General features: G+C 37.3%; 1 long non-coding RNA gene across 1 annotated transcript; it reads right to left on the bottom strand.

Annotated features, from left to right (window-relative positions):
• Window positions 1–18,306: 18,306 nt before the first annotated feature.
• LOC124721109 lies at window positions 18,307–27,052 on the bottom strand. Its single transcript, XR_007006269.1, has 3 exons — window positions 26,917–27,052; window positions 26,741–26,836; window positions 18,307–18,541 (listed from the first exon to the last, which is right to left on the bottom strand). It is a non-coding gene; the product is annotated as an uncharacterized LOC124721109 (long non-coding RNA).
• Between the last annotated feature and the right edge of the window lie 45,037 nt (window positions 27,053–72,089).

Raw genomic sequence — 72,089 nt, 5'->3', positions numbered from 1 at the left:
GGCATGGCCAATAGCCATAAAGTTACCCAACAGACTGTTTCCTGTTTAGTTTTTCAATATACATACTTCACTTTACTCACATATAACACTCTACTGTAAGTTACTGAAATATGTAGAGAGAGTGAACAATCATGCAGAACATTATACGAAAGACAATTGTGAGCCAAAGTCTCTCTCTCTCTCTCTCTCTCTCTCTCTCTCTCTCACACACACCCACACACACACACACACACACACACACACACACACACACACACACACACACACAAATGGTTAAGGAATTAACACTCCTCTAACACCTAAGGTATTGAAACCACTTCCACTGACCTGAAAAACTAGAAATAAAATTAAACAAACGAAACTACCTACACTTCTAGCACATGTAGGAGCCTTTTTTTCATTAATGTCTTTACTTTTAAAGATAAGCATACGAATAGTCTGCAGTCTATGTGGTTTTATGACCCTGTCTTGTCCCAGAACACACAATCAGTATAAATTGGTAACTCACAGTTGGCTTAAGGGTTTGATTTGCACGGTATTAGCTGTTTCTCTTCCTCTGGACCTTAGATATGTACATAATTTTTCCTTAACATAGTAGTACCAACAATTTTAGAACTGTCATAACAACATTGCATGTAAATGTCAAAAGCCACACTGCACTGAGAAAATTCATTTGATTTTATAAAATTTATGAACTTACAGAAAAATTTTTAATTTGTGTTACCATTATAGTTGTAAAAGAGGAAGTCTCCACTCATAGCCTGGACCTTATTAAATACTTACTGGGTTAGTAAAGTGAATAATAAAATCTTTGAATTGGCAGGATACAGATGGGTTTGTGTTAATAGAGTAACACTATTCCTTAACCTGTTACAGTTCAAACCAATTAGAAACAAAACTATTTACTTAGATGGAACAGGTCTTAAAGACAATTATGTACAGAAAGTTCTAGTTGAGAATAATGAATTACTTAGGACTATAGGAGACACTTCACTGAAAGAAGTACTGTGTTGTCGACAGGTACAGAGCTTTGCTTTGCTAGCTTTCAGAATGAAATTCCTTTCTCAAGTTTGTAGGACAAACATGCACACAAACACACACATACACTTACTCACATGCACATGCCCATCTCTCTACATTGTGCACAGTCGATTCAGTGTAATGTAGGGAGACAGGCATGTGCATGTGTGGGAGTGTGTGTGTGTTTGTATGCACATTTCTTGTACACGCTTTAGAAAGGAATTCCATTCCAAAAGCTAGTAAAGCAAAGCTCTGTACCTTTTGTTTGTGTACCTGTCATTGACACAGGTCTTATAGACAAGTCATAAAGCACAATAATTTAGAAATGCTAAAAAATGTCCATGCCACACGGTCATATTGACTTTGATGACCTCAAAAGCTATCAAAATTTAGAAAAAAATGCAAATATTCCATGATACTGGTGTTCAGTATAATCCCGAAGAACTCAGCAACCATTCTCATGTATTCTGCTAATACCTATATTTTATTATTTTGTTTACTAATCCAGTAAGTATTCAATATGCTCTTTCTTGATCTTATAAAAGATCTGTTACTAAACGTGATAGTTGGCCCAAACATTTATCCCTTTGAGGATGAGACAAGTGTTATCTGAAAGAAATAGAGTGTTATACACTGACGTGACAAAAGTCACGGTATAGCAATATGCACACATGCAGATGATGGAAGTATTGCGTACATTATGTTTAAAGGGCAGTGTACTGGTGGAGTTGTCATTCGTATTGAGTTGATTCATATGAAGAGAGAGCCAACAAGATTGAAGCTCCACAACAGGGACTAATAGACTTTGAATGCAGAATGGTGGTTGGGGCCAGATGCATGGAACATTCCATTTTGGTTATCAGTAGGGAATTCAGTATTCTGAGATCCACTGGTTCAATAGTGTGCCAAGAATACCAAATTTCAGGTACTACTTCTCACCACATACAATGTAGTGGCTGATGGCCTTTACATAATGAACGAGAGCAGCGGCATTTGAATGGAGTAGTCAGTGCTAACAGACAAGCAACACTGCATGAAATAGCCGAGGAAATCAATGTGGAATGTATGATGAATGTATCTGTTAGAACAGTGTGGTGAAATTTGGCATTAAGGGGCTATGGCAGCAGTCAATAGACGTAAATTCCTTTGCTAATAGCACAACATCCACTGCAGCACCTCTCCTGGGCTCATGACCATATCAGTTGGACATATATCAGTCTGTGCAGACGAGTCCCCATATAGGTTGGTAAGAGCTGATTGTAGCATTGAGTGTGACACAGATGCCTTGAAGCAACACACCCTAGTTGTCAACAAGGCACTGTGCAAGCTGGTGCTGGCTCCATAACGTTGTGGGCTGTGTTACATGGAATGGGCAGGGTCTTCTGGTCCAACTGAACTGATCATTGACTGGAAATAATTGTGTTCAGCCACTTGGACACCATTTTCTGCCATTCAAGGAATTCATGTTCCCAAACAACAATGGAATTTTTATGGCTGACAACGTACAATGGCACTGGGCCACAGTTGTTTGCGACTGGTTTGAAGCACATTCTGGACAATTTGAGCAAACAATTTGCTCACCCAGAGCCCCCAATATGGGACATAATAGAGAGGTCAGTTCATGCACAAAATCCTGTACTGGCAACCCTTTCACAATTATGGATAGCTCTAGAGGCAGCATGGGTCAAAATTTCTGCAAATGAATTCCAGCGGGTTTTTAAGTCCATGCCTCATCGAGTTGCTACACTATACCGGGCAAAAGGGGTTTCTACAGGATATTGGGAGGTATCCCACAACTTCAATTACTTCAGTATGTACACTATGTAGGTAACAAGACAGTCAGTAACATGAGGATGTGGCTTTCTGAGGAGAGATTAATGCTGCACTATAACAGAGTGCAAAGCATATAGTTTCTGCCATTGACCTCTTGTAAAAGCAAAATTTTATTGCCCAGGGTGATCAAACCATCAGAGGGGTTGATGGTTTTAAGTTCTTTGGATTAAGGGTTGACAGACTACATTCTTGGAAGCAGCATAAAAGCTGAGTTGAAAAACTCTACTATTGCACAAGCTCCATACACAAAATTTCTCGGCATACTGGTGGATTGGCACTTGCGAGGGGAGATGGATCTAGAAGTTCTGAATAGAAAACTAAGTAAATACTCAAATGCGATAAGAACATTTAGGGACTGCTGCTCCACTGAATCATTGTTGTTTGACTGTTATGCTTATATGAACAGCTTGCTTAGATATGGTGTGATTATTCAGGAAAACACAAACATTCTAATTTCAAAAAGAGTTATCGGAATAATGAAATGAGTCTCCCATAGAGAGTCACGAAGGGAAATATTAAATAATTTAAAACAATGACACTTCCTATCTTATACATTTATTGATGTCTGTGCTTTCTGAAAAGTTGCCATAAATATTCAGCTTTGAACAAACAGAGTCACAACTATGAAACAAGAAACATAGATGATTTTCACAGAGACACTCACAAAAACGTCCTTTACCAAAAATGTGTACCTTATCAACCCAAAATACTTTTTAGTGCATTGCCTGCTGCAATAAAGAAAGTTAAGGAATTTCATAAATTCAAAGTGCAGGTAAAACAATTTTTAATAACAAATTGCTTTTATAACATTGAATAAACAAATCACTTTTATAACATTGAAGAATGTCTGAATATAAAGAAAGTGAAATTATTTACATAGGCCTAAACTGATTTAAGATTATTGTATTTACATGAAAGTTCATAAATAACTTAAATATAAGAAATCAAACCAGGGAAACTCCAAGTTGGAATATCATTGATATAAGGAAAAAAGGCAGATTGCTACTCACTGTTAAGATGAGATGTCGAGTTGCAGTCAGGTACAACAAAAAGAGCATTACGCATTTAGGTTTCAGCTAAAGGCTTCTTCGTGAAAGGAAAAGCACACTTGCCCATTCATTCATTCATTCACACATGGGAGTGAATGTGCACGTTTGTGTGTGTGTGTGTGTGTGTGTGTGTGTGTGTGTGTGTGTGTTTGTGATTACTTTTCTTAAGATGGCTTTGGTCAAAAGCTAAATGTGTAGCAGCTTTTTCTTTGTGCCTGTCTGAGACTCAGTGTGTCATCTTTATGGTGAGTAGCAATCTATCTTTTTCCTTATATTGTAAATATAAGAAAATTTAATGTAACTAGCCCTGGCTATGAACTGGCTACATCCATACAATGTACACTGTTAATGGATTTATAAAGAGATTGAACTAAATTGAACTGAAAGTATCACATTTGAGATCTTGTGCAGAAAGTGAATGCCACTTTCTTCACTTTAAGAATAATTTCCATGGTCTTTGACTTTAAAATTCAAACGCTAGTTTACTCTGTGTACTGCCACTCTATTATCTTATATTGTGTCACATTTTAGGGCAACTCTGTCAGCTCAGAAAGAATAGTCATAATCCAGGAAGGATACTCAGACTGATCTGTGGTGTCAGCTCATGAATTTCAGGTAGACCACTGCTAATGTCTCCCGGAATATATATATATTCCCATGTGATTTTTTGTCAATATTGACTCATTCAGAAGCAACTGCAACACTAATTCAGTGAGTACTAGATGGAAAAATGATATGCACTAGGCTAACACTTCAGCATTATACAGAATGATATGCACTGTTTGGCACTGTCAATGCCAAAAATGTATGTGTTATTGGTATTAGCTATACAGGTGAGTATTTAGCACTCACAAAGAGGAGTTATCTTCAATGTGATCCCACTAGTAACCATCCATATCTCTATACTCAGGTATATTGGGCAAAACAGGGTATACGGCAATATAAATGCCAACAACATATGGGAGAATATTTTGAAATGGCTCAGAACAAGAGTGGTAAGGAGTGATTCACATAATTGGCATCACTATCTTTATGGAATTTTCAAAAGAAGGGAAGTGATAAGTTATGGACAAGTAAACTGGAAAAAAATATAATTCTATGTCAACAGTCAGTTCACCTTGTTGGTTAGAAATTCAGCTATAAATGCTTAAGGTCATTCTTCCTTTCAGTTCATAAATTTTCATAACAACACAAATACGACATATGACGACACAGACATTTATTGCAGCTATCTAAAAAGACAGTTATACACTTAGCTACATATCAGAAACTCCTACGGACATATGTTCCATTGTTTGCATTCAAGTTAGTGACTACGCACAGACATGCCTATGGTCACGTACTGAAGCCCACACTAATATAGTCTTGTGCATATAGAGAAGAATGTATCTTCCACTGTATGTTTCACACCAAAACACCCTCATTCACCTCAGTGTTGTGGAGGCTGAAGTTAAAGAGTTCATTGTGTCACTAGCAGTATAAATTTGCTGGGAAAACTGTGACTCTGAATGGCTACATATGTAATCCTCAGTAGAAATACTGCTTCCTGTATATTACTATGACTTACAGAAAAATAATAATCCCACATAATTCCCATGAATGATAATTACATTAAAAATAAATAAATGTTATTATATATCATTGACCACTGTATATGTGTAAACTGAGAATTGTGTTTTTAAAGGTGTAACTACAGTCATTGGCATCTTTTCTGTTCAGTCACATAACATCCTGTCCCCTGAGAATCGAATTTTGAATAGCAATGTAACATGGACACAGATATATAAATTCTGGTACAGTACCGCACTAAAACATATGAGATTATAAATATTACAAAAAAACTGTTCAATAATATTGAATCAGAAGCATTTCTTACAGTTTTACTAAAGAGGATACTTAACTATAAAACTACCATAAGTAAATTTATTTCTATACTCCATATCTCCTAAATAAACAACAACTTTGGAATTTCGCAATAGTAGTTGTGTTTAGTTTACTTCCGGAAGTAATTGTTGTGATATTCTACTTTTTAGTATTACAGCAGGTGGCAAATGACGAATTTCACATCTGTAAATCTTGACCTGACTGGAAGAAGTGCTCGGAAACTAGGCAGACAATTAAAGGTTCACAACATTCTTCATACAGACAAATATTACGAGATGTGTTGAAAGTTACTGAATTGACAAAACACTAAAATCAATTGTCATGCTCTACGAACATGAGGTAGTATACTGTTTCAGCAGCTCTTTCCGGAAATTCCAATGGAACAATGACACATTAAAAAATATTGTTGTGCATTGTGAATGACACATTAAAAAATATTACTTATGCACAACCAAAAAGGCGCATAGACTGAATAAATTTCTTCTACACACTAAAACCTCTGTGTTAAGCCAGTATTAATTACCTCTCCAGGGCTAAGTCGCATTGTTCCACGAGGTTTGAGACAAGTTCGGAAACATCTCTCACATATCTCGATGTACTGTTTGACTGAACGTTCATACTGCAATAAATTAGTTAGGCTTATTTGTTGCATATAATCATGTAGAACGACTTTAGCGATAAATTGTGTAAGCTACTTACAGTTTCATCATTTTCTGATGCCATATTGATAAGCTAGGACATAAATGGGTCTGATTTCTATTGAAACTGAGAGTTTTCTCCTCAGACAACTAGCGAGTAAAAACGCGCCACTGTTGCGCCAAAGATAGTACCGGCGACACATATTTTTATGGGGCCTTCGCTTATCATCAAACCTAGACACTTGGAAGAATAAAAAAGCCATGTAAATAATACAAGTAATTTCAAAATTAGTCTATAGTCTTTAGTGACGTTTCCTGCTTTTGGTTCACAAAGAACGTGTTTTCTTTAGAAAGCTTTGTCTATGTCCTAGTAACAACAAATCAACGTGGAAACCTGACTGATATGTTGGGTTCCTTCTATGGTGAGTGTTACCAAACTGATAGAGGATCGATGCGGTTGTGCTGAGTCACATCCTGATTGTGTCAAATCATCACTATCTTTGTAGAGATTATAAAGAAGTTTCATAAAACTAAAGTCTTAACGCCATAATATGCCAATGAAAAAGAACGGCAGATTATAACACAAATGCAACTAACATTTTAGCAGTAACACACAATAAGCATGTCACTTCTAGGCAACTTGAATCTTTAACTGGGATGAGATAAGGGAGTGTTCCACATTTCGTTCCACCAAATGTTTCATGGCAATGACTTTCGAAATCGTTTATGATGTCCACGAAAACTGCCAAGTAATGTGGCGTTTCTATACAAAACACCGTTTATAAACCATGGGCAAATAACTCTAGGCAATACGGACTGCTGTCGGCTGAAAATTCATGCTGGCTGAGGTAAATGGATAAACAACAATCTTGGTTTGTCATGGAACTATAAATAGTGACACAAATCTACAGTTCCTGAGAGATTTGCTGCGGCAGTTACTGGAGGACGTCCAACAGGATACAAAGTAATCCGTGTGTAACAAATATGAATGATGTGTTATTCATTGTGCATGGATAGTTATAGATCTTCTCAACAGTACACCTGGGATTCATTGGATCCGTGTGTAACAAATATGAATGATGTGTTATTCATTGTGCATGGATAGTTATAGATCTTCTCAACAGTACACCTGGGATTCATTGGATTAGTCATTCAGCAAATACCAAATACCCTGCACGCCTACTAGATTTAACACCTCTGAACTTTTATCTGTGGGGAAAATTAAAACAAAATGTCTAGAAGGAAACAGTGATGACTCCTTAAGACATGTAATACCATAAAACATGGGTTTGTGCTGCAATAAGTCCAGATGAAATTGAACGTGCAGTATATTTATCCGTAATCACTTTATAGCGTGTATCAGTGGCCAAAGCAGGGCTGGATCGAGAATATTTTTTAATAAAAGCGATGTATCATTTGGTTGCACCCCAGAATCCGCCTTCAGCTCCTCTCCTAACACACACGATCGCAATTTTTGGCAGAAATGGGGCCATATTAGATGCAAAGCATACCCTTTTGCCACAGCCTGTGTCTTTCGAACAAGCGCAGAGTGGTCACCGGCCGTGATGACGAAGTGCAACGGACGCCCAACGTCCCAGAAACGGTTGTCAGATTAGCAGACGTACCCACATGTGCAGTTGACGCTGCTCGATTCACCGCCTGTCATTCGCGAATGCGGCTTCCGACACTCGCGAAGGATGCATCTTGTTTCCGTTGTCTGGCGCAAGGCTCACAGACGGCCGAACAATATATGGCCTAAATGCTTCCTGAGAGAGATGAGATAATCGTACTGGAAAAAGTCACTGATAACGAAGCAAGCTTCCAAAACACGCAGTACTCTTGAAGGTACCGGTACTGTATTTGAGTAATTCGCAATAACTGCACACTGCATTTCCATCATCTTCTTTCGTCCCGACTTTACTCGACTACTGCTCTAATTATGGCCCATATGACAGGAGCAGCACAAGAAACATGTGCGAGAGGCGCCGAAGCGACAAAGATACTGTTTGCGTCCATTAAATTCGAGCACCACAGGAGAGTCAGAAAAGACGGTTTCAGCGCCCTCGTTCGAAATCAGTACAGCAGCACGGCAGCATGAGAAGGTGGCGAAACAGGGGGAAAAGAGAACACAAGGGAGCCAAAAGCATATCTCCTTTTTAAAGACAAAAGATTGAATTTAGAACATTACACTACTACACACAATGGGCTCTATGGTATTTTAGAAAATAACTACGGGCCGATACAATTTTGTTGTGTTCAAAGTAATTTTGGCAATTTTCTTTCGATCATTTTTCCTCAAATTAGGTTAATTAATTTTGTATCTTAAGTTCAGGGTTGGCTCGAAAACATCCCACGCAAGCAATGGTGCACATTATGGCCTATAAACCTGTGGACCGTCACCTAGGTAGCATGTGATAGTGGGTGTTCACCTCTACATGGTGACGTTCGATTACAGGGGTGTCCTCCACTATATCTTATTAATTCTTCTTTTTGCGGATAATTTAGTCCATGGGACTGATTACGAACGCTGGATCTTCCTGTAATTTGATATGTATATCATGAACTGACTTCAATTTGCACCTGAAGATGCAGCTCAAAGTGTTGTGAAACTGGTAGTGCCTAAGAATAAAATGATTTCAGAACTGAAGCGGTTTTACTTCCCAACATGATTTTTCGTGGCTGTGGTTGACCAGATTATAACGTTTCGCATCTATGTAATACTTCTGCCATAGACATGGCTCAGACCAAGTATTCGCACAATTAAGACATGTCACATGTAACAGAAGCGGGGATGGAGTAGGGGCGTACATAAATTCTGATTTGTCTCATACTGTGCACACGTGCAACAATAATGAAGATAAAGAAGTGGAATATATGTTCATGGACAGCAAATCCCTTAACAGAATGTGCTTGATATGGATCGTTGGCAAACCTCCTAAAGTAGGTGGGTTTGCCAGCTTCGAAACTGCTCTTTCAAGTCTCGAATTAACACACGAGCATACAATTATGACTGATGACACTAACGTAAGTTTTCTATTCAGTAGTTCTCTCAGTGTGAAATTTAAGCGGATCCATTCTTCTTCAAACGTGTCACTGCTTGAACTTGCTCCTGCCCGTCATACGAACTGTAGTCACACTCTCATAGATATGATTGCAACGAAATCGTCAGAGTAATTCTTAGCTCCTAAATATCCGCATCTGGCATGTCTGCCCATGACATAAGTTTCATGACGTACTCGCTAGAACGTCCCAGAAAAAAACTGGTACTGACTGCATACCGAGAGTCCAAACACATTAACTTATATGAACTTGGTACTGAGGCGCAAGAAATAGCTTCGTGGACGTATTCTATTTCCTTCTCGTACATAGCGAAAACCTTCATGGAATTAATAACAAACCTACTCAAGTATTTGACAAATAGGCTCCCCTAAAGACCATAGAAGTAAGAAGGAATCCTGCACATTGCCTAGCTAAATAACTAAAACAGACTCTGCATCCTGGGCATGCAAGCTGCGCTCACGCCTGAGAATTACATTGTTTACAAGCAGAAGCGGAACAGCGTAAGCAAAGTTATGAGAAATGCAACTCAGCCATCCCCACACATTAAATGACAACAGGAACAGACCAACTGTCCCGCGGAAAATCTGCGTGCTCTTGGCGTAGGCGAAGTAAAATCTGCAGCTGATACAACTGGTCCAGCCGATAGAAACATATACAAACACTTATACTTTCAATTATTGGCTACAATGATGTTAGCCCGCATCTCGTGGTCGTGCGGTAGCGTTCTCGCTTCCCATGCCTGGGTTCCCGGGTTCGATTCCCGGCGGGGTCAGGAATTTTTCTCTGCCTCGTGATGGCTGGGTGTTGTGTGATGTCCTTAGGTTAGTTAGGTTTAAGTAATTCTAAGTTTTAGGGGACTGATGACCATAGATGTTAAGTCCCATAGTGCTCAGAGCCATTTGAACCATTTTTTACAATGATGTTATCCCACAAGGCATGTGTTTGTTATATTGGTACCGTTCCCATAGTGCTCAGAGCCATTTGAACCATTTTTTACAATGATGTTATCCCACAAGGCATGTGTTTGTTATATTGGTACCGTTCGACTCTTTGATTACATTTCACCATTATGTGCACAGCTATCCTAGCTGTGTGTAGACAAATGCAAAGAGCTCCATACCCTCTGTCTTCTCTACAGCCTTATTAGTGTGCACTGTCCTTATATCCCTCCTGAACTTTAGTGCTCTTATCTGAACACCATGGCAGGAATGCCCATTTGCATCAGAGAAAAATACTTTCTTTCTCACTCCATTGTTCACCCACTTTCTTGAAGTCCTCCTCAGTGACAGGAACCTGACTCTGGAATAAGCTCCAACATTATATTATAGAACAGAACAACACTTCCAGCTTCAGAAGACAAAAATGGTTCAAATGGCACTGAGCACTATGGGACTTAACTTCTGAGGTCATCAGTCCCCTAGAACTTAGAACTACTTAAACCTAACCAACCTAAGGACATCACAAACATCCATGCCTGAGGCAGGATTCGAACCTGCGACTGTAGCGGTCGCGCGGTTCCAAACTGTAGCGCCCAAAACCGCTCGACCACTCCGGCCGGCTTCAGAAGACAATTAATGACATATCAACTAAAGCAACAATAAGATTACCATTGTCCTTGTATGTACTCAACATCGTAGTACATCCTCCTTTCCAACCAGATCTTCCTCTTTCCCCAGTGTTCTTAGCTGATGCAGTTTCCCTAAATTTCCTGTCCCTAGAAACTGCCATACCAGAAAAGCTCAATTTTGTACACCTATAAATTCTTTTTGTACTTACCACTGTCATTATTGTTATCATTGCTAGTATTATTATTATTGTTATCACTATTCATGGCAGCAACAGCAGTAGTACAAGTTCTGCCAGTATTAACTTTATTAGTTCACAGTCAGTAATACTTACTCACATTGTCAATATAGACATTCAAATGATTTTAATACTCTCATATACAGTCATACTGAAATTGTTATTTCTTAAGCAACCATAATGTAAGAACGGTACTGTATATGTGAAACACTGCTCTGATGTAAGCTAAGCAGACCAGGTTAAATAAATAAATAAATGTTAAATGTGTGATGAAAAATTTTGATTAATTTTTCTGGGGTTAGAAAAAACGAATGTACTGTTTTGCTAATATAAGTTACTTTGTATAAACTTTTCATGTTGTCAGTTCCTCAACACAAGTGTAGCTATGGATACTGTCTGGAATGCCTGGACGAGATCCCACCATCTGGACATTTGGGGCCTGTGAATGGAAGTGTCAGTGAAAATGGTTGTTTTGCAGGTTAGATGTGCCGTGAGGGACAGATCTGAAAATGTTATTATTATTATTATTATTATTATTCCTTTGTAAAATGTTCTCATCTAAGAAATTTATTGCCTATAGATACACATATCAATATTATGACAAGGAAAGTTGCTACTAACCATATAGCACAGACGCTGAGTCGCAGATGGGCACAACAGAAGACTCTCACAATTAAAGCTTTTGGCCATTAAGGCCTTCATCAACAATAGACACACACATACACACACACACACACACACACACAACTCACACACGACTGGAGTCTCAGGCAACTGAAACCACACTGCGAGCAGCAGCACCAGTGCATGATGGGAGTGGCGACTGGATTGGGGGTAAGGAGGAGCCTGGGGTGGGGAGGGAGAGGGATAGTGTGGTAGGGGTGACCGACAGTGAAGTGCTCCAGGTTAGACAGATGGCAAGGGAGAGGTGGAGAGAGAGGGGGGGGAGGGAGTAACAGAAAAAGAGAGAAATAAAAAGACTGGGTGTGGTGGTTGAATAACAGCTGTGTAGTGCTGGAATGGGAACAGGGAAGGGGCTGGATGGGTGAGGACAGTGACTAACGAAGTTTGAGGCCAGGAGGATTACGAGATGAAGGGCAATGACCAGTATCAGTCTATTTACAGATTGATGTCTGTCATTGTAAATTAGGGTTATATGAAAAATTCCAGCTTTGTTTCCAATGTATTTTAAGACATTTGTAAGGAATTGGTGTACACAGAGTCATAGTGTCACCTATCTATCATCTGTCTATATAACCCAATGTGGGATTATGTGACACAGCTAGTTGGAACTACCCCATCTGTTATATATGACTTCAAGCCCTGTTAGTAATTAAATTTTTTCTTGTTTTCTTTGTCATATTTTCAGTACAGTTATTTATGTAAGGAGTTACACATACCACAATATGCCAACAATTTATATGAACTGTATTCCACACAGATTTATTATTTAGTTTGTAATATTGGCCATACTGATTTCAATGATGCAGTTACTTTTACTAGAAGTTCTATTAACTAAAAGATGTGGCTAATTATGATTATAATAACAACATATAGTGGAAACACAGTTTCAGCTAATTGGTAAAATCTGAGGCATTGTTACCATTCATTCTGCGTAAATACTTTGTTGAAACTAACAAACTTATGGGTATGAGATAATTAACACTGAAAGATTCATACCATCGTAATTTCTATTGCCAGTTTTTGCCCCTGTGCTTCTTAGATTCTGAACACTGACACTATACTATTGTTGCTCCATTTTTCCAGTCAGATGACACCACTGAGTAATTAATTAAGTCACTAATTATGGGTTTACAAAATTTACTATTATGTAAAATAATTTTCAATATGGTACATGTACTTGCAAGTAAGGTAGTGCCCATGCGGATGCACAAAGGATTCCATAAATTTCTTAACATACTCATTTTTCAAACAAATGTGTAGTTGTACGGCTTTCCTGTCATAAAAACTACTTCTGTGGTGCACGGATGTCACATGCGACAGACAGTCCTGTGAAAGCTGCACAATATTTGAAGGAGACAACTGCTCATCATGATCAGGTGCTTACTGACATGTTGCTGCAGCGGTTTGCCAACATATGTACTCGCTCCCTTGGAAAGTGCAGGCACCAAGGGGTGGGACTATAACATCATCACAGATGAATCATGGAGGACAATGACTCTGTCATTACTGAAATGACAGATTGTTTGTATGACAGTCTTCAAATAGTTGGACGTCACTCAAAATTGTCAGTCCTCACCCAGTCCCGGTCGAGCTAATAAAGGTGTAACACATATGTCAAGCATGTTCCCAATATTTGCTCATGCACAATTTGTTCATGAAAAAAATGTGAAGTGACATCTGTGAAAACTCAGTAATATCAGTGTCTAAAAACTTTCAATTGTTTTCTGTAACTCAGATTAATGCATACCTAGTGTGAACTGTATTGTGGTCAGTAGGAGTCTTGGACTGTCATAGTCATTTCAATGGGCTATTGTTGAGCTTTGTGACTTTCATTAACAACTGAACTAAGTGGACTATTGCAGAGAAGCTTTATCCTGTAGATTATTACAAGACACAATGCAAACTGTGATTTTCAGTGTAAAAATTGATTGTGCTCTGTGCCACATTTAATTACATTGTTTAGTGATATATTAGAACTACCACTGATTCTTGGACAGTGGTTCATTAATATATGCTTCAGTGACTTTACAACTTCTCTGAGTAATTCTGCTACTGGACTCTTTGTTGTTTGTGACTGTTGACCTGACTGTAACATCTAATAATCTCGAGAAGTAGAAAAAACTATTCATCATCACAACATACAACTTTGAGGCTAATAAATGTTTTAAAAAAGTGCATCCTTAATTGTGGTGTTGTACACATGTTTTTGAGCAAACATTGTGAACTACTGAATAAGATTTTCAGCTTCAAGACACAGACTGATGTGCTGCTGAAGGGGTAATAGGAATTACGCAAAATCAGGTTGGTGAGCTTACAAAGTCTTTTATTTTTTGAAAAGTTTGTTCTCTAATCCGATTGTGATCAACTCATTGCCTAATTCTTTAACCAAATAGTTTGTTATACCAATACAATAATGAAAGAAAACCTTGAAGGTGCATTTCCTGGAATCTATTCTCTCACCATCCCAAAATTCACTTAAATTCTTTGCTTCTCATCTCTAGAACAGAATTTTTCTAACAATGTACCATTTGCTAGCTAGTGATGTAGGAGCTACTGTCCAGAGCCCTGAACACTATTAAACTTGGTGCCAGAAGAAATCCAGTGACAATCAGTGATGTAGTGGGACAGTGATCGGCATGTCATCTCAGTGTGGTGAGTGAGAACATTTTTTTTCCCATGTGACTGTGTTGAGAATGTCTAATTCTTTGGACTGTAGGGTTGATTGGGAGGTGTGACTGGTGAAACTAGAGAAGGTCAGTGATTTGAGTGACTTAAATGGGAACACTGCAGAAACTGATGGTTTGTACCCAGTTAAGTGTTGGCATAGTGCTCCTTCAGAAGTGTTCTGTTTTAAATGTACAATGCCTGGGCATTACATCAGACAGTGTGAAGAATGTGCATACTCAGCATTTAGACATACAGACTGGAAGTGTTTTTAGTAAAACGTGTAATGTTAAAATTAGTATTTATCTCTTCCCATTTGTATTTTTTCCTGTTGTTGTAGATACAGGCTTTGCAATGAGTAGTCAAGGGGCAAAGGGGTTAGCACTACAAAGGCAGTTCAGGTTTTGCTGGAAAGGATGGCATGAATGTGGGCAGGTAACATGTGCTTTTATAAACGATTAGATGCATTAAGAAACGATGGATCCTCATTCAGTACGTCGGTAACCATCCTACAGATGCTACTACCACTACCCTGGTTTCCCCTTTTTTTGGGTAAAGCTGTATAGTGTGTGTCAGCATTTGTGGATAACCTGTTGACAGCAACAAAGCTGGATTGTTGGTCACAGGAACAGTTGTTGCATTTGTTCAAGTTACAGTTGGTGGGAGATGCTAAAACATTTGTGATGTATTATGAGGAGTTAAGGAATGCTCTGACATTTGAGGACAGGCTTCCTACAGTGATCATGGAGGAAAAATAGTTGTATGTATTAGCAGGAGCAATTAAATAGTGTATCACAAAACATTTAGAGTCCATTGAGAGATTTGTGGACAGTGTCAGGAAACTTAATGTCAGAACATATGAACTAATGGAAGGTCATAACACTAATTAGGTCTTCCTACAAGAATCAGAACAGAGAGCATTAGACATATTTTTGCAGGGTTTGCCATCCCATTTATTGAGAAAGGTATATGAACAGTTTCCTAAAGACTTAGCTGGAACCTTACGAATGGCAACAGCATTGGAGGAGATACATGGGGTCCGTGATAAAAGGGGGATTTTTTCCACTGACATGCAATGTTACCCTTGTAGGTGATCAGGAAGTAACACAACTAAAATAGCGACAGAGGTGGAATTTTGCTTGACTGGCTTAGTGGGTGGAAGGGAACATAAGTTTTTATTGGATACAGGTGTCCACATGGCTGTGGCAAGTTTGGACCTCAAAGAAAGTATACGAGTATTTACAACTGAAGAATTGCAAACCTTTTCTGTTTTTATGGCACAGTGTGTTCAATTATCAGCATTATTTTCAGCACTGCAATACTTACAAGGTTTGGATGATGTTCAGGTAACTAACATCATATGAATGATTGATGCATGTTCACTTTTTAAATGATACTAGTTAAGACTCTGACAATATTTGGCTGTCATTTGCTTATAAACAGCACCACAAACAAGTTAAATATGCAGTGGTGGGAACTGAAGACAATGTCTATTCCGTGTTCCAGCTTCTTGTACAGTTGAAATTTTTATTTATCACTTAGAATCAGAATGTTAGTATTCAACAGGTAAGTGGGAGGGGTACAGTAAAAATTAATTTCTTACTAACAAGGAAAAAAGTATGAAACTGAAATAATTACTTGAAACATATGATCTTTGCTGGGAGAATAAAAAATATAAGTCATTGAAAAAACAGTGAGATGAAATTAATGTGAAGGTTGAATATTAGTAATGAATGTTTTGGAATTTTAATCACTGAATAAGGATTTGTGTGTAAGGATTCATATTTATTGAATCTTTAAGTCAGGAAAATTTTTTCTTCTAGTTTTAGCTAAATTATGAGCTAGATATTAGAACTTCTAAAACGGAACACATCAGTGTGAAAATAAGACTGGAGGAAATGATTCACACAAGACAACCGAGCATGTGAAACCAAAGACCAGAAGTCATACAAAGAAGTAATTCACTCCAAGAAAGCAGCAGTGAATGAGATTCAAGAATGGTATAATATGACTTAAAGGTGGGATTGCAATAAACACACAGCTACTACTCCACGAGGAAAAGACAGTTCTTCCATCATGGTAAATTTGGTAAGTACTAGGTCTATTTAAAAATCGAAATGTGAGAATGTATTCAACACATTCATTAGAAAAAATTGTTCTCATAGCCATAAACTGCCCTTTATATTATTAAAATAATTTCCTATGATTTTCTGAGTTTATAACTGTAGAAAATATTGTGGATGCAGTCCAACATTGGCAAGCTGACGATCTGTTTCAAAGTGACATTGTGCAAAATTATCACATGGAGCCATCATTTTTGTGGCATCATACATACCTATTGACAATCTAATTTCATTGCACTAATTTATCATGGTTAATCACTACATGTTTTTGCTGTACATTCTGATCGTAAAAACTGGTTATCACACATCCAATTTAATTTGTTTCTTTTTTTGGTTGTTAACAGACGATCAGATAGAGGTCTGTTTACTACAAATTCATCTATTTACAGCTACTTACTCTAGAATGGGTCCTCTTGAAAGGTATCTAATTTGTGGTTGGCCACTTGTACAACAATAAAGGATGAACCTGAGTTCCGATAAATGTTAAGATGTTGTTCAAGGATATTTTGTTATAGGGGATGCCTGGTCTCCAATGGTTTATTACAGAGTAACTGAATTATGTTAGAGTTCTTACCCCCATTTGTCTTTGTACCAGTATTATACTACAGATATCTGCATAACACTCCAAATGTCAACAGGATACACTGTGTGTGTTGTTTGGAAACAAATCTTTTCCATCCACTCACCACACTTTTTTCTGGCGACAGTAATGCCCACTTACTCTTCGCACATAGGTGTACATTAATAGTTAAATACATGAGTGTGGATAGATTTAGAGATTAAGAGTTGGGCAATATGCACCTCATTTATAGGTTCATTGAATGCAATGGAACAGATGTGCAGTGACAATATGCTGAACTATTACTGTAGTGATGGCAACCAAATCACAGTACATCTCCATGAATGTTGTTCCATAACTGTAGTTTGTGTCATATGTTTGAGTGACTCTGTATTATGGGCTTTTTTTCTCTTGTGAAGGTATTTTCACAGAAACAAGTGTAACTGGTGTAACAAACCAAATAAATTGTGATTAAATTATTACTTTGTAGCAAGGCACAAGCAACTTTGATTCCCTTAAACCAAAATACACAGAAAATATCTTTCAACAGCCTCTGTAATTTTGTTCATCAGTGATAGCTGTGTATCACTTTCACAGTTTCCATCTGCTTGTATTGTATCCTTAAGTAAAAACTCATCCTAAGTTTGGTAATATCAATAAAGGGATTAGTAAATTAACTGAACTGGTGGTAGCTACAAGGTCATTTAGTCTGAGACACATTATAAATAATTAAATAATTACAGTAAGACACCTTTAATTTAAAATATGACTACACAAGTAAGTAAACCTTACAGAGAGTCATAGGTAATTTTATACCTTGATTCTGTAAAACATGATGTGAGTTCTTCCTCTAAATACTGATTTTCACATTTTTAAACAGGTACAACATTTCTATGTGTCTCAAATTTTAGTTAATTACTTCAAATGCTCCTTTCCATATTTCCTTTTGCTCTGAATAAAATATGTACAGTACTTCTTATATTTGAAGTTATACAGGATAAAACAGAACTCTATAACAGTGCTTGTATACAAATTATCTTTACTGATAAATACAACATTTTCCATAGTGTTGTTATGAACCAAAATTTCACTTTATTATAAACCATGTGCTAAAACATTTAGTCATGTGGATTCTTATTTCTTTGTTGTCTGTGGCAGTTTGGTGAGCACAGACTTTCTCAATAGCTGCATTTCATGTGCAATACAGTATTCGGCACAGAGAATCTGAAAAACATCCTCAGTTAGATATACAGAAGTAATATCATGTTTCCTTGAGTTACAGAGCAATATGATGTTTACACACTTATTGATAATGGAATGGTAACACAAATTATAAAATTCAGAAGGAAAGCAATGCAAAAGAATATAGTGCTGGAAAATATACAGCAATAATATGTTAAAATACTGGGTGATCTAAAAGTCAGTATAAATTTGAAAACTTAATAAACCACGGAATAATGTAGATAGAGAGGTAAAAATTGACACACATGTTCGGAATGACATGGGGTTTTATTAGAACCAAAAAAAAGAAAAACAAAGTTCACAAAATGTCCGACAGATGGTGCTGGACAGCAAAATGTCAGTGACTGTGCATGACAATCGTGTGTAACAGGAGGTGTAATGAGAGACAGAATCAGATGCGCCAGCAGTCGCAGCATGTTGACGTTATCTGAAGAGGTGCTTTTAGTGAAACTGTATTATCAGAATGAGGAATGTGCTAGTTCAGCATTACAATCCTATTGCCATAGGAAGGGGATTCGAACGGGTAAAGGTCCGTTGACAAATGCAGCTGTGGCGAGAATGATTTAGAACTTCAAAGACACAGGTTGTTTAAATGATAGACCCCATAGTGGCCAACTGAGCACAAGATATAATGCCGCTGAGACAGTTCAGGAAGAAATGGAGACTGTAGTGGATTTGTCTATGCACGGGGAAGTCAGCGCCCGTGGAGTCGCACATTGCACTGGCATTCCATTCACTACTGTTTGGTTGGCAGTGAGGCATACCCTCTGATGCTATCCATAGAAAATCCATTGGCACCATGAACTGTTACTTGGCGATTTAGTGAAGTGGAGGGTATTTGCAGTGTGGGTGTTTCAAAAGATGGCGGAAGATGATGATTGGTTGAGTAACGTTTTGTGGACCGACGAACCTCATTTCATGCTCCAAGGGTCTGTCAACACCTGCAACTGCAGGCTTTGGGCTACCAAAAATCCTAGAACTCTCGTGGAAACTCCATTGCACAACGAGAAAGTCACGGTATGGGTTGGATTTACCACATCTACCGTTATAGGGCCTTTTTTTCTTCGGGGAAATGTGTGATTCTGGTTTTGCAACTGTACCGTGAAGGGTGAGAGGTACACTGATATGTTACAGAATCGCATCACCCCCAGCCTGGCTGATAAACACCAGCTGGAACGTACGATGTTTATGCGAGGTGGCACTCCACCCCACATTGCTAGATGCGTGAGAGAACTCTTGCGCACGTCGTTTGGTGATGATCGTGTGCTCAGCCACCACTTTCATCACACTTGGCCTCCCGGGTCTCCAGATCTCAGTCCGTGTGGGAACGACATATTCTGTTGCAGATTCAGGTCACCTTGCCTCTAATCTATCAACAATACTTCCTTGATGTCACCTGCATCTCAAAGTTAGTTAGATGGGTTCATACACAAGTGCATCCACATCACACAATAGCCTCTGAGAGAATATCAACTTCCAGTGTTGCTGTTTGATTCACATATACATAGATATCTACCTTCTGATGATAAACAGTCCCTTTCTGGATTGGCTGATTACTTTGCCATATACTTCATATAATGCAAATCCATCATTACCTGGCAGATGTACCTCTATCCACTGCTGTGTCTACCTGAATACCTGATACCTGACACATGCCAGCCTCAGTCTCTTTTAATATTTAAAGCAATAACATTTTTGCCATCGACTGTACACTTTTTTATGATTTCCATAATTTTAATTTTAAGTAATATAATTTCTTCTGATGCACTGTGGTATCTCTAAGAAACAAAAGCCCTCAGAACTATTACCATCCATTTGTCTTTTTAGAACAAGTTACATTCCCATAGTGCATCTGATACTGATATGTGTGTCATTATTACTTCCAATGCCAGGCAGTTCCTCTTTCCATCCCTATGCTTTCATAAGTTGCTTTTACACTTCCCTTTGTTTTATTGTTTTTTCTTTACTTTTAATTGTTTTACTTCTTTTTCCAGTATTATATTCACTTCTTTATCCTATCCTATCCTAATCCCATCTCAACTTCTTTTATTCACTCATTATTTGTAATTCTGCTCAAGTGTTCTCCTTCCATTTATGCCTTTGTTACTGCAAGTTATTCCTGTCCTTTTGCATATCAGCTTGCTGTGTTTCTTACAGAATAAAATGGCATACATTCCTCATACCTCTCCCACTGCATCTCATTATTAGTACTGTCATCATTCTCAACAAAATAAGACAAATAGCCTTCTTCCTCTAACGTTTATGGAACATATATTCCTTTATTCCTGAAGAGGAATATAATCAAGGAACAAAAGGCACTGTGAACTTACATTTAGCACAAAAAAACAAACAAAAAGTGGAAAACAGCATTTTCTTTCAGTAACTATATGATAAACTGCCAAGGAGATCAAAATTATAATTAATATATAACAACAGGTGCCAATATCTATAGTGCCTGATGGTAATGCCTTGTCATTCTTCTGTGCTCAACATCTCATCATGGCTTGATGCTGACTCAGTTCTCAGGTGAACTGATGGGGGCCATGAAGATGTGCATGGGGCACAGTGGCATGTTTACAGACCTGGACTTTATATCTACGTATTTGGTGGCGATAATACATTCAGTACAATGGTTGTACTGTAATGTAGGACCAGCCAAAGAATACAATATTGCTTGATGAAAAAGAGAAAAAGAACAAACAATATAAATTTAAGGTATTCAATACTATATTCAAAGTTTAAAAAAAGTGGAAATACTGCAAGAAATATACATACAAGGTACTCAAGGCTACATATGTATGCACAGAATATTATAGGTTCATTTATAACCTGATACATCTTTTACACCACTTATAGCTCTACAATTTTTTTTTAAATTATACATGGTATAATTTTTGAGGAATTGTTTCAGTTTCCTCTTGAATATATGAGGATTGTCAGTACTAGTTTTTATATGCAGTGGGAGCTTATTGTAACCCCTTATAACAGACTGGATAATTCCTCTTTGCACTACAATGAGGGCTATTGTGACTTTGTGCTGGCTTTGCTTCTGCTTTTTGCCATGGTTGTGCATGTCATATTTAGTCTTGTTTTGTGTTGTTTATTACAGACATTACCAATGAATAGATACAATGACTGTGAATGTCAATATCCCAAGTTTCTTGAATATATGCTTACAATATGTCCATTTTGTAACACCAAAGAACAGCCTCACAGCTAATTTTTGTAGTTTAAACACTTTTTCCACTTTTGAAGCATTTCCCAAGGCTATCATACCATAAGAGATGAGAGAGTGTAAATATGTGTAATATGATGACATTATTATTACCTTGTCAATACAAGACAAGATAGCAATTAGTGCAAAGTACTCTCAGCAGCTTTCTTGAGGAGGTGATTAATATGTTCATTCCATTTTAACCAGTTATCCATTTGTATGTCTAGAAATCTTATATCTGAAATTTCATTAATTTTCTGATTATATATATCTATTTTAAGAGCTGGTCACTTGTTATTTGCTGTCTGAAACTGCATTTTTCAATGGATTAACAATAAAATATTCACTGCAAACCATCTATTTATAGCTTCTGTAGCAATCTGTACTGAGGTTTTCAAATCCTTGATGAAGATGCTAGTATCATCAGCAAACATTACTACATTTGTATTGTCATTTACTGATGCTGGTAGGTCATTAATGTACACTACGAAGATCAATGGCCCATGGATCAAGCATTGGGAAACACCTTACACAACAACTCTCCACTCCGATTTTGTTGTTCCACCTGAATCTGTTAGGGCAACTCTTTGTTTCATATTATGTAAGTAAGATTTTGATAAAGTTAGTGGCTGGTCTTTGATGTAATATTTTGTGAGTTTTTGGAGTAATATGTTGTTTTATACAACCAAAGGCCTCAACAAGATCACAGAGAATCCACACAGGACACCTTCTACAGTTCAGTTCACCTGGACTTTCCTTCGTGAGACTGAATATTGCTCCACCTGGGGAGAGCCCTTTATGATAGAAAAACTGGGAGGGTGTTAGTGATCTATTTTGTGTTAGGTGTTCATGTAGCCTATTGTACACTACCCCCTCAAATATTTTTGAAGGAATTGGCAGCAGTGAGACATGCTGATAGATATCACATGTCTGCCACCACCTTTGTGTACTGGTATCATCGTAGAATGCTTTAATATATAAGGAAATAATCTAGTTTTCATTGCATGAATAGCACAGTACTTTGCTGATTAAGTCACTATTGATTAAGTCACTATACTGTCATATTCAGAAAACCTGGTGATTTTTAGATATGTGATGACTTCTGTAATTTCATTATGTGTTGTGCACTTGAATTGCAGTGTCATCATCAGTGTACATTGAGTAAGATTAAGTAATTTATGACATCTGAGGGAGGCTGAGTGATTTTTGTTCCCATATTTTCAGTTAGAGATGGGAAAAATTTATTGAGCCCAGAGGCTACTCGTTTCATATTGCTGTTGTCTGTTCCATATCTATGAAATGTCGTACTCCTAACTGTTCTAATTTTCTGTCCCTATGTATTTCAGTTTTTATGATTTTCCATAAGATTTTTGTTTTATTGCTTGATCTGTTAATTTGCTGTGTATAATGCATATTTTTGGCTCTTCTGATTACATAGTTTAGATTTTAGGATATCTCTTATAGTGCATTTTCACTGCTTGTGTGTACTATTCTTCTGTTCTAGGTAAAGTGCTTTTGTTGGTGCATAATACTCTAATCCCAGTTGTTATCCACTCCTAATGCCTACTTGCATTTGATTTAATTTTAATTTGTCAAGGTGTTTGGAAAAGAGGTTTAGAAATGAATTAAATTTCTTATCCACAGTGTATTCATGGTAGACTTCTTCCCATAGTTCCTGTTGTAGACTGTTACTAAACATATTAGTGGATTCACTGTTTATTATTCTAACACACCTAACTTGGGTATCTTCATTAGCTATTTCCCAGTTGGCAAGTCTTAGGATTGCTATGCTGTTTAAGCATCATGATCCAACAGACCATTTACCATAGCCAGTATTTTTACATCATTATAATATGTGGGATGCAGGAAAACACTGTCAATAGCATTCATACTGCAGTCATATGCCCTTGTTTGAAATAAGATTACTGGGTGTATGTTAAAGCCAGGCATCAATGTTTTTAACTGCCTGTGATTTTTGCTGGTTGATAGCAAGTCAAAGTTTAAAATCTCCATGTACAATAATTTTATTGCAACCAGTTTTCCTAATGGACTAGGGTTAGTTCAAGGGACATAGCAGCAAGTTCATTGTTCCAGAGTCACCAAAAGGTGTCCCTGATGTGTGCAGCAATGAATGTGTTTATATCAAAGAACAATTTAAAACTTGGATCAACTGAGCAGGGCAGTGGAGTTGTTAAGACACTGACCCCATAACCAGGAGGCTGGAGTTTGCTCTGTCCAGCCATACTGATTTAGTTTTTCAGTGATTTTCCTAAACCTTTTCATGAAAATGCTGCAATGGTTCCTTCATGAAGGCTATGGCTAACCAGTTATGCTATCCTCATAAAAGCATTCTTATATATTCTACCTGCACGTATATTTTTTAGTTATTTATTTTTACTGTACTATGATAACAAATCTAATACCCTCCTAAGATGATCCTGAAATAAATAAGTAAATAGACATCTAACATCTTCATTTGGATCTCAGAGTGTAATCAGTTCTACTATGCACATCTTGTGATTTGGTGAAAAGATCATACATCTCACATGATTGTCAAAATGCCCAGTCTAGCCTAAATTCTCAGACACTGATTTTCAGAGGTGTCAGATGCAACCTGGGCCTGTTTTACAATAAATAACAGATACAGTACCAAATGAACACTGAATAAAACACTAAGTGGGAGTACATCCTTACCAGCTACTAGAACAAGCAAGTCAGTTATACACAAAAGTTGTATGTTCAACTGTCATTTTTAAGGCACTGGGTGCTTAAAAAGAGTTCTTTCACTGTAAATACAAATTACGAGAATCTTCAGAACACATCACAGAAAAAAAGAGTTCATATAGTAACCTTAGTTCCTGAGCTGTCATGATGAAATTGATATTTAACAATAATACTGGGTTTCAATGCTCTCTCAGTGACACATGTACAATGTTAGATGGTTTCTGTTAAGAACTACTATGAAATTTTGTTAATATGCCAGATACAGTGTACAATTCTCAAATAATACACCAATAGTTTTATGAGTTTGTTATTAATCAACAGCTTTCCAATATGCAATAACCAGATAACGTATATCCATAGCACTCAGACACACACAAAATAAAAAAATATCCAAAATGTTTGCAATAACATGAAGTCATATGGTGCATGATTTCACACAGTGGACTTGTACATTTGGAGTGTGGCCTCAAATTGTCCCCTTCTATTCCTGATTTAGATTTCGATAATTGCCTAAATCACTTAAGGAGGAAGCTGAAATGTTTCCTCTAATGAACCTGCAGCTAATTTCCTTCATCTTCCTCATGAACATAGTTAAGTATATTCAATAATTCCATAACATTTAACATAAAGATTTCTTTCATCCTTTACATTCATCTTCACTGACTTCAGGGTACTACATTTAGTCCTGGTTATTTTATTCGTTTATACATATTTCTCTGTTCCAAGAGCCAAGAGGAGGCATATCTGAAGTAACAAAAGCATTGCTTCTCAATTTTCTCTATGGAGGTCTATGCCCATATAAGGCCATAAGTAGATGAGAGCCTTTATTCTTCATTAATTAACATCAAACAAATTGCATTTCATACATATTTTCACTACAGAATGATCTGCCAAACTGAAATGTGAAAGCTCTTGCTCATTGTCTTGTGTGCAAGAAATATGTGACTGAGATATGTATATATCAATAACATTAATGTTAGGTGTCCTAGTGTGAGTAACATGGAATATGTTGCAGAATTTTTGTACGAACATGGGGCAAACTGAAAACCTCAATACATCTGCACGCAGATGACAGCTTCAACAAGCAATTACAGATTTGATACTAGCTTGCTGGACGTTTTCTCAGTTTTGAGGTCTTGTAATTCCCTTGGCATTGCTTGTATTAACTTGATGCCAGAGTATTTGGGTCCTTTTTCAAAAATCTTAAATCTACGTGGAATGCACTGCAGTTGTTTTCTCTTCCTTGTGTTGTATGTATGAACAGTCTCATTAGTCTCCAGTTTTGTGTGATCACGCAGTGCAATCACAGTGGTCTTGAATATATACAATGATGAAAACGTTAGAATGTTTAGTTCTTTGAAACAACTTTTACACGATTCTTTTTCAATATAATTCGAATGACTTGCTTCTGCATTTCAGATGAATAACTCAAATGATCAGTGTAAACAGATGTGTCATAAGAGTGGCTGAACGTCATTTAGTAGTCGTGAAAATTAAGAAGAGCATCATTCAGGGATAGATTGGCATATTGTAGAACAGAAACACAATGAATTGCATTTGAAATATGGATGACGATACGGCGTGTGTGATGAAGGGAAGTATGAAATCCGCCAAATTCCAATACAAAGTTTAAATGCAATATAATTGTGAGCCATCTTTCCTTAACGTAAACCCAAAATTAAACATTGAACACGTGAAAGAAAGGAATAAAAATTCAAGTACTTGATTGCGACACCGTTAAGAGAAATGTATTTCCATAGCTTACGGTATAATAGCACGCTAAAATAATAGGCCCTAGCTAGATAGTTAATCAGTCGCTTCAACTAGAGAGAAACTTATCAAGCCCTATTAAAAAATAAAAGCTTCCCAGTTGGATTTACAAAGCAATCAATCATGGCTTGAGTTACGAGTATCGACCAATATTTATAAAACATGGCTTTAAGCCTCTTGCTGAGTGTGCTGGTCCTTGTATTTCGAAGGTGAAGATATCAGTTTTGTCTTTCATTATCAATTTGTTTCTAGTGTTTCTTTCCAATGAATCTACATTTAGACTTTAAAACAAACTTGTTCCCCGAAACTTTTGCTCTCTTGAAATGCACACGCAATTCCTACTGAAATTGGGGAAGCGGAGGGATTCGTGATACAATTCATGGTACCAAACAATTCTTCGTGCTCAAAAGCCGTATAAACTGGGAAGCTACGTACAGAAACACAAGGCTATAAATCACTCCAATAGTAATTACCTCTCCGCGCCTCGTCTTCGTTTTTCTTAGCGTTGGCACGCAGAACTCGAGGCATTGTATCGAAATATTTCGGTACGTATTAAGCAAACGCTCATACTGTAAGAAATAAGTTAATGTTAAGACCAAACGAAGTTGCTCTTGTTTCCTCAATCTGTAAGAATTGACAGTTTTCTTACTGGGTCATTTATATTTCCAGCCATGTTGAGAAAAAATCAGATCTGAGTATTCAGAATTTAAGTTTCTAGAGAACAATAATATTGCTTGCCTAGGTGTCACGCACCACTGCCACTTCCACAATAAATTCAGCGCGATACTGCGAAGCCGCACCTTCTTGCCGCTCAAGCAACAAGTGGAATACATAACCTGTCGCGCCAAAGATTTTATTAGATGACATTGTCCTTCTCTGTAATTAAACTTAAAACGTATGATGTTACATATATTTAAAGCGTATCTACAGTTACATAGTGAGTAAGTTCAAACGTAGAAAATTCTAGATTTGTTTTCTAAGAGGAATAATGTTCCCTTACTCGATTGCTGCTGACGTACCTCGAAGTACCAACCAATCAATGAAAGGCAATACATTTGGCGCGTTGTTTTAAATGCACTTGTAAATTATACTCCAAAACTTTTGCTCCTAATTTATGAAATTATAACGTTCTACACTTATTAATCTATTATCAATCATTAAGTAGGGATAGCCGATTTTATAACGTAACTAGAATTTAATTATTTATACTAAGTTGCCTAGTGGATGAGACATACGTATTTGCAAAAAAGTGAAATCGTCCAACAAATAAAGGTAAAGCAGTTATTCACTCAAGTCAAGCCAAGTTATAAGTGCAGTAGTCAATGTAATGTTGGTGTAGCATTATATGTTCTGTTTACGCAAAAAACTATTTTAAATGGCATGTACTATTTTGCTGTGATCTTCAGTCTCAAAGGTTTGATATGTCTTTCCCTGTCCTAACCAGACCTCTTCATCTCTAAATAACTCCTACTACCTACATCCATTTGAACTTTCATAATGCAAGCATCGTCACCCTCTACAATTTTTACGCCCCTCACTTCCCTGAATTACCAAACTGATAATTCCTTGATGCCTCACGATGTGTCTTGTTAGCCATTCCCTTCTTTTAATCCAGTTGTGCAATATATTTTCCCCCCAATTCGATTCAATACGTCCCCATTAGTTACACAATCAACACAGCTCTTCTACATCCTTGTGGAGAAGTGGTTAACATCATTTACTGGGATGCTGTAGATCATCAGTTCAGATCTGATCCAGGTCTTTGGTATTATCGTCATATATGCTGGCACTACTACTTCTAACTTGGTGAAACAAGAATTAACAGCTACTACCATTTGCTTCTTACAACTGTTTTCAATTTCCTTTTCTCTGACTACACATTCATTTGTAACAGATGCAGTTTTATAATTAAATTCTCTGTTTATACTTTTCATTCCACTCTCAAAACAACCTTCATTGAAAGTGTTATTTTTTCAAACCATCAAGTTTCTTATTAGTTTCCTTAATTATGTCACTATCATTATTATCTGATTTTGAATTTAAATACTGACTTCATCATTTGTTTTATCATTATATCCTTTCATTTATACACTAAATTTGTCATCACTTTTAAGGCATTATGCATATCATTTCCTCTGTTACTAAATTATTCTTTTTCTCTTCTGTGTAATGAATTGCCCATACCTTTTTCAATACTCGCCTTCAAAATGATAATTTGCTTTTAACAAAAGAATTATAATTTTCTGCCGGCATTAACTGCTGATGCATGTTACTGATGTTTTGTTTCTTTCCACCCAGTTCATTTGTTTACAGCCAGCAGGTTTCCCTTCTCTGTCATCCTCCAAATATGGCTAACAGTCTGTTGACTCCATCTAATGTCTCAATGGCTGGATGTAAATATGGCTTGAGCTTTAAGATACTTCAATTCTGTAGCCCGTTTCACTTCTAAATACTATCTTCTCTTGTTCTTCACTAATAAACACTTCACAAACAGTTGATGTATTCGTGTCCAATATACTGCTAGTTGTTAAAGTCTTATGTGATGTCACACCCTTCTTTGCACTTTATACATGTGTTTGTATGTATTTCATTTCCCTTAACTTGTGGTAAAATTTCTGTCATTTTTACTGATATTATGGAATGCCTATATCTCACAGTTCATCGGGCATTGAGCATCATTTGTCATGTTACTGGCCTGATTTTGGGTACATCTTAAGTCTCATGGAAGTTCATCTTCTTTGACCTTCCTCCTACACTTATTAGATGTTATAAACCGATTTTAAGCAGACCTGCACAGCACTGTTGAACTTAATTTTTCTTTATATTCACATTTATTGACACTAAGCTCAATATTGACGTTTTGCTAGCGTCATATTAATACAGATTTTGTCAATCAGCCAGTAAGTTACACAGACTATGAGTGGCTTCATAAATTCACAAGTGGCAAATGATAGCTGCATACCTTTGACCTTAGCAACTGAACCGACTAAATGTTCATCACTGACTAACTACAGATGCATGCATTTTGACTACTGGCCCATGAGCAGCGTAGTGTTTCAATTGAGTGGCATGTGTGGGACAGCAATTACAAAATAATAAAATACAAAGCTATTACATTTCAGATTGGGCCTATAATATAAAGGAAACAAAAGTGAAATACAAGAGTTAGTTATTGCAGTTATCTTGAGTAACTATAAAGTGTATAATCATTAACTAATAAATTGTTGGTTCTATTTTACAATGCAGAACTTTTCATGTGCACTTGGATTTCCAAAGCTTGCCAAGAATTTTCTGAAAGTTTAATTTTAAAACTGGAATATTTCGAATCCTAACATGTTACTTTAAGAAATATGTACATTTTTGTAACCAGAAAATTCATAGCTGCAAAACTGGAACAGTAAAATTTTAACAGGATTTATTTTAAGATTCAAACATTCTGGAAGAGAATAATTTTGTATACGTACTGTATAACTGTTCAGTTTTATGGTTCCTGGAAAAGTTAAATGTTTGTTAAAATGTGAGGACTGATTGCTTTTAAATAACAAATGGCAAGCTAGAAACAAAAAATTTCTAGTGGGATCAAATTTACATGTATCTTAAATTTAGAATGTGTCACAAAAATATTTGTAAGAATCATCAATAATCTGTAGTCTGAATCGTGAGATTTAAAGTGTAGCAAGACAGAGTGTAACTAAGGATTTTGTAATTCCATGTAATGATGTTTTACACATTATTGGAATGGATAGATAAGAGAAAAAATATATTATAAAGGAGTGTAACTGTAGTCAATGGAGCTATTTTATATTGCTACATTTTATCTTATGATATGGTTTGGTGTGCATTCTTGAGGCACAAAAGCCACCCCATTTTAGCAAGGTCCATGATTCATGGGGCTATCCATATTAGAAATGACACATTTTCCAAGTAAAATTAAAAGTAAACTTCTACAAGTTTTGTTTCTACATCCCAATATTCAGTCACTACTGATCTTTTACAGGCCTGCCACTAGATCATGGAAGGAATGTCAAGATACCAGTACCAGTAAATGGAATGAACTGGATTAATTAATCTGAAGTTTTGGTGTCAATGGCAAAATCAAATAGTTTAAAACTTAAATGTTTTAATAGCACACTATAATAAAACAGTAAGTCCAGAATGTAACAAATATTTATTTATTAATTTTGGTTCCCCTTTCACTCAAAGTTGGGCATCCTTAGATCAGTAACTCTGAAATTAACAAGAGGAGCCAAGTATTATATAGTTATTTACCTTACAAACTAAGATACATCCAACATAGTTACAAAACATGTTATATGTATACCCTTGATGATGTGCAGAACTGGTACACAAAGCTGCTTTACATACTAAAATCTATGTGTCCTCTTTTGTGACGACATACATGAATAAAACATTCTCAGCTTTCCAGCAGCATTAATTCAAATAAAATCCTCGAGCTTTTGATGACCATCTCTGCCACCGTCATCAGTAGTTCACTGAGTGCTGGGGCTGCTACGGTTTCTTGCTTATATAGGCATGATGACATCATTCAAACATGGCACCTGCCCCTGGCGCCACATCACATCACCAGTGTGGCCATGGGCAATAGCTCCGCTAGCTGCCCATGTCGACTTTTGCGCTGGCCACATTGGTCTATCTGATTGGCTGCTGATGATGTCATCATGCCTATATACGCAAGAAACCATAGCAGCCCCAGCAGTCAGTGAACTCCTGACAATGATGGTGGAGGTGGTCACCAAAAGCTCGAAGATTTTGTTTGAATTGATGTGGCTAGAAAACCCAGAACGTTTTATTCATACTGAAATCTACCAGTCAACAATTGCTGACTAGCATGTGGATGCTACTGGCTATAACTGCTCCAACCACCATTCCATATGTGATCATTGAGTAAATCAATGAGCAATTAAATTCTCAAACAACATGCATACAATTAGCAAGAACCTGATATTGTATAAGCAAACATGATGTAAAGTTGTTTATAATCTGCAAATATGTTTAAACCATTTAAAAAGCAATTAAAAACTTAGAGGTATGATAGTAATTGGTAAAATATAAATAGACTGCCTGCTGGTGTGTGTTGGATAGAATATTTACATTAGTGTAACACAGACAATACAAGCAACCAAACAAAGACATGTAGTGCAGGACATAACTAGTTGCCATGAGGACACATGATTACTCATACTACTGTCCCAGCAATACCATGTCCTGCAAATCCAATGAGCTTGTAGACTGATGTGTGTCCCATCTCATGTTCAGCATTGTGTGGGATTTAATTACAAAACTTTTACATGCACAGAATGACAGTCAATTAATTACAAATCAGGAAAGAAACTTTTATAAAATACAACTTTAAGAATTTTTATTTAAAATATAGAGACAACTCTACCAAACTGTGGTCTGTAATGTGTTTGCATGAACTATTTACAGTTGCATTTGAATGTAATGGTAACTAGCATGAAATTTCATCAGGTAAGCACCTAGTATATTAAGTAGGAAACAAATAGTCTCATTTGGAGAAACAAAATGGTTGCACAACCATAATAAACTCTTTAAGTGCCAGAACAGTGATTTTCAGTGCCCAATACTGAGTGCTTGCCAAATACGGGGCAACTACTAAGCATAAAATGTAACAAAAAATATGAAAGGCATCTCACTGTAAAAACAGGCAACAATGTGTACATAGGAATGTGGATAAAACTATGTTGCTTTAAATCATAGTGGTACATTCCAAAGATGAACAAAAGTGAAAACAAAAACAAAAATATTGAAACAGAAGAGAAATAAATAGAGGCTATTTGTTATTGCTTGTAACTTATTTTGGAAGGTAAATATCTGCATCATACTTGACCCATTTTGTTAATTTCAGAGTCACCAATCTGAAGTTGGTCACTTTTGACTGCAATTGGTTAGGACTACACAGTTGTCATTATATGGACTGCCTGTTTTGTTATATCATTAAAGACAGTCACTGACATTCCAATATGACTTCCTGAGTGGTAGCATGGTACTCTGGAAACTTAACTGAAAGCATTCTTGTGGTGTGGCAGCACTGAAAAAACTATCTGTATTGCAACAACTCTAGCAGCTGAGAAAAGGAAGCCAAGTTATCAAGCTGTGAGGGAAGTGGACAGCAGTCACTGGACTGATCCCTCACTCAACACTATGCAGGCCTTCCTTTTTACTAACATGCAATGCTGGTATAAGGTTGTCTGTTGTAACTAAATTTCAGTAGTAGTCTTGTACTTTGGATGAACATTTTTTGTGTAATAAGTACAAATACCAATATTGAGGAGAGGATGTATCAAGTGACTTACGAAACTGAATCATGAAATCCTACCTACAGTCAGTATGTTGAGTCTGGGACACATTGACAACATTGAAAGTCAGATCATTCCTAGCAGCATTTGTGTACAGTGTGTATGTGATTGGTAAGTATATTGGAAAGTACCAGAACTACTCGAGACAAACTGGTTAATAAATGTAATGTAAGTAATTTTATCAACTATTGAAATTAATTATGGTGGATACCATGGGACACTAACTACTGTGGTTGTCAGGTTGAGGCTGTTGGTGGCTCTGTGCACCTATGAGTAGGGTTTGATTGGTTCAGATGAGACACACAATCGTTTTCTGAGCTAACAGTAGGGCACTGATAGTGTGAGCCTTGTAGATTCTGTCTGTCAATAAAATTCTGTCCATTTTTTTGGTGCTTGCAGTGGTTTGGGAAGTTTTATGTGAAGTGGAATGCATAAAATGATCTTACACGCACTGTGCATCAAATACAACATGGTATTCTCATTTATTTACTTAATGTATGTGAGCTTATGTGAAGTGCTTTTGCAAACTAAATTATTAGATATCCTCATTGGTATTTAGATGTATTTCAAACAATATATGTTTGCCATAGTTCTTCTCCATCTACACTCCGTGCCTCAGTTGTGAGATTGATTTACACTGCTGTGGGGTATTGCTCACAGGCTTGGATAAATAGTTCTCACATAAGACTTATTAACACAAAACTCAACCATATCATGCAGCTTATAACTGGTACACTCACACCTATACCCATTTTCTGGCTACCCTACTTAGCTCACAGAGCTCCTCCATCTCTGCAGCAGGAAAGAGCACTTATATGGGAGTACAAAAAACTATAGAAAAGTTCTCTCCTCCATGTTCATACAGACATTCCAACCATCAGTAAAGGAAAGCTTCTGTCTCATCATGCATATCTGGAAACAGCAACAATGTTAATTGGCAATAACTTTAATACTAATGAGTGCTTGAGACTGTGGGAGTCACCAGAAGAACATCTGTGAACGCACAATGAAATCCAGCATTATTCTGTGGTGATGAGCACACAGACAGTCTGTTTTACTCTTTGATTTTTATTAGTAGTCTTTCTATTGATTTAGATTTTTCAGTTATTTTTGTTCGAGCATAAGGATAGAAAAAATTATTGCCTGATTACTATGTTTTATCTCTTTTATCAACCACAGGTTATCTCCATCTGCTAATGAGATACAACACAGTAATCATAGTAATAACTAAAAAATTTTGGTTGGTATAAAGTATACTAACAAAAATCAAAGAGTAAAGCGGATTGTCTGTGCAGTCATTGCCACAGAATAATGCAACGTTTTATTGTGTGTTCACAGATATTCTTCTGGTGACTCCCACACAGTATACTGAATTCCATTTTAGATGAGCAAATGCAGCATATAAAAGGAGCTGAGAATCTAATAGTGGATTTCCTGTCTCAGTTGTAATCGATGTCTTAGGCTATTGACTACAAAGAGTTAGCTGCTGTGCAAGAGACAGTCCAACAACTCACTGAATTCCACTGCAACAGTACATCTGGGTTATGTCTGTGGCAAATACAACCTGCTGGTGAATGTTCGCAAGTTTAGTGCAACGTATACTTGAGAAAACTGAGACCTTTTGTAGCTACAAAATTGCGACGGCAATTATTTGACACCATCCATGGACTTGCTCATCAGGGAATAAACGCCAGTGTGAAACTGATACCAGACAGATTCATGTGGCCCAATACAAATTAGGACTGCCATAGTTGGGCAGATATGTGTTTAGATCATCAGAGGGTCAAGGTTGGATGACACATGCTCAAAGCGGTAGTAGACTTCCCACTTATAACCAACATTTCATACATGTGCAGCTGGACATTGTGGGACATCTATTGCTGTCGGAAGGATATCATTATCTCCTCACTGCACTGGACCACTTCACCAGATGGACGGAGGTAGTTCCATTATTGGACATTTCCGTGGAACAATGGTGTTGGTATTTCTTTCATTGTGGAATGCATGTTTTTGCTGCCCTTTACATGTCCCCACAGATCACAGGCATCAATTAGAATCAACCCTGTTCTCAGAATTGATCAAACTCTGTGGTTTTCACCATCATCATACCATGGCTTACCACCCAACAAGCAATTGAATGCTGGAATGCCGGCATAGAACATTAAAAGATGCGTTAATATGCCATGCACAGTCTTGCTCACCAGCTTTGCAACTGGTTTTGTTAGCCTTTGTACAGAATTAAAAGCTGATTTAGGAGCATCCACTGCAGAATTGGTTTACGGTGGAACCTTAAGACGGCCCGCAGAATTCTTCACCAATCAAACCAGAGCACAAAACACTGAATTGCCTTATGTACTGCAAACAGTGCAGGACCATATGGCCAGACTTTGCCCATCCACTGTCTCAAGACATGGGGCAGTAACTATATACATGTACGTATCTGATGCCTCTGACAGATGCTGTCAAGTCACCGCTGCAGCCCCATATTATGGGACCTATAAAGTTCTCTTCTGGGATGAACATACCATGCATACAGATTAAAATGAGAAGGCCCAGTTGGTACCACTGGAATGTGTAAAACCTGCACATATGTTACCGACCAAAGAGGATGTACACACTGAACATGATGTGTCATCTTCCACCCCACTGGACATGGATGACACTGTCTTGGCACCACAAGAGGAAGTAACACCATAAATGCTGTCATCTTGCAGTGGTAGGCGCTGGTGCTTGGACTTGCAATCAGTGGTGCCTATCGCTGACCACTGTCACCATTTGGTTGAATGTAGTGTGATGTCCATTGTGTCACCTTGTTTCTGAAGTGACGATGATACCAGCAGATACATTCCTTAGACATTTTGCCATCTTCCTTCCTCTTTTCATACGTGGCTGGTTTGCCTTAGAGCAACATCGATATCTGTCACCACAAGTCATCAATGTGATTTCATAGCTTGTCCAGTTGTTGAATAATGTCAATTTGTTGGTGTCATTGTATCGCTGCAGCTTCCTGAATGTCTGTACTGCTGTGTTTGAACATCACAGATAATATATGCCCTGCATCTAATGAGACGTAGACCTCATCAGCTAGTGAGAGCAATGATGAAATGTTGCATGCATCGGAAAGCACCACAGCCATTATAACTGCCTCTGGCAACTGTACATGCCACACATGTTGCAGTGTCATATCTGACAACTCGGTGTCATCGACTACGCTTCACAGGTGCCGCCAAAATTCTGAAGGTGACTAATCTCCTCTCTTTTCACCATGTAGTGCTTGTGGGGTACATTGTTCCAGTGGTCGACCTAACTGCTCAAGGAGTAACTGTTTAAAATGAGAATATTTCCATATGGCAGGCAGGCAGGGTATTATATCTGTGCTGATCATTGCTGTTTTGTTTTCAAGCACACTAACACCGATCAAAAATTTGGTATCTTTGTTTACAATACCATGGTGCTGGAAAGTTAGACTGAGCATTTCAAGCCATAATTCCAGTTTATCAGGAATGGACTGAGGTGGGTGTACCTTCATGTTGCTGGTGTTATCCACCAAACAGCCATTCCTTGATGCAATAGATAATTTCATACAGAGAAAGTACCAGTATCATTGCCAGCACCGGAGGCTGAAGAATATCAAGCAGTGCCTTCAGAACACACAATAGCTGGACATTGGGTGAAATATAAATACTCCTACATTCTCAGAGCTGTGGGAGCTGTGTGGGAGTCATCAGAAGAACATCTGTGAATGTGCAATGAAACACAGCATTATTCCGTGGCAATGAGTGCACAGACAACATGCTTTACACTTTGATTTTTATCAGTATTCTTTGTACTGACTTAGATTTGTCAGTTATTAGTGTTCGAGCTTAAGGAAATTAGAAGTTATTGCCTGACTATTATGTTGTATCTCTTTAGCAGATGTAGATAAGCTGTAGTTGGCTAAAAGAGACATTTGGCAGATTAATGTTACAATGGAACAACTTAAGGTGCCATGCACATCAACCAAACCTGCTGGCTTTGAATGTAACAAAAGATCTAGTCAGCTCTTGACTGAATAAGAACCAACACTGACAGGTGTCAAATTCTCTGCACAAGTGGAAGAAAGTAAGTTCTCCAGGTTGTGACTGTCATACTGAAAAGCAGACAGTTCACCATATAATTCCACAATGTTCTCTGAGAGCTTTCCTTGGATATCCAACAGAGTTCTTGGTGATGATGGAGAGATCAGTACACTACATTCATGGTCTGGATATTAGTTTGTGTTTTAGGCAACTGCAAACAAATAAATAGATAAATAAACTAATTTTTTCCTTTTACTGCAGTGGGCATGTCATTTGTATAAGATAAGGAGTAGAGATCCTAGTCCTGAACCATGAGTTACTCCCTATTTCACTTGCAGAAAATCAAAGTAGACATTTTTCTCAGCATTTATTGATGTGTATTTTATTTCAGCACACTACTTGTACAATTACATTCCAACAGGCTGTGTCTCACATCAGGTTTTTGTTGTATGGCACCAGTGCCCCAAAGAATTTTTCACTGCAAGGAGGAATAAAAAGTGAAAACTGATGTGAACATGTACATTAATGTGAACAGGCATCTGATTATAAACCTCTCAGCTCAAATTGGTGACAGCACTATTTATGTGAATAAATATAATTATTAAAAGTGGTTGGTTGCTGTTTCCTTCTCTGCAAGAATTAATCTCTATTTTGTACACAGCCATAGTCTTAAAATGTCAGTTTTTGACAAAATGGTGACATGAACAGTGTATTTGTATGAAATTTCAACTCTCCATTACTCTCACAATAATTCCTGAAACTGTCACTCTTGCGGATGACATATGTCATCCACAACATAAATTATTACTTACTTTTTGTAGGTAAGTATTCTAGATAAAATCAAATTAACTGTTATTAGTTTCAATACACCTAAAATTATGAATATGAAAGTTGAATTGACTCTAGGAGATCAGAAAAGTAGCATACATCTACTTTGTTTCAAATCATAGCAGCAATGCTTGTATGGATGACCAGGTCCCTCCAACCTTTAATAATGTTTCATAAGCAATGCAACTCCACATAAAAGAAAGCCAGTGATGGCTGAAGCTAATGGAGTTAATGGAATGGTACTGGAAATGGAAAAAACTTAATCCAGCCTGGTCAGAAAGAAATAGAGTTGGAAAATCGTGTGGATGACAAGTGTTATCTGTGCAGGCAACAGAGGGATGAATGTGGCAGTACTTTATTGCTATATAACTGTGTGCCATGATGTTTGATAATCAGTTGTTGTGTTACATTTTAAAAGTAACTGTTATATACTAGTCATTAATGTGGGATCATTTATTTTTCATTAATTTCTCGGTTACTGTGAATAAATACCATTGGATCCATTTCTTTCTAGATGATGTTTTTAGATTCCTTTGGTCTTTGTCCTGCAATTTTGTGTGTCACTATTTGACATTTTTGTTTTTGATATGACTTACATTATTATTGGTGTATATTGTTTAAAATAGTTAATAAAAACAGGAATTGTGGTTTGGTTTGAGTGTTCATAAAAGCTTCTCTTTGTGCTGACCACACACCCCTCCTATCTGCATCCTCAGCTGAGGATGACATGGCGGTTGGATGATCCCGATGGGCCACTTGTGGCCTGAAGACAGAGTGCTATTCTCTTATTATGGCACAATATTTTTACTCCTACCATGATTCATTAATCTGAATACCTTACGCAACTTGTTACTTATGTTTGTTTGGGGAAATATCAATCTTTTTATTTATATTTACTTCATCAACTTCGTTTGTGTATTACAAATTTTTGCATCTGGGTCCCCTGTTACAAAGTATCTCCAGAATTATTAAAATAATATGTGAACACTACTGTACCAATTCTGCCTCCAGTGCTGCCAGTGGGACAGATTCTACACTACCATGGCAGATGCGGAGTCAGGAATGGATCAACAAATTGAACTTTGCAAAAAACAACATTTTACTCAAACTGTAGATGCACAATGATTTCTTTTCAAAAATTTACTGTCCAGCTCAATCACACTAATGTTTTAACAAACGTATTGGTTTTGGGCATTGTCAGCTTTTTGTTTAGAAATTAGTGTGATTGTGTTGGACATAAACTATTTTCATATTTCAACTTTACTTATTGGACAATGACTATACATAGCAAAAGCTGCCATAGTGTGACCCATGACCCTCAGGTAATTTGAGATATCCCCATGGTTGCTAAGGCAGAGCAACAGTGGCTAGCAGCATCGGCATCCTCGCTCACCAAGTAGTATGTCAGCTTTGCCAACAAAAGATGAGGTGGTTGGGTATTGCACATTGCCGAAGACCTATGGTAGTTAGTAGAAAGGACACTGGCACTTTGGGTGTGATGCAGACACTTTGAGTTGAACTCCGAAATGCTCTTGCAGCCACTCAGATAATGCATCTGGCAATGGTAGCCACTGATTGAATTCACAACAGCGGATCCTGTTCAGGGCCTAGAATCATCAGGCATCACTGATGGCTCATAGACCAGTGACCCTATTTAGTAGTCAGTACAGCTGCTTGATGAGGGACAACATGATCTAGCCATACATTCAGTTGATGACTAGCCAGGAGACTGAACTAGTTGAATGTAGGATGCATAATGATTTTGCTGACTAAACCACAAATATTTATAAGCCCCATGGCCAGGTGCATTGTTACAGCAGGCAGGCTCCTATTACATACTCAATTGTGGAAATGCCACATTGTGCTGCACTGTCTAAGAATATGGTGAACCACCAATGACAGAATGCAATATTGCTGTTTCCAGATAGCCTGATTACAGTTTGTGCTCCCACAATCTGCAACACCTAGCAGCAGGATTGAGGCTGCATATTACTTGGCTGGTTGTAAAGGCCTGCTTGCAGCTTACCCCACTTCAGTTTATGGGAAACAAAACCACCTCTTATTATGTGTGACATGGTAGTTTTTGTGAGAGATAGCTTCTATGGAGTAGTCCCCAAAGTCTGATATGAGAGAATCAGTCAACTTATTTTTCAACATTCTCTTTAGAAAGCATTCTGGAGCTGTTGAAGTACCACAGTTGATGCATGAAGTGAAAAGATTTACATACTGATAATTTTTTTACACTAAAAGATAGTGTTTTCATTAATATAAATTAAAACAACAATGCTATTTATTTTCACATATTTGTAGTGAGTTCCACTTTTTTGTGTGTTAAGCCCTTCTGTGACCATATCAACCCATTTCGATAAAACTCATTAGCATGCAAAGAGAACTTTGAAGGTCCCACAAATTCTGTTTTGATATACAGAATCAAACTGATAACTAGTCTTCAATGTCATTTTGAGTTGTAAATGTGATATTTAGATTCCTAAGGCAAATCATAAATCTGGCGTAGACCTTCACTGATGTGGTTAAGTATCATATTATAAGTTACCATAAAAAAATAAAAAAAAGACAGCATGAGCTGAAAGTACAAGTTCTGGTGGAGTGTTTCTGTGTGAGGAAGAGCTTCAGATGTTACTGTACATCTTCGAATCTCTAACCTACTCATTCATAGTGAGATAAAAGTAATTTTCAAAATTGTTCTGTGAACGTCTTTGGTGAACATTGATATGGTGTGTGAAAATAATTCTCAATAACTTAAGAACATACAAAAGTGTGATGAATTATCATTGTGAAGCATAATAACTCACAACGCTTGTAACATTGTCTTTTCTTTATAGTTTTATTGATTTTGTTGTTGGTACAGTATATCGGGAAGTATATTCCCTGTTTGAAGAGAAGAGATCCAGTATCGTTAATTTGGCTATGCATTAACATTAACATGATTTTCTGTGAAGCTTTTTCTCTTGATTATTTTGATCATATAATAACTGTTTTTAAGACCACATCATATCACACTAAATCGTGAATTACAAAAAAACTTTTCTATAAACATGTCTGCCTTAACATTCCATTGACAGTCTATACTTCCTTTTCAACAAAAACTGCTTAAAACACACCAGAAAGACAAAGAGATCAGTGTTATATTTTGCTGCATGAAGATGTTGTTTAAACTTGAATCATACAAGCAAAGACAATTTTATGTGTAATTAATACTTTTGATAATTGAAACTATAAATGTTACAAGTGACCTTACATAATTGTAGAAATAATAATAATAACAATAGTCATAATGGATGCTGTTCAAATTCTAAAATACATTTGACACATTTCCAGTACTACAATCTTCTGTCTGAAAAAGCTTTTCATTACATGTTTTCACATTTGAATACAACAAATTATATTTTACTATCTGGTTAAATGTAATAAAAAATCAAAATTTTTTGTTACATGAAAAATGTTATTGAGTTGGGTAGTGCCTTTACTGAATGTATCAGCTTGTGTATTAAAAATAAATGTGTGTACCACTGATCACTTTCATTATAACTCTTATATATAATATGATACCAACACTGTAGATGGCCATAGTGGAGCAGTATGTTTTTATTTTGTGATGTGTGATTATATTTAAATATCACACACAGTTTTGTTTATTATTCTACCATTTCAAAGCACCTCAGACATATGGATGTAGATCTACAACCTCTAATAAAATGACTACAAAACATAAGTATATCCATGGTAGTTGAGGATTTGAGCCACTACCAAATGGAGGCTCAACTTTGTGAGAATTACTGACGACAGGTAAGTCTCAAGTGGCATCTGATCTCTATGAAAAAGTCAAATACTCCAAATGAGATTCCACAAAAAATGAAAAAATACATATTACTGGTAACCATAGGATGAGTTTAAATTCATGCATTGGTGATCATTGTATGCCAAAACTTGAACATTTATCCTATGGATAGTAATAGCGTAAATCTTTAAATGTCTGGTTATTACTGATGCCTATACTGATGTACCAGTGAATGAAGAATTTGGGCACGCATTAACAGTAAAAAAATTAAGACAATGATTAATTCATCTTAAGCCTATGGCCTGTGGTGTGGCAGACATTTCTGCTATTTGACATGGTCATACAGAAACCATTTAACAAGATCTTCTTCATTGGTTAAAATTCTTTGATGATAAATTAGATTTTTGCAGAGGGATTGGGAAATCTAGTAATACTTCTTGTGAAAACATTGCCTTTCTGGAAGAAATGAATCTTCGGCACTTCAACATTGCATTTTCTAGGCCACAGAACAGATTCCAATGGCATACAAGTTCAAATAAGGACACTGAAGCAGTATGGTATGCTCCTAAGCAATGCCATAAGAAGAATTACACCCACTCCTACATAAAGCTACGTACTACCCTTTCTGTATTACATAAAGAACAACAAGAAGCAGTCCACTGAGAGATGCACTTCTGATGGACACTTTTACATAGGCAACATCTGTAGAAAGACAGTATTATGTCTTCAAGAATATGGTACACTAATTTGTTCACAAGTTCTGATGTTTGATGATCTTGCCCTCCCACTAGTGCTAACAAGATATGTAAATACAATAGGAGTGGTTATTGTTTCGGTGTATCAACTGAAAGATGATAAAAAATGGCCAAAAATTGCCAACCATACATTAAACGTTACTGAACAGCAGTATACTCACAATAAGAAAGAGGTATTGCCAATTGTATAGGTTGCACAAACATTCCTCTATTAACAATTTGCTTGTAGTTTTTGCTGATAGCAGAGCATAAGCCTCTCACACAACTTTTACATCCAAATAAATAATTACCAGTATTATGTGTTAGTAATATGACAAACTACACTGATTACCTTTTTGAAGTTGAATGTTAACCCAAAAAGTACAACACATATACAAATTACTACTCTCAAGAGGCATTACCAAAAATAATGCAAGCTGTTCGCAAAATTGCTTTTAAAGGTGAAATAGCTCATTAAGAATTTGACAATTCACATTATGCCAAATCTGATAATGGTCAGTGTGGGAGGAATAATATGGTTTAGGAGGAGCCTGATTTTGGTTGGATTGTACAACTGCTGGTGGCAGGAAGGAACTTCACATGTGGTGAATACAACCCTCAGAAGCTAAGAATGTGTTAGTAGCTGTCTGCATACTGTTTGAGAATTCCAACGACACTATGGTAAATGATTCAGAATGTTCTACATACATGTAATGAAGGATATGTCACCATGATGGTCACTGCTCACTGCTACATTTCCGGGGTATTACTCATGCAGTTATTGAACAAGTCACCAAATCTTGCAATTAGTGTGATAGACAGAAACATTTTATTCGAAAATTTTGAATCCATCTTTGGGAGTATCCTAAAGGACTATAAGGGGAGATACAAATATATTACACATGACAAGCTGCAGATACAATATTATTGATCATTGCTAAAGCCTACAGTAATAGCAGGATGTGAGAGTAGCTCTCTCAACCACAGTAATTTCACCTACTGCAATACTAGATGATATCATCCCTTCATACTGAATTCCTGTCACAATTGTTGTGGATAATGGACCACAGCCAAAGGATTCGAAATTCAAGAGATATCTACAGCTGTGTAGAGTAGAATTTCACAAATATCCAGTGACAATGTTATGTACAGATGATTAAAGATGATTTTCACATGATGTCTATGATGGCAGGATATTTACAAGCATCTTTTAAAATTTCTATAGTAATACAAAAAAACCTTGTACTACAAGAGGACAATTACTTTCTCAGTTGTTTCTTATTATGGAGAACGTAGTTAACGACCTGAAGATGGAAATAAACTTTCTATCTTTGCTTAAATTGTAATTAATATATGTTAATACATGTTGTACATGTTACATTTTCCAGAATGTTATTAAGTATAAAACCTATTTTACCCCAGATGTTATTAGAAAATGGAGATGAAAATAATCTCTGCTTACTTGTTACTTAACATATATTAATACATGTTACATTTTCCAGAACATTATTAATTAAAAGAACTAGTTTATCCCAGAAATTATAAGAAAAATTTGCACATTCATATTATTATATTCTCTTCGACTATGGTAATTTGGTAAACATAGTTATCCTTAAATAAGGAATGTCATATGCAATATGTTATTCAACAGCAGTGGCCTACCTAAAAGGACCAGTGTCACCAAGATAACAGCATAATATCTTTGAAAAACAGAGCTGCACAATGCCTGCACATACTTTCACACTGAAATATTTTAATACCGGTATTCAGTTACATAGAATACGGTATAAAAGTTTAACTTTCTCAGTAAATGAGCAAGAAACCACACATGGCATATAGACTGTTACTTCCTCTTCAGCTGTGGTACTTTGTTAGCTGTTGATTTCTTCAGCTGGCGCAGTTCAAGTGCAATACAGTGCTCAGCACACTGTACCTAGAAAAATTCATAAACAGTAGTATCACTATAGTGAAAATCTTTATTTCAAACTTCAGTACACCACGGCACCAAAGTTTTTCATGAGGCACAACAAAAGACTTACATTTTACAAATTTTACGTGTTAAAATGAATCATCCAGCACATATTGCAAACTGACCAACGCTAATATATTAATGTCAGCATTGAAATGGAATATCATGTGATGAGGGCCTCCCATCAGGTAGACCAGTTGCCTGGCAAAAGTCTTTTTAGTTGTCACCACTTTGGTGACTTCAGTGTCAGTGAGGATGATAAGATGATGAAGACAACACAACATCCAGTCCCCAAGAGGAGAAGATCTCTGACTCAGCTCAGAATTGAACCTGGGCCCCTCGAATGGCATTCTGCCATGCTGAACACTCAGCTATGGAGGTGGAAAATGTCAGCGTTTAATCACATGTATCAGTGTAAGCTGATCATTGCCTTTCAACTGAATCACTTATAAGTGTTTGAAAATAAGTTGCTCATGTCCTGACCTTTTTGTTTAATAGCAAGTAACTGTCACATGCAACTGTTGACAACGCCTGCTGGCTGCAAAACACTTTTCACAATGGGAAAGTGGTGTACAAACATAGACAGCATACACACAGAAAATTGTTTATTGCGAATGAAAAGATTTAAGTTGTTTGAAATAATAGACAACAAAAATGTTAGTACCGGTAATAGAAAGTAATGAAGTTTCAAAGCAATGTGTCAGTGTCTGTGGCACAGGGAGAAAATACAGATTCTCCATGACACAATATCAAACTTCTGAATGAATATATTCTACTTTGTTTGCTTAAATAGACCAAGTACATAGCTGTAGTTTTTCTGGCTGTGTTTAATATATGAAGTACACCAATTGTTATCAATAAGAATACAGTTTAATGCAGTTAAAAAAACAAACTTTCCTTATCTATGGATTATGTTTGAACACTGTGGCTATAGATCACAAATCAAAATATTTAGGAGCATAGGAGACCACTCACCAAATAGCAGTGATGAGTCATCAACAGGCACATCAATAAGAAAATACAAATGGTGTTCTTCTTGGCTAACCAAACCCTCAACACAGTAGAAGGGAAAAGGAGGGAAAACATTCCAAAGGGGGGAGGGGTGTCATTATCATCTGTGAACAATCAACATCGTGTGCGTGCATCAACCAACTTCCACGTCATGCAACTTAATGTGAAGAATTAAGGTTTTGGTCCCTTACTTAATTCTTCACATTAAGTTGCATGACGTGGAAGTTGGTTGATGCACGCGCACGATGTTGATTGTTCACAGATGGTAACGACGCCATTTGTATTTTCTTATTGATGCCTGCTTTTAGGAGGTATTTTATGTATCTTCGTTGGCTTATATGTAATTATAAGATCATGGAGCCAAGGTATGTTATAAATCTTTAACATCTTCTGATTACGGCCTGGTCGGCTGCTTAGTATTATGGCAATGTAGCGACTTTGGTTGCTTCTGCTGCAGATATTATTAGCGCGGTTTTATCCATTGACAATAACATCCTTAGCATAGCTATCTTTTCAGTTCAGTTGTAATTTCTACCTAATTCTAGGGCCTCCATATTATCTTGTGGCTGATTTACCATCCATGCACAAAGTTTGTCGTGCATTGCTATTAAATATGTCTTAATTCCCACATCATTGCTTTTATCATTTGCTCAATTTGCTATTTGTGTGACAACTTTTAGCAATCAATTAGGTCCCGATCTGTATTAACTTTGCAATCCCGCTCCTATGCATAAGAAGAGCATTTCCTGGCAGTGCGCGTGCGCAGTGATTTCAATAACCACGCATGTGAGCAGCCTGCGGTGCGTCAGTTCGGTGGAGAGCCAGTGACCATCACACATTGGCTGGGACGAGGCAGCACACACAGGGTTGAGATAAGTAATATTATTGACTTGGTACATATGTACCATGTATTTGTAAATAAAAAATAAATAAATTATGGGGTCTTGTCACTGTAGGCGTTGACTTTAGCCTTTGACTATGCCTATTTAGGCAAGCTGTTTTATATTTGTTCTGAAGAAGTCATGGTTATCCACGCTGAAACCTAGGTAAACACCAGGTAGTTTGTGCTCTCGAGGCAGATTTTTCATAATTATTTTGATACTTACGATTGCTGATGCGCTGCAAAGTTGAAAGTTCAGAGATGTCACTAAACCCACCCAAAGATGTAAATAACCATGCATGAGCAACGCCTATTAGATCGAGAGAGTCTGACAACTAATCAGCTCCAGTCATTCCACCAGGAAGGAGGTACATGGCTCACGTAGTCTGTAGTTCAACCATGCCTGGACGGTCGCAGTACGATTGCACCAGGAAGGGCTCTCAACAAGGGAAGTGTCCAGACGTCTAAACCAAAGTGATGTTGTTCGTTCACGGCAGAGATAAAGAGAAACAGGAACAGTTGACAACTTGCCTCACTCAGGCTGCCCAAGGGCTACTACTACAGTGGGTGACCGCTACCTGTAGATTATGGTTTGGAGGAAACCTGACAGCAACGCTACCATGTTGAATAATGCTTTTCATGCAGCCACAGGATATCTGTTATGACTCAAACTGTGCACAATAGGCTGCATGATGCTCAACTTCAGTTCCGGTGTCCATGACGAGGTCCACCTATAACACCATGCAGCACGGTAAAGATGGGCCCAAAAACATGCTGAATATACTGCTCAGGATTGCCATCACATTCTCTTCACCGATGAGAGTCGCATAAGCCTTCAACCAGACAATCGTCAGAGACATGTTTGGAGGCAACCCAATGAGGCTGAATGCCTTAGACACACTGTCCAGTGAGTACAGCAAGGTGGAGGTTCCTGATATTTTGGGGTGGCATTATGTGGGGCTGACGTACACCACTGGTGATCGTGGAAGGCACAGTAACGGCTGTACGATACGTGAATGCCATCCTTGAACTGATAGTGCAACCATATCAGCAGCATATTGGCGAGGCATTTGTCTTCATGGATGACAATTGGTGCCTCCACCATGGATATCTTTTGAATGACTTCCTTCAGGATAATGACATTGCTCGACTAGAGTGGCCAGCATGTTCTCCAGGCATGAACCCTATCAAACATGTCTGAGATAGATTGAAAAGGGCTGTTTATGGATGATGTGACCCACCAACCACTCTGAGGGATCTACGTTGAATTTCTACTGAGGAGTGGGACAATCTGGACCAACAATGCCTTGCTGAGCTTGTGGATGGTATGCCACAACGAATACAGGCATGCATCAATGCAGGAGGATGTGCTACTGGGTATTGGAGGTACCAGTGTGTACAGCAATCTGCACCACCACCTCTGAAGGTCTTGCTGTATGGTGGTACAATATGCAATGTGTGATTTTCATGAGCAATAAAAGTCAGAAATGAAGTTTATGTTGGTCTCTATTTCAATTTTCTGTACAGGTTCTGGAACCCTCAGAACCAAGGTGATGCAAAACTTTTTTTGATATGTGAATGAGCTCTCATCTCCCCTAATTTTTGCTTACACCTCTTACAGGAGATGAATATCAGCAGCCGTACACTTGTTCTGCAGTCTGTTACAAATGTTGCTTCTAAAACAATGTGATGTCCCTATTCTTCTGTTGAATATCTGCCATAATTAACAATCAATTGAAAATCTGAACAGATAAACTTACAATTCTGAAAGGGAAATAACGACCTTTATCATGATGACCATGTTATGTATAGAGTATAATACATGAGCAAATTGTAGCCAGACCCATAAGAGAACATTAGTTTGTTACTGGTACCTCCTTTGTACTGGTTATATACAATTTGTGGATGATTTTAAAGATCAGAACATGTATTTTGCCAGGATCAAGGTACAGTCATCGTCTGAAGCACTTAAATTGGTTAGTTATGATGATGATAGTGGCAGTATTCATATATGTGATTGTTAACTGTGTAAGATAGAATGAGCCTGAAAACACCACTGGAGATGGGTAGCAGAAATAACTATGGGGACCTTCCAAGAGAAAAAAAAGGTTATATTACAAAATAAGGGATTTTTTGGGTCAGTCAGTAGGAAAATCAAGTGAGAAAGAACTATGAATTAGTATGTAAACAAAAATGGCATATATACAAAAGAAACAAGAAGTAATATAAAAAGTGCAGAGCACAGGAGAAAAGAAATAGTTGTGGGGAAAATGAAGCAAAATAGAACAGAAATAAAATGAGAATTTTAGTATCTATTCTCTGATGCAGTTCTAAGCCTAAAAGATCTTCAGCCTTGAACTCACGTTTCACTCACTGAAAGACATCTGTCCAATGTACAGGCCTTAACTACCAACAGAACTTTAACTTTGTGACTGGTCATACAATTGATGCATAGAAGCATATTTGTCATGCTTTGTCTGGTGTTGTATAAGGGCTTGATGGACTAACTACCATTTTCACAGACAGTAAGACACTACTCAGCTGGTCCATCAACCAACGTTTGGTGTCATATGCACACATATCACTTAAACATAATGAACTATGCCCAAATAAGAAATATTAATAATAAAACAAGACAGTGATAAATTAAAATGTGAGAACAGTGATGAAGGTACTAGCAATAACCAGTATTCATGTCCTGAAATATGATGTATACAGAAACTGAATTGATCTCAAATGACTATAGATACATACAAGTATTCATTGCACAACTTGGTGCTAAATAGTGACAATAGAGAGAAAAATATTTCTTTTTGTAAAATGACAAATACATGTAAATGAACAGCCTCAAATAACAAACACAATGAAGGGGAGTTAGAGAACAGCACAAAGTGCTTAAAAACAAGGAATATCAACAATAAAATAAGACAGTGATAAATTAAAATGTGAGAACAGTGATGAAGGTACCAGCAATAGCCAGTATTCATGTCCTGAAACATGATGTATACGGGACCTGAATTGATCTCAAATGACTATCGATACATACAAGTATTCATTGCACAACTTGGTGCTAAATAATAACTGAGAGAAAATATTTCTTTTTGTAAAAGACAAATACACGTAAATGAACAGCCTCAAATAAGAAACATAATGAAGGGGAGTTAGAGAACAGCACAAAGCACTTAAAGGGAGAATTTTTGGTAGTTGGGGACTGTATATTCCAAAATATTACTGTTTCCAATGGGAAACTAAATATATGGCCTACAGTTATGGCACATCAATTAAAAACTCATATTCAAAACTGACAGACAGGCAGAGAAGACAAAGAAATATGAGGGTCACTTCAAAAGAAATGCACACTATTTCTGTAAAAATACAGTTTTCATTCTGCATGTGTGAAAGTTTTACAGTGTGTAGATACATCCTTCCTGCTTGTTTTCAAACTTAGTTCAACCTGTTCCCGTGAGTGGTGCCGTCACAGTATTTCTTCAAGATGGCTGCTACACTTGACGTTCATCAAAAGCAACATGCTGTCATAGAATTCCTGTGCTGTGAAAACGAGACAGTGGGAAACATCCACAAGAGGTTGAAAAAGGTGTATGGAGTAGCTGCTGTTGATTACAGTACAGTTAGTTGGTGGGCAAGTAGGTTATGTGATGAAAGCGGACGCAGCAATATTGAGGATTGTCCTCGCAGTGGCAGGCCTCATACTGCACACACTCCAGACAATGTGCAGAGAGTTAATGAATTGGTGACTGCTGACAGACACATCACAGTGAATGAATTGTCACGCTACATTAGGATAGGGGAAGGAAGTGTTTGCAGAATACTGAAAGCATTGGCGTTAAAAAAGGTTTGTGCCTGGTGGGTTCCCAGGACGTTGACAGTGGCTCACAAAGAAACAAGAAAAACGGTATGCAGCAAACTTTTGGAACAGTACGAGAATGATGGAGATGAATTTCTTGGAAAAATCATGACAGGTGATGAAACATGCATCCATCACTTTTCACCAGAGACGAAGAGGCAATCAATGGAGTGGCATCATACAAATTCACCCAAGGAAAAAAAAAAATTCAAAACCACACCTTCTGCTGGAAAAATTATGGCTATGGTGTTTTTCGATTCCAAAGGACTCTTGCTTGTGGACATCATGCCAAGTGGAACCACCATAAATTCTGATGCATATGTGATGACACTGAAGAAACTTCAAGCTCGACTGAGTTGTGTTCGACCACATCGGCATAAGCAGGATGTTTTGCTGTTGCACTACAATGCATGGCCACATGTCAGTCAAAAACCATGGAAGTGATCACAAAACTTGGATGGGCAACACTGAAACACCCACCTTACAGTCCTGACCTGACTCCATGTGACTATCATCCCTTTGGGAACCTGAAAGAATCTCTTTATGGAATAAGGTTTCAAGATGATGACTACCTTGTGCATGCTGCCAAACAGTGGCTCCAACAGGTTGGTCCATAATTTTACGGTGTGGGTATACAGGCGCTGGTTCCAAGTTTGCGTAAGGCAGCTGAGAGGGATGGAAATTGTGTGGAGAAATGAAAATATTGTTCCTAAAGGATGTATCTACACACTGTAAACCTTTCAAACATGTAGAATAAAAGATTGATCTTAAAAAAAATAGTGTGCATTTCTTTTGGAGTGACCCACGTATTATAAATAAAATTATCATTTATGTGGACACAAATGCAGTCCAAAATTACAGTGAAGAACAAATTCCAAATGACACTCAAAACATGAATGGGGTGGTAACAAATACATTTCCAGGATTTATCTAGTAAAATAATGCTCAGTGACAAAAGTATAAGAGAGAAATGTGACATGCTAGGCACAATATGTACTGACCTTGATAAATTCCTGTGGGATGAGTGTTTAGAAAAAATCTGCATGCACTTAGACAGGCAACATTAAGCAAAATGTTCAACTACTTTCATAAAACACAACTGGGAAACTTGAATATAATGGGAAGAAAAATGTAATTAGCAACTGCAGCAATTCAAATACAACATTATGCAAAGGGACTGCAGATGAACTTAATTTGAGACTGTTATTGTAAAACTGTACCAATGTGTTAGAGATAGTGGTACAATCCTGGTAGGTGTTACAAATATATGAATGCCATGTTGTGACTGGTATGGAGTCTTAGTTAACAGATAACATACTTAGAAGTGAGATTTTTCAACTCAGGTTTGCAGTCAGAGGCACAGAAGACTATACAGAGAAGGGAGATGCTTTATCACAATTAGAGAAGGATATTACTTTTCACATTGTTAAAGTATTACAAAAATAAGAAGTCCTTGGAGTTGACTTCTGTGGAAGGAACATGAAGAAAGTGAGGGTGGTTGGAGTTTTCTGTACAAGCATGATATGGGGTGGGAAACAGTGCACAGAAAAATTACTGAAACTCATGATCAGGTTATTAGAATTTAAAACTGTCTAGGATAAATTGGAAAGGAGATGGAGGGGTAAGCACCAATAAGCAAGAGATAACAAACTCTTGGGTGTAAGACAGAGGTTTCAATTATGTAGTGATGTACCATAAAACTTGAATCACTGAACAGAAGCAGTGGAGAGCATCAGGGACTAAAAGTGAGCTATAATGGAAACTCATGGGACTGGAAAGTTGGCACTGTGATCCCTATCCACAAAGGAGCTGATCCAGTTGAAGGAAACTGTAGGCCAGCTAGTCTAACATCAGTGGTCAGCAATATTATGGAAATGCTAGTTCCTAAGTATATCCATACAATAAACAACACAATCCAATGGCTTAAGGAAATTCAGCATGTATTTATGATATTTTTGTGAATCAAAATTTGAAGTACGCACTCAAGATGTAGTACGCACTGTATATGTGGTGGGTGGGAGAGGGAGAGGGCAAATACACTGTATCATTTGGGACCTACCAAAGTGGGAGGTACAGTCAAGGTGACTACAGGGAAGTGTTGTGGGTCACCTGCTGTTTACAAAATACTGTATATGAATGATATAGATACTACAATTCCCACTATAATTACAGTATTTGTAGATGATCTGAGGGTACATAGGAGAATTATGCAATTGTGAGGATGTTAGTCATTCTAGAATGACCTTTCAACTACAGAAGTGGTTAAAAACAAGTGGGACTGTCATCAAGGCAAGCAAGAGTGAAATAGACAGTTTCTGCTGCAGATAATCCAACACAACATTTAAGTTCAGTATAAATTAAGACAGAGATAATCTTGAATTTGATTGCAATTTTCATTTACATCTGTATTTGTGAGGGCAGTTAGCAAGTAATGAAAATCTTGGAGGGATGTTCAAGGAAGGTGAAGCAAGAGCTATTCTGTTATTTGGTGAGGTTTCATATGAAGTACTGCAGCTCTGTATGGTATCTATACCAATCATATCTGATTAGATTAGATTAGTTTATGATGGTGTCCGGAAAGTAATGCATATTAATTTTTATATGAAAACTCATAAGGATATTGAAATAAAACAAAATTTATTAACATTCTACATCTATATTATTCATGACTTCACATTTTCCACCCTCTGACACTATAGACCTCTGAATTGACCACCTAACATGACAGTGTGTCGTATAACTACACCAATGGAGAAAAAATTGCAACGCCAAGAAGGGCCTGTGCAACATAAAAAAAAGTTGATAGGCATGATTCTACATTTGAAAGATGATGTCTATTAAAATTCCACATAAGTTGCATGAGAGTGGCTCTAACTGCACCACTATGATGATGCAAATCAGTTTGCTTTAAACACACACTGATACAGCCATGATCTTTAGCTACATTTGAATTATGTGCATACATAAAATCGGTCCCCAGAATGACTGCCATCCGCATCAGGGGTACAATATAAAAATTAAACTCAAATTCATAACCTTGACATTTGAAGTTAATCCGAGCTCACCGTTTGATCTCCACACTTTTCCCGTAAATCGCTCCCCTTACTCTTGTCCCTCGCACTAGAAGAACAGGCCAATCTCCACTCTCCTCACACTGCCGGCATGTGCTCTCACCAATAATTGAATACGGACTCCCTATGCTCAAAATGCACTTTAATTGCAACTCTCTAATTGAGATCGTGACAACGGCAGTAATAACTTGCACTTCGCTGCCTGGAGCCTCTCGTAGTAAATCTTCCCGTATATCGTCGTTTTCCTTGTACATACTCATGTTAGTCCTACTTGCAATTTTGTTCTGTTCCCTGCTGTCCAGCAGTCAAAGTTCTTGTCACTCATTTCTGATTCGAAGATTGTGTCGGGGGTTCGCAGGACTAATTTCCACCCCGGGTGGTGGTCGCGCATCCGTATTTCTATCCATGTTACGTTCTCTACATAACTGGTTTCTGACCTCCTGATCTTGATTTATGCCTTTTCCACGGTTAGTATAATAATTTGCATGAGCCATCTCATTTCCAAAATGACAGTTCCTATTGAATCCATTGCTCCAGTTATTCCCACGATTTGGCCACCCGTTATTACGATTCCTATTTTGTCCATCATGGCCCTGTGATTGATTTCATTTGTGTCCTCTACTTCTTTGTTGCTCGCGTCTTTTGCTGCGCCCCTATTTCAGTCTTGTGCTTCTGCACCACGGGGTTTGCTCCATAATTAGACCCATACGCCTCTGAGTCATCTTCTAGTTCTTGCAGTAGTCCTTTGAAAGCTTCCACATCATCTTCGCACATTGCAGCAAGGATGATGTGGTGCATATGTCCCGGAAATTTTGTTAGACAAATCCGGATCAGCTCTGCTTGTCCAAACTGGTCATACAAGTATTGATTTGCCTGCACCATGTGATCAAATAGACAAGCAGCTCTCGAGAAACCTGAGTTGATGTTAGTTAAGAATGCCATTAAGGTGACAAAGATACCATTATCAACATCTCACTGACTTTGAATGAGCTCATGTAATAGGGCTATGAGAAGCTAGATGTTCCTTCTGCAGTATTGCAAAAAGACTTGGCAGGAATGCAGCCACTGCCATCATGTTCGGTGTAAGGCTCTGGTGCACCGTACTGCGTCTGCAGCAGTAGCTTGAGCAATAGTTGACGTGAACTGTTACAAACTGGTAAGTTCAAGAACGGCTCTGAGCCAAATACCCTGTAGCATGCATTCCACTGACTACAAACCACTGCCATAAGTGACTTCAGTAGTGTCATGTGAGAGCTCATTGGAGGGCAGGCTGGAGCTCTCTTGTGTTTTCTGATGAAAGCTGCTTCTGCCTCAGAGTCAGTGACAGTCGTGTGTTGGCTAGAGGAGGCCAGCTGAGGGCCTGCAACCAGCCTGTTTGCATGCTGGACACACTGGATCTACACCTGGAGTTATGGTCTGGGATGCGATTTTGTATGACTGCAGGGACACTTCTGGAAATTTGTATGTTGATCTACTGATTTGAATTGTTTTCCTGCCATTCATGTACAGCATTCCAGTGGGTCTTTTTCTACAGGATAACAATCACCAACATACTGCTGTTGTAACCCAACATGCTCGAGGGAGTGTCAACATGTTGTCTTGGCTTGCTTGATCACCAGATCCATCTCCAATCAAGCACACGTGAGACATCATCGGATTAGAACTCTAGTGTCATCCACAACCAGCATTCCTGTACTGACCAACCAAGTGTAACAGGTGCATAACTCTATTACACAAATTGACATCTGGCACTCACACAATACTGTGTATGCACATTTGCATGCTTGCAGTAAACATTCTAGCAGTTACATTGATTATTAATGTACCAGCGTTTAAAATTTGCAGTGGATTGTTTCACACTTATATTAACCTGTGACCTTGCAATGTTAATCACTGACATATGTTACTTAGACAAATGTATTACAAATGTATTCTCAAAATTTCATTATTCTCAATTAATTATTTTCTGGTGCTGTCTTTTTTTCTTCAGTCTGTCTTCTTGTGAAACAGTGTACTGTAACTGAATTTAAAATTCCAAAAATTTGCCCACACATGGAGCACCCTTCCTTTAGCATGCAAGTGCCACACCATACACTAGCACTGACACAATCTGAGGCTTTGGTTTCACTGTCATTGATCATCCTGCTTACAGTCCCGACATGGCCCCAACCAATTTACATGTGTTTCCTAAACTTAAAGAACAACTTCTAGGTCTCCACTTTGATAGTGATGAAGTGGTGCAAGCAGAGGAGAGGCTATGCCTCCATCAACAAAATCAAACACTGTACAGTGAGAGTATCAAAAACCTGGTCTCTTGTTGGGAGAAATGTGTTTGTTGCCAGGTTAATTATGTTGAAAAATAAATACGTAGAAATGGAGAATAAAGATGTAGACTGTAAATAACGGTTGTTTTATTTAAAAAGCTGTAAGAGTTTTCAGACAAAATATTTGGAGACATTATTTTCAAACATGATCTTGTAGATTGGGTTTGAGACAAAAGGGCAGAAATAGTTGTCAGAGGAAACACAGAAGCAATGGAGTTGTGCCAGTCCCATGATAAGGGAGCTGAAGTGGATCTCATAGAGATTTACAGATGAGAAAACATGAATTATGTTCTTGCAGGTTGCAATGCATAGCCTGCTATTAAAAAGAAGTTGAATGTGGGGGAATGGAAGTGAAAGGCATAGGTTACACCATTCATGTAAAATAAATGTGCTGCATTGCAACAAGACTGTGACCAGATTTTATTTCATAGGGAAAGGTCAAAGGGAGTGAGTTTATCAAGTCAAGTCTTAAATCCCTACTGTGAGACACCAAAGTGTTCCAGGAATAGACTGAAACTGGATTTTTTGAGGGATTAAATGAAGTTCAGTACTTGTATCTGTATGTATAAGCTGTGTAACTGAAAATGTGCATTATGACAAAAGCATGTAAGCTCTACTGCAATTTAATTATTATTAATAATAATGACAATTATAATAATACAAAGAACACACTTTAATTAGTCACATAAGCTATTTCCTTCCACTATTCGCAGTTTCATTCATTTGATCACCTACAATGTGCCATAAAACCAACCATAAAGGAAAGACGTCAGGTGTTTGGAACAGACTAATGAGCAGAAGCAGCATGTATTATCTAGTTCATTCAAGTATATTAACAATCTATTACGACTGGAGTTAATATTGTCACACACTTAATTATGGCAATAATGTCTACATTACTTTTTAATTAATTGCAAATTAGGCCAAATGTATACCAGCAAAACCTCAAATGCTGCACAAAAATAAAAATATAAAAATAAACAAGTTTATCCTCTTATACTATCAAGATTCCGTATTTACCTATCACTAAAAATGTATGTAACTTCAGTGACTACAATGAATGTTATGAAATGCGTGTATACTCGTAAAGCTGAAACCAGTTTAACATGAAAATTATTGTTAACTGAAACTTACTTACCAAAGTCAAAACATCATGTAAAATTAGAGAAGGATGGCTATAAGGTACTCTTTCACATTATTTTGGGATATTTTCAGATTTCCAATTTTGTGTATGATGTCTACTGGCAACCTATTAAAGAGTTTTGGACCAGAATATTAATCTACATTTTGTAAACTAAACAGGAAACCAAAGTTTACATGGAAATTATTTTAACTTCTAACAGGGAAGAGTATTACATAGTGAAACATTTCATTTCAGTTATTTCATTGATATTTTTCCTTCGTGTTGATATCACTATATGTTGACCTTTATGAAAGACTAAATTTTGCTGTCACAGTGTAAATGAGTACAGATTGTGTAAAAGTGTGTGAAGTGATGTACCAACTGGCCATTAAAATGGAAGCAGTAGCTAAAAACTAAATTTTACATCTATATCAACAGATAAACAATAGTCATGGCTATACATTAAAGTGCGTTCCATTTTCTTGTCACAGAACCAGCAACTGGCATTATGCTAGAAATAGTGGTATAACATCCAGAAAACCATATGAAGATGAACCTGAAAAGATTTGAAAACCAGTTAATGGAATAATAAATAACTATTCAAAAAAGTTACTGGTTGCAGTTATATGTATTTACAATCAGTTAACAGTCACGGGTTCTAAAAAATTCATAATGGATAGGCTTAATCTAAAGACATCTTTGATTTTAGTGCTGAAAATTTTGATGTGCTGTATTCTTCTTTAGATGTTACTGTATCTTTTTGATAGTTAGAAAATACAATTAACATCTACTGATAAATTAAATATTTTCCCTAAATACATACAGCTAAGAGTAATTTGCTATCTCGTAAACAAATATACACTTTTAGCTATATATTACCCACTTCTGGATGTGGTAGATATGTTGGTTATGAATCTTACTAAATATTTTAGTTGACTTTGTGTTTAGTACAAGTGAAATACTTGTATACAGTTCACAGTCAAACAGTGTAGACTCATGGATGCTGAGACATTCAAGCCTATGACAATGGACAAAGTTGTGAATGTGTTGGTGAAAGTTTTCTTAAGACAGTGACACCAAGAAATGTAGCTTCTGGGTTTGTAAAATTTGAAATTTACCCACTCTGTAAAATGCAGAGTTTACTCACTCAATAACAACACCTATGATGAGTTAGATTTTCTTATGTCTGCAGTTTCAGACAACACAGTAAATTCTGATGATGTGCCTGATCCAGCAGAGGTATCCCAAACACTTTGGACGATAATGTGTAAAATACTGAGGCAGCCACATGCAGTTTATACACTAATAGCAGTAGCACCAGCAATTCATATATTTCTCCAAAGAAGTTTCATTGTTTCACAAAATCTCCTCCAAGAAAAACAAGTGGACACTAAAAAGGGGGAGCATCATAGTGACTTCATCATCTAAGAAAGAGGCTACTGATGGAGGAACTTCAAGGAAAAGGCTTAAGTCAAAAGGAAAGAGACTAGGAGTGTGTAGAGCGCCAACAACAAGAAAACTACACAATGTGAAAATAAAAGGGTTTCAAGCAAAAGTGATGAATAAAACAATAAAGATGAGGTATCATCCAATGGATCAGTGGAGAGTTCATCACTAGATCTTTTTTAATTTTAACTGGGGTCTTGTGATAGGTGGCTGTATTTTGCTAACATTTCCAAATGACATATTTTTTTATAGCTGAAGTGTTTAAGTCAGCAGATAGTGATGACGAAAATGAGATCTGATTCATTTGGAAAAAAGAAAAAAAAACAGGTTTTGTATCCTCAGAAGCAGAAGACATAACTTGTGTACCACATGAGGGCACTCAGATGATTCTGCCTCCAGCATTGCCTATGGCTATGAGGCTCTGACAAATTATTTTCTATATCCAATCAATTTTGATAGACACGATGCTCAATGAGCAAAAGTTATTGTATCTCACTGTTCACAATTGTATTCAACATGCATATTAAAGTTTAAGGTGTGATTTAGGCTATTCATGTACTAATAATGTTAAAAATTGTAACTGTTTCACTGCATGCTATACATGGTACCCAGCAAAGCACTTACAGCATATTTTTAAAATCGTAATTTCATTTGTTAATTAGCTGCCAAATTATTTTTAGTCCATAATGTGGGCAATGAATTGTTCTTTTAGATAAACACAAACATTTTGTTCTGTAAGAAACAATTTCTTCAAAATCATCAAAAATGTAATTTTTGTTTCATTGTGTACTACTCTCCCCTAATGTGGTTGTGAATTCAACAGGTCATCCTAAATACATTCTTATTGCTGGTCGCAGACAAAATTAGACAGTATATGTATTTTCACTTTGGTGTAAGTACTCCTAAATTTACATAATAATATTACTGTATGCTTCTAGAGAATAATTGCCTTTTACCTTAGCCTAACTGCTCCAGAATATCATGACATTCATAAATACAATGTGGAATTGTACTAACTATGCTATTACTCTACATCTACATACATACTCCACAATCCACCATATGGTGTGTGGTGGAGGGTACCTCGTACCACAACATTTTACTATCTTAAGTTTGAACAGTACATTTACATGAACCACATTTAAGATATTTTTTGATTTAAGACATGTTCTACATATACTCTGTAACTACCTCTGTCCTATGTTATCTGTCATCTATAATACCCCACAAATGCAGAGCTACTTGTGCAAGGAACTGTGTTAAGCACCTTGCCATCTGATGTGTAGTAGAAAGACTGTACACTGGCAATAATCATAGCATTTATCAAGTGAGGAAAAAAATGTAGTCATTTGCCACTATGTATTACCTTCCTCAAAAAGTCAGATTACCTCTACCCTTCACAAATTTTGGCAGGAGTGTTTTGACTTTAGCAGTTGCTGTGTTGAAATCAAGACTACTTTCAAACAACAAGCATGCTAATAATCCAAAATTAGAGTATACCCTAAAATTTTACCAATTATGGAACCATATTGGACTACATATTTAATGAGTACTGTAACAGCAGGAACATCAGCAACTGAAGAAGAACAATTAATGTCAGAAATTGAAATTTTTGTCATCATTCAAAACTTCAGATATTAAAAATAGATTCTCCATTGAGGACAAAGGAAATATTAAAAAAATAGGAAAAGTTAAAAAAAGTGACTAAAGTTAATTTTACTGATGCTCAGTTTGTGGATCAGTTGTATTAAACTTCAGTGCTGCACTTGACAGATCATCCACTAATACATTTTGAGCATTAGATTTTTCATAAGTCCTTTCTTTATTCACATTATGAGTCAGTCCCGGTGCACAGCCACTCAAATAATATGCAATCAGTTTCACTAAAAGCTTTCAAAAGAAAAAAAAAAAAAAAAAACTGCATGCCTCACAACCAAAAACATTTTTATGAAGACCCTGAAAACCTAAGAAGAAGTGACAAGGTGCAGTGGCTAAATCAATGAACTTCTCTTTCACTGGATGGCTCAAATTTGTCTCTGGATATCCTAATTAAGGTTTCCATAACTTGGCTAAATTCATTGATGCATAGATGCTTTCTCAAAGAGACATAACTTGAATTTCCTTTGTTATCCCTGTCCAAATTAGCTACTACTCCATCTCAAATGTACTTGATGCTGATAAAACATTAATCTTCAATTTCCTTTCTCTCATTTGTGAACACATGACTACAGGCTCCCAAATGTACTTACTTCCTTGGTATGTTGATGAAAACAAAAGAGAACATTGTCTATAGTTACAAAAATCTAGGCATTCTATTTAGTTCATAGAAAATGTAAGCCGTACAAGGTGCTTGGACTAGAGGTATACAAAAACATTGGTTTATATTTCAGTATCTCTTTACATTTACATTTACATTTATACTTCAGTATTAGAACTTTATTTGTCCAACACTATACACAGCAGTTCAAACGTTTTTATGCATGTTGGTGCAGTCCAGTGTGGGCACCGTTTGTAGCTGCACAATTACTGAAACAGTACACTTCTCCTCACATATTCATAAACATAACAGGTGTTATGACATCTACTGTGGCTTAGATCCACTGTGTCAAATCTGTTAGACCTCAAACCTTTCTTTTGTGAATGTTGTCCTTGATAAACCTATCCAGCAGAGTCAGACTGCGAGTTTGAGGGGGCCATATAATGGGACACTCCGCTTGCCCACCACCTTTCCATTCCAATGCTCAGAAAATGTCTCATGGAGAAATGTGATAACATCCCCATGATAGAGGGGTGGTGCATTATTCCACTGGAGAGCCAAGTCAGGAGGCATATGGGAAACTGTATAGTTCACCAACATGTCAAGAAAAGTATACCCTATCACTGTAGACTCCATGAAAGAAAAGGACTAATCACACCATGTATAAGTAATCCCAACCACATTTTAACTTTTGGTGTGTCCCTTTCATACTCAACTGCTTCTCCTAGAGCCTCACTTCCCCATATTGAACAGTTACATTGGTTAACTTTCCCACAGATGTGAAAGGTAGATTCGTCACTGACCAGCACTGTATTGACGTAGTAATTTTTGTCTATACAATGCAAAAATTCAACAGGAAAATCACATCATCTGGAGTTATTCTTCGGCTTAATGTGATGCAAAACTGGAGTTTGTAAGAACAGAACCAGAGACATTTGTACACTGTGTCATACAATTTTGAATGGGGAAAGGCAAGTCCCCCATTAGGTTGTCTAGTGGATTTATATGGATTTCTAGCAAATGCTTCAATCACATGTTCCATGCTGTCTTCATCCACATGTGTTTTAGATGAGTTCCAGCATTTGAAATAAAACTTTCTCTTTCTCAAAGAGTTCTGTCCAACCGATGAATGTTTTAATGTGTGACAGTATCCACAATACATTCTCTTCTTGCTTGCTGCTGCACAGGTGTTACAGATTTTAACTCTGCTAACCATAGCATGTACCTTTCAATTTGACGTCCACATGTTGTCTGTCAGGAGTGTGTCTGTCTACTGTACAGTAAACATTTCTGTACATGTACATGCACGTGCCATGTGACTAGTTCTGTTCATGAAATGGTGAGGATCAAACCTTGGAGATGGTCTCTATCAATTGAGTATTTACCCAAGAACATAAAATGTCGAGTTGTTTTGTTACAAGAATCTGTTTGTGTATATCTCTAGCCCACACACTTGTATTATGAAACAATCTGGGTTGGGTGGGAGAGGGGTGTGTGTGTGGGGGGGGGGGGGGGGACAACCTTTTCTCCTTCAGTTTTAAATAAGCTATTTACACTTAATTTCCTCGTTTATAACAATATAACATGTGCAACATTGGGATTGTAGAAGGATCTGCACACTATCAGGGGTGTTAAGGACATATGCACAACAGCTGTGCATGGTGTTATGATAAATGTTTTTATTATGTACCTTTTGTAAGCCTTGCAAAATGTATTACTCAATGCCAGTATGAACTTAAGAGTTCTAAGAAGTCAGCATCGAAATAAATAAGTATTCGCCAAACTGAAATTAAAAGATGGAAGCAGTTACTATTTATTTCAAGTAGATATCAGTCACTCAACTTTATATGCATGATTTTTCTGTTAATAAGTGAAGATGGCTACACTGTAGCACAAGGCATAGTGCAGCCCAAAACTTTGAATTGGTGTACAAGTTAACATTTCAGAGCATCCATTGCCATCTATTTGTGCCAATGTAAAAGTGATCATAATTTGTCTGTGATAATGAAATAGTTTTTTGAGGTGCATACATAAGGTAAATTTTGCTTTAATATAATGTTTTCAGTATTGTTTATTGATAGGTAGTTATAACAGTTCCTAGGAAAATGCAGTTAGTAATATACTTGTCAAAAAATCTGCTTCAAGGGACACAGTGCACCATTTTTATATGGAACAGAGTGCAAAATTATTACAATGTGCAATGTTATATTGAATGTTGGTAAATAATAACTACTACCTATCCACAGAATGATATTTGTAAACAATATTTACAGAAATAAATAAATATATTTAAACTGCTCTGTCTTATTAAACAATGACATCAGACTGCACAGGAATCTTGACAGTCATTACCATGACACAAGGTCAAAAAAATTGTCAGTACTTCTTCCTCATTCTACAAAGCTGTATAGTAAGAGTGTTAAACTACCTCCTGAAAGAAGTAGAAAATATTCAAAAATCAACAAAATCTTTAAAACTTAAAGAGTGCTGCTAACCAAGCATTGCTTCTGTAGCATACAAGGCTTTCTTCAATGTGATCCATCATAAATTATATTATATATTTTGATTATGTTTCAAAACTAAACTCTCTTGTTATAAATTGGGTACTGTCCATTAGAAAACTTTTGCTGTTTGATCATGACAAGCATTATTACTTGAACTTATTCAAGTATTTCTATGAATACATATGTAATATATCTTCTCAGTGATGTACACTTTAAAATGTTGTGTGTATATATGTTCTCGTATTATAAATTTGACTTGTCCCATATTGTGTTGTACACTTCTGGACATTTAATGTACAGCACGTTATTTTTCACTCACCTTCCTGTGATAGTGTATGCTGTGAAAAGTGCAAGTCTGATTCCAGAAGGGACTGAAAATGCATTGCTGTGAAGTTAGTCACTGGAAGATAGATGTCTTTAAAATACTGATGACAGTTGATAGAGTCACTTTAGATAAAACTTGACAGAAATTAGGTCATCTACTTATTTCCAGAGTGTTCCAACAATGATGAAAGAAACACTAAGAGAAAAATAGGGAATAAGCAGCACCACTACGAACACCACAGTTGTAAAACATTTTAAAGAACAAACAAGACAGAGAAACGTTTAACAAACTATCAACACTGACTGTAACTACTAAAGATAAAATGTCTGCTCCTTTTGATTCCTTGAACCAAGAAGTTATGAAAAGTCAAAATGTGGATGAAAAACGAATAAACAGTTCAGTTATGCATTGGTAATGTCTTAAGAGAGTGCTCTGATAAGAACACAGTTTTTACATTGGAGAAATTGTAATGAATAGATACGATGATGGATATTAAGAAGTCGCACTTATAGAGAAATTGAAAATCAAAATGCATTTGTATATTCCCATACACTTATAATTAAATCAGAATGTTTTAAAAAAAGTTATTAGCACAGATTTTTTTTAATATTCATTTTTCAGGCAGATAATTGTTTTCTATACAGTGAAAAAATTCAGTGATATAACTTTTATTTAAATAAATGTTTTTCAGGCATGTACACTGTACCTCTATATTTATTACACATAGCCCCATTATGGGGCAAACTGCAAGTTTGCATTACATGGTAATCCACCTTTTTTTAAGCTATTAATGTTGACACTCCCTCGAGGTCATTGGAGTTATGCTCAATTATTAAATTAATTCAAGGTAGTTAATGTGAGAATTTTATAAAGTTATCTAACGGCGTATTCCAGCAGATTTCGAAGGTTATGAATTTCGTTTCCATTTTGATTAAGCTAACCATTTTAGCGAAACAAATCTCGTCAGAGAATACAGACATTTACACAATAGGCCTACTGTACGTTTGTTTATGAAGAGGGCATTTTCCGTATTCCGAGAAATGCTCCAACCCTATTGACATTTACGAGGGCGAGACGTCAAACAGTGGAGAATAAGCTGCGTATAAGTAACCGTTAAGAGGTCAGTCGTAGATAGTTAAAGTGACAAATATAACATAGTTATTTGAAAAGAACTGCGCATTTTAGAAGAAGTCCTGTGGCAAATCTTTCAACAAATGCGTTTGCAATTATGACGTAATAAACGGCATCATTCATTGCGCGCACTTGTAAAGAGCGTAGAAAGAGAACAGCTGCTAACATTAAAAACCATGATAAGGGACATTTTCTTTGGGCAAAAGCTGGGATTATAACTCTTGAAACAGAATCAGGCACTGTGCACACAGGGAAGTTACTAAAACTAGACAACTTTGTTGCCCATAACAGTAGCTGTCTCTTATATCAGTAATAATTACCTCCCTGCGGGTAACTTCCTGCACTTTGGTAGTATTTATACATTTCCTGAAGCATTTCTCAGCAATCATGAGATATTCTTTTATGGAGCGTTCAACCTGCAAGAAACAAGATACCGGTATTTATCCATGGCGAAACGTAAGTTACGATCATTTTCATAAATCGTGCATATTACTTACGGAAACATCGTTCTTTCTAGACATGGTGAGATGCAGCGAAGTAAATGATTAATGAAACTTTATCTTCCGCCAACCTCGGCCTAGTAATTCTGCTCTGGGGAACAAACGACAATGCGTCGCCTGCGCGCCAAAGATAATACTACCTGACACGTTCCTTTCCAGTGTTTGCGTTTATTCTGTCTTAGAACGAAGGTAATTTGACAAATCGAAAACAAACATTAATTTTACATTTTAGTTCAAGAGGGCGAAGCATAGTTAAGAGTTGATGGTAGTATTTAGCGCTTTCTGTTTTGTATATGAATATGTTCTGTTGTTCGAAAGCTGTCGTCGCCCCAGAGAGTGCACACCGTATATCACGTAAACGATTGATTCGGAAAATTGTTTTCATCATGGTTACAGATTGTGTTCCTCAAAATTGTGTGCTGATTTGGCATGGGCGACCTTTTCTGGACTGAATGCTAAGAAGGAGCTGTATTTCCTTCATTCATTTCATCACAACATAATGGTGTTATTCCAGCGAAGAGTGAAACCATCGTATTTATGGTCAGTTTTTTCTACGAAAGGCCGCCGTAGGCGTCCATCACAAGTAGATGACCTTAGGACCTTAGAGAGAAATGAAGTTCATGACAATATACAAAGTGTTTCCAAGTAGCCTCTCGTTTTTCACAGACAATGCACTTTATCTATAATGAAATACTGTCTCATAGAAGCTGCAGAAATATTCAGTCTTGAGAGGATTTGAAAGTGGTCAAAGATTGGAAACTTTCTTTAAATGTTCAGAAATTTAAGAAAATGAGCACTTCACAAAACGATAAAACGGTATCCTATGGCTATAATATCACCGAGTCATAATCAGAATTGGGCAATACAAATACCTTGATATAACCCATGGCAAATAGGACTAACAGTGGATACTGAACACGGAGAAGAACGAATGGTCAAAGTTTTGTTTGAGCCATGGGAGAGTGTCACAGATATTCCACAGAAACGTATCTGCTACACCCTCAAAAAGATAAACGTAAATTATTCAGTGAAAGCTTGCTTACAGAGTTTAAAGAAGCTGCTTCAAATGATAACTCTAGGAATATGCTACAATCCCCTACGTATCACTTCCCTCAGAGATCGTGTGCAGAAGATGAAATTAATTACAATTCACTTGGAGACATCTACATAGTTATTTATCCCGTGTTCCAACCATGAATGAAATGGGAAGAAGCCATAATAACTGGTATAGTGAAATGTATCCACCACCATGCACTTCATAGTGGTTTGTAGAGCACAGATGTAGATGAAGATGTCTTGGCATCAGATGTCTGGGGGTAATAGATCGCGTCATAAGGAATAACGTTTGTCAGAGAGAATGCTCGTAGACGCTTCCCACCAATACTAGGTATCCATTAATATTTGATGGCCCTGGGACCACGAGATTTCACCAAACTAGCACAGACTACTCACCAGTTGTGATGCATACTACTTATCCCTGTAAACAGAGTGATTTTCAACAAGAAAACCTCAAGAATGAGATTTTATAAAGACATTTTAGAAGTTAATCAGTAACATTAATTTTGTTAGGCCTAAGTAGCGTAGCCGTGGGGTTACTGGTCTAGGGGCAAGACAGATAGACAACCTGCACTACAGCCAAAGGGGCATCTGTGCCATGGAATAACTGTGCACGCTACATGTAGCTGTATCTTTAAAGATCAGCTCGCAAAAACCTACACTATGACATCACAGCAGCAGACCTATGCCAACCATCCTAAGTATAGACTGCCAGAAAATTCACACAGCCTGCATCGTTGCCAGATTTCATCCTTCCATCTATGGCCTCGTTAATGACATCATATAGTGTTGCCAGATTCCACCCCCCTCCCCCCCCCCCCCCCCGTCCCCCTCTGACATAGACCAATAGCCATATTTGTAAATGATGGTAAATTCTAAAACTTTTGGGAAAATAAAGACAGCCCAATTGAACTACAGATTTTTCCCCCACTTTTATGACATCACAGCTCAGGACCCATTTGTTCTAAGTGTAAAATTGTGAGAAATTAAAAAAATACAAGATGAGCAAGTACCCTACTGGTTGAAAATGTTGATGGCTGACCTGGGAATACGAGCATATCCATGTGACATCACAGTTCAAAACTGGAATATGAGCACAGCTTGCATTATTGGCAGATCACTTGTAGTAAATATGGAATTCAAGATGGTGAACTTGATCATACAAGCACAGCCTCCAGAGTGCCACCTCATTTGTCGTAAGTTTAAAAAAGTAGTACCTCAGCTGTCCTATGTTTCAACCATTCCCCTCACCTCACTGACATCACAACATGCTATCTTAACTTTGAAGCTGACTTATTCTAAGTCCATTTAGGCTGTTCTTAAGCAAATTTGCCCTCCCACTTGCTGGCCCACTTTTGTTGTTTTGACCACCACTGAGAGAGGACAGAAATGTTTATGGCTTTTTTCAAACAGAAAAACTGGAGGAGAGGTCCCTTCTGGAGACAGATTGTCTGTGCTGGCCACTGCACCACGCACTAAAGACTCCTCCATTACATCACATTATGCCACTTCATGATGTATTGCACAGTGCCACACTGCACCAGTGTCTGAGCCACATGATGGCATCACCTTGCCCTCTGTTCAAATTGTTTCTGAAATTATATTCCATTGATTGTAATAATACAGAGTGTGTCAAAAAGAATCATCTAATTTTTAAAAAATCATAACTATGATGTTATTTGAGATAAGTGTGTGAACAATGAGGGAGTTAAAATAGAGTAGGAACAACAGAAAGTGTTTTGTGTTCTACATTCTGCACAGTACGGGTCATTAATAACTGTTCAGTGTGACTTTCGTACCAGGTATGGTGTGGATCCTCCTAGAGCAGAATGCATTAGACAATGGCATGAACAATTCCAAGAAACAGGTTGTTTGCATAAAGGCGTATTGCCGGGCTGTCCCCAAGAGTGTGACACAGACATTGAATGCATCTGCCATAGTTTCACAAGGCGTCCTCAGAAATCCATTCACTGGGCAGCTCAACAGCTCAACATGCCCCCAATGTCCATGTGGCGTGTGTTGCATCAGCGTTTACATATGAAACCATACAAAATTCAGCTACTGCAAGCTCTTCATGAAGGTGGCAAACAACAATGTGTGGAGTTCCCTAATTTCGTTCTTGGCAAGATAGATGATGACAGTTTCCTTCCACACTTAGTGTTTAGTGACAAGGCAACATTCCGTTTAAATGGAAAGGTGAACTGTCATAATGTCAGAATATCGGTTATGGAACAACCAAATTAAGCTGTAAAACTTGAGAGGGACTCTCCAAAATGTAATGTGTTTTGTACAGTTTCACAGAAGAAGGCGTATGGTCCATTTTTCTTTGCCGAGAACACTGTTACAGGAAGCACATATCTTGATTTGTTTGAGAACTTTCTCTTACCACAGTTGGAGGTAATTCAAACAATTTCATTTACCAACAGGATGGGGCGCTGCCATATTCGCATCTGCAAATGGGGAAATTCTTTAATCAAAAGATTACTGAACGATGAATTGGTGGTATTGGACCAAATGATTCAGCCTTACATTACTGACCTCCAAGGTCACCAGACCTGACTGTATATAATTATTTCTTGTGGCGGTTTATAAATGAATCTGTTTATGTGCCTGTGTTACCAACAACCATGAATGTACTGAGACATTGCATAATAGCAGGTATGGAAGTTGTAACTCAAGACATATTCGCTGCATTGTGGGAACAATTTGAATACTACATTGGCATATGACTTGCATCACAGTGGGAGCATATTGAACACTATAAAAATGGATGAAAAAAGCTTTTTGAGTTTCCCGTTCATCAAAAAACAAAGTTCATTATATATGAGATATGATTAGAAATTCTTAAGAATGAATCCGCTACTGCTTACTGGTTTGGCAGGCAGGTACACGGAGGGTGAGCCATTTCCTTGTCCTTGAACGCCCTCTGACAGGAAACTGCGTTTCTTTCATTCAGTTCATTGTGGCAGCTGTTTGAATGCGGGTCAGTTAGGACTTGTTGCCGGTTTCTGTCTGCATGAAAATGGACGTAAAAACGAAGCCACGAGTTTGTATAAAATTTTGTTTTAAAACCGGGAAACCAGTTTCTAAGACTTACGAACTATTAAAAACAGCTTTCCGAGAATTTTATGAGGCATTCAAATGTTAATGTCTGGTTCAACAGACTTAAAAATGGCCACGAATCATTTGAAGATGAGCCACAGTCCGGCCGTCCTTCCACCTCGAAAATGAATAAAAATGTTGTGAAAGTTCCCGACTTAGTGCTCCCTGATCGTAGACTTACAATTAGTGATATGGCTGATGAACTTGATTTAAGTTTCTATGAAGTTCAGTCAATTTTAACTAAAGATCTGAACATAAAACGAGTGTCCACAAAATTCATTGCAAAAGTGTTGTTAAGTGACCAGAGACAGTACCGACTTGAAGTGAGCCAAGAACTGGCTACCCGAACTAAAAATGACCCAGATTTGTTAAACAGGGAAAGTCTGTCGAAGGTAAAGACAACGTTGATGATTTTTTTCGATTCTACCGGTATTGTGCATATGAATTTACCCCTGGAGGACAGACAATTGGCTAGGAATACTACAAATTGTTCTTGAGCGTTTGCACGAAAAGGCGCAGAATAAAAGGTCTGCATTGTGGAAAGACAGGAATTGGGCACTACAACATGACAATGCTCCGGCTCATTGTTGTGACTTCTCCATCGTTGAATTTTTGATCAAATTCAAAATTCCTGTGCTTCCACAACCGCCATATTCCTCTGATTTGGGCCCTGTTTCCAAAACTGAAATTTTCGCTGAAAGGGAAGCGATTTAACTCTATTGAAGACATCCAGGCAAATACAAAGAGCGTCCTTAACACACTTTTTCCAAAAGTGGAAACACAGTTGGAGTCGGTGTGTTCAGTAATAAGGGAACTATTTTGGAGGAGATGCATCACAGTTGCATGTAAGTACCACCATTGTACCATTACAAGCCCATTCTTAAAACTTTAAAACTTTCCAATCACTCCTCGTATGTTTATTAGTTTCAGTAATATAGACATGCCAGATCGGATGTTTCTTTTTGATACACCCTCTATACTTAATTTTGCTATAAATCACTTTAATGAAGAATAAATTATAATTGAAAATTCTACTACAGTACCTACACAATGGAGATATTTTCATGGGCTGATCAGAAGATGTGATAATATTGACGCCTCTCATTAGAAAGTGATCACTGCAGTCTTCCTGATAATCTATTTCAGTTTTCCAAATACTAATTAACTTAGAATCCATCTGTAATTAAAATTAGCACCTTTCCGAAATTACATTTGCCGATTTGAGTCAATATGCCAAGTATGGTCTAGAATTTCACTTTGTAATTTTGTTGCCCTCATTTTTGTGAACCAGATACCTTTATTAATTATTCAATGAAGCATTTAATTAAAAAAGTGACTAAATTAACATAATTAAAACTATATGAAGTTTTCTCATAAACAGGAAGCGTACAGTGTGCTATCTATATATCACTGAGAACTTTTTATAACTCTTCAATTAACAACCCTACATGTAAAACAAATCATTTCTGGAGCCAATAGCTCATCTATATTGCCAATGTTTCACTCAGCTGTCTTAGGGAGTGCAAATACCTCCTCCAGAGACATGAATTTTTTTTAGCAAGTTTAAAGTCGTGCAGGTCAAAATATGGCAATTATTAGTTGTAATGAATATTATATTAAATATTATAATGACAGATAGAAAAGTTTGCAAGTAGACAGACTGGCAAAATGTCTATAAAGGTGTGTCCACATCAGCCACAACATGCAGCGCAACAACAAACATGTTTCATGACGTGTCGGAACATCACAGGAAATGGTTTGTTCGTGCATGCTTCGGCACTCCAGACCATCAGTCCTGGTTGTGAGGCTGTTTGGCTTGTGACAGTCAGCTTGGTATCCCATCACTGTCAGGGATGTATCCAGATACATCTTTGCTGGTCATTAGACTTATCAATGAAGACAGTTCTACTCGTCAATGAGATTCCAGGCCAAAGACGTGCCTGGAGACTCCCATGGCAGCAGTAAGATACCAAAATGACTGTCGCCCACTATATTATTCGACAACAGGAGTGACGGTTCAAAAAATGGTTCAAATGGCTCTGAGCACTATGGGACTTAACTGCTGTGGCCATCAGTATATAGTAGTCACTATTTGTTACAAGGCCAATTAACAGGTGTATGGGTGTTGTTGACAATCAAAATTAACTATTACAGAAATAACATGATCAGTAGCACATATAGCAAAAACATAACGGCTCCAGCGTAACCAAAGTAGTGCATTAGGCCCAACACCGTATCTGAGAGTGTAGATGTTTGGGAAAGTTGGTGAAAAGATTAACTAAGACTTAAAAATGGTTCAAATGGCTCTGAGGGCTATGGGACTTAACAGCTGAGGTCATCAGTCCCCTAGAACTTAGAACTACTTAAACCTAACTAACCTAAGGACATCACACACATCCATGCCAGAGGCAGGATTCGAACCAGCGGCCGTCCCGAATTAAGACTTAAGCTGAAGACGTATTCAAACAGTATTGGTGCTATGTGTCAAGTTATTTATGTGTGCAGGCTTGGCCAGGAATACTGTTAAATTTTACTGGTAAGAATATTTGAATTAAAGAAATCCAAATACGTCGTCTTATTCAAATAACTCAAACAGTCAGTCCATTTTTCCAAGTTCACCATGGTCAATATTAGTCTAAATTTCTCATGATACATCAGTATTGTTGGACAGCAGAATAGTAATAAAGTGTAAGAATAAAATTTCGTTAGAAGCGGTTGGGGCAACGCTAAGTGGAAAATGCCTGCTGGGTACACAGTGGTGGCATAACCAATCTTAACACTCACAAGAACTGAAGTACAAACCGACAGGGAGAAAATGTCTCATAGTGTGAGACAGAACATCAGGATAACAGCACAGAGTAGACACAACGCTCTTCTTTAACTAGGCTACATGTAGTAACTTCACATAGGGATGATATAATAATACCTTGCTGGCTGGAGACATAGGATGTATGACACTCTGAAGCCCTGAAGTTAAACATCAGGCCAGTGAAGAGTGCTGACAGGCCCAGAAAATGGGGGCACATTTATTCGGTCATATGGGAAATCACACCATCCACTGTTATAAAAACCTCACCTTCCTCCCACTCGCTCTAAGAGCAAGACCACTCCATCTACCTCACTGGTGCTTATAAAAGGTCAGCTCTACTAGTTGCAGGATGCCCGGATAAATTCCGCAAAGTGTCTACAGCTGCAGCAGCATTGGAGTCCACTGTTAAGAGTCCACAGCTGTCTGGTTGAGGTGGGGATATTAACTCTGTGAGCTGCACTTCTGTCGGTGACAATGGTGGCTCAGTGAAGATGAAAAAAGAACCGATCTGCCCATCGGTGAGCTGTTCAATGTGGGAACAGATGTCTGTGCAATCACTCAAGGGCACTACAAGTACAGCGTTAGTGGCTCTATGCTGGGACCACCTCTCAGGCTAACCTTGGCGTCACTGTTGGGTCTTCTGCCTGCACGCTCTATTGACAACCGGCAATAAGGCATGCAGATTTCTGGAG

This window comes from Schistocerca piceifrons, chromosome X (assembly GCF_021461385.2).
Source record: "Schistocerca piceifrons isolate TAMUIC-IGC-003096 chromosome X, iqSchPice1.1, whole genome shotgun sequence".
Lineage (NCBI taxonomy): Eukaryota > Metazoa > Arthropoda > Insecta > Orthoptera > Acrididae > Schistocerca > Schistocerca piceifrons.
The sequence above is the reverse complement of the archived record's forward strand: the minus strand, read 5'-3'. Positions and strand labels throughout refer to the sequence as shown.